This window comes from Patiria miniata, unplaced genomic scaffold (assembly GCF_015706575.1).
Source record: "Patiria miniata isolate m_02_andy unplaced genomic scaffold, ASM1570657v1 HiC_scaffold_1, whole genome shotgun sequence".
In the NCBI taxonomy this organism is placed as follows: domain Eukaryota; kingdom Metazoa; phylum Echinodermata; class Asteroidea; order Valvatida; family Asterinidae; genus Patiria; species Patiria miniata.
In genome coordinates, this window is record NW_024037047.1 from 32801371 (window position 1) to 32873459 (window position 72089).

General features: G+C 41.1%; 2 protein-coding genes across 2 annotated transcripts; one reads left to right on the top strand and one right to left on the bottom strand.

Moving 5' to 3' along the window:
- Positions 1 to 8035: 8035 nt before the first annotated feature.
- On the top strand, positions 8036 to 13132 carry LOC119733020 (fibrinogen C domain-containing protein 1-A-like). The gene is made up of 5 exons (XM_038206604.1): positions 8036 to 8078; positions 9124 to 9363; positions 10557 to 10699; positions 11824 to 12091; positions 12888 to 13132. The coding sequence occupies exons 1-5, from the start codon at positions 8036 to 8038 to the stop codon at positions 13130 to 13132; spliced, it is 939 nt and encodes a 312-aa protein (XP_038062532.1).
- A 2934-nt stretch (positions 13133 to 16066) lies between these two features.
- LOC119733030 (proto-oncogene tyrosine-protein kinase receptor Ret-like) lies at positions 16067 to 39511 on the bottom strand. The gene is made up of 13 exons (XM_038206612.1): positions 39463 to 39511; positions 36110 to 36424; positions 33466 to 33597; positions 33029 to 33222; positions 29891 to 30140; positions 29261 to 29371; positions 28386 to 28552; positions 27439 to 27552; positions 20760 to 20830; positions 20172 to 20212; positions 19623 to 19719; positions 18224 to 18329; positions 16067 to 16411 (listed from the first exon to the last, which is right to left on the bottom strand). The coding sequence occupies exons 1-13, from the start codon at positions 39509 to 39511 to the stop codon at positions 16340 to 16342; spliced, it is 1719 nt and encodes a 572-aa protein (XP_038062540.1). The 3' UTR covers positions 16067 to 16339.
- Positions 39512 to 72089: the final 32578 nt, after the last annotated feature.

Sequence of the window (72089 nt, forward strand, 5' to 3'; positions counted from 1 at the left end):
GACTTAAACGAAATATCGTTTTCTCTCCCTCCACACCGTCTTGTGTCGCAGTGCGGAGAAAAACTTGGCAATTGGCTGCAGTGGTAGTCCAAACAAAAAGTTGTCTTACTTAGACACAGGACCGATAGTCGTGCTGGACACGTTATCTCAAAAATTAAGTGACGTATTAAATTCAATTTTGATTGTTCATAAAAAGTAGACAAAAAGACAGCAGATTTAAACGAAATATTGTTTATCTCTCATTCAACATGTGTCTTGTGTCGCAACACGCAGAAAAACCTGGCGATGGGCTGCAGTGGCAGTCAAAACAGAATATTTGCCTCATTTTGAACAAAAACAATAGTCCTGCTAGACACGTTATCTCAAACATTAAGTCATGCATTAAACTTAATTTTGGTCAGATGATTGTTCATGAAAAGTAGACAAAAAAGACAGAAGATTTCAACAAAATATTGTTTTTCTCTCCCTCAACACCGTCTTGTATCGCAGTGCGGAGAAAAACTTGGCAACGGGCTGCTTTGGTAGTCCAAAAAAAAAAATGCCTTACTTTAAAACAGGACCGACAGTCGTGCTGCACACGTTATCCCAAAAATTAAGTTATGAAATTTAATTTTGATTGTTCATAAAAAGTAGACAAAAAGGCAGCAGAACGAAATATTGTTTATCTCTCATTCAACAGTATCTAGTGTCGCAACACGGAGAAAAAACTTGGCGATGGGCTGCAGTGGCTGTCCAGGCAGAACAACCGCCTCACTTTGGCAAAAAAAAAATAGTCATGGTAGACACGCTTTCTCAAAAAATTAAGTGCTGCATTGAATTTCATTTTTGCCAGCTGATTGTTCCTGAAAAGTAGACAAAAAAGACAGAAGATTTAAACGAAATATTGTTTTTCTCTCATTCAACAGTATCTAGTGTCGCAACACGGAGAACAAACTTGGCGATGGGATGCAGCGGCAGTCCAAACAGAACAATCGCCTCACTTTGGCACAGGAACGATAGTCCTGCTGGACAAGCTATCTCAAAAAAAATAAGTGATGCATTGAATTTAATTTGGTCAGAAGATTGTTCATGAAAAGTAGACAAAAAGACAGAAGATTGAAACGAAATATTGTTTTTCTCTCATTCAACAGTATCTAGTGTAGCAACACGGAGAAAAACATGGCGATGGGCTGCAGTGGCAGTCCAAGCAGAACTTTCGCCTCACATTTGCAAAGGAACGATAGTCGTGGTAGACACGCTATTTCAAAAATTAAGTGATGCATTGAATTAAATTTTAGTCAAAAGATTGTTCATGAAAAGTAGACAAAAAGACAGAAGATTTAAACAAAACATCGTTTTTCTCTCATTCAACAGTATCTAGTGTCGCAACACGAAGAAAAACTTGGCGATGGGCTGCAGTGGCAGTCCAAACAGAACGATGGCCTCATTTTTGCACAGGAACGATAGTTGTGGTAGACACGATATCTCAAAAATTAAGTGATGCATTGAATTTAATTTTGTTCAGAAGATTGTTCATCAAAAGTAGACAAAAAAGACAGAAGATTTAAACAAAATGTTGTTTTGCTCTCATTCAACAGTATCTAGTGTCGCAACACGGAGAAAAACTTGGCGATGGGCTGCAGTGGCAGTCCAAGCAGAACAATCGAATCACATTTGCAAAGGAACGATAGTCGTGGTAGACACGATATCTCAAAAGTTAAGTGATGCATTGAATTTAATTTTGTTCAGAAGATTGTTCATGAAAAGTAGACAAAAAAGACAAAATATTTAAACAAAATGTTGTTTCTCTCTCATTCAACAGTATCTAGTGTCGCAACACGGAGAAAAACTTGGCGATGGGCTGCAGTGGCAGTCCAAGCAGAACAATCGAATCACATTTGCAAAGGAACGATAGTCGTGGTAGACACGATATCTCAAAAATTAAGTGATGCTTTGAATTACATTTTTGCCAGCTGATTGTTTATGAAAAGTAGACAAAAAAGACAGACGATTTGAACGAAATATTGTTTTTCTCTCATTCAACAGTATCTAGTGTTGCAACACGGAGAAAAACTTGGCGATGGGCTACAGTGGCAGGCCAAACAGCCATGTCGGTTGGCGCTGACGAGCCTTGCTAAGGGACTTACTGCACACAAACGAAACTAGTGGCATCAGCTTCTACATCTAAAAACTTCAGGCCTGCCGCTTTACCGATTTGCATGCTGGATGGACCATTCATCCGCTTTCCAACGGTATAAAGTTTGTCCAGCACCGTCCCTGTTAAAGTACCTTTAGACTGCGATACATGAGTGCCATGTCGGTTGGCGCTGACTGGCCTTGCTATGGGACTTACTGCACAAAAACGAAACTAGTGGCATCAGCTACTACACCTGCAGTTTTCTCAAAAAGTTTGAGGTCTGGCGCCTTTCCGATTTACATGCTGGTTAGCCCATTCATCCGCTTCCCAACGGTATTAAATTTGTCCAGAACCGTCTATGTAAGGTACGTTTAGACTGCAATACGTGACAGCTATGTCGGTTGGCGCTGACAACCCTTGCTATGGGACTTACTGCACAAAATCTAAACTAGTGGCATCAGCTACTACCTCTGCAGTTTTCTCCAAAAGTTTCAGGTCTGGCGCCCTGCAGATTTGCTTGCTGGTTAGCCCGTTCATTCGCTTTCCAATGGTATAAAGTTTGTCCAGAACCGTCCATGTTAAGGTACCTTTAGGCTGCGATACATGGGAGCCATGTAGGTTGGCGCTGACAGGCCTTGCTATGGGACTTACTGCATAAAAACGAAACTAGTGGCATCAGCTACTACATCTGCAATTTTTTCTAAAAGTTTCAGGTCTGACGCCTTGCTGAATTGCTTGCTGGTTGGCCCATTCATCCGCTTTCCAACGGTATCAAGTTTGTCCAGAACCGTCCATAATAAGGTACCTTTAGACTGCGATACATGAGAGCCATGTCGGTTTGCGCTCACAGGCCTTGCTATGGGACTTAATGCACAAAAACGAAACTTGTGGCATCAGCTACTACACCTTCTCCAAAAGTTTCAGGTCTGGCGCCTTGCCGATTTGCATGCTGGTTGGCCCATTCATCCACTTTCCAACGGTATAAAGTCTGTCCAGAAAAGTCCATGTTAAGGTACAAAAGTCCATGTAAAGGTACACAAACGAAACTAGTGGCATCATCTACTGAGTACTGATTGACATTTTATTTGCACCCATATGAATTGTTGCCTTGTTTTGAGAAAAGTCAATTTTTGGCCGATTTTGACTGAAATTGTAAGGCTAACCCCTTGCATTTTTATCAATTTTGGCGAAAAAATGAAATTTCTTGAAAGTTGTTAGAAAGATGCCCTAAGGGCCTTAGAACCAATTTAAAATCGATTGCTGGACAGATGTGCTATTGAAGGGGACATTCTGTCCAAAAAAATAAGGTAAAACGGCTCCAATTTTTTTTTTCTCCAAAAATTGACGGTTTTTTTGCCCAGATCTTCAAAATTATGGGTGTTGATTGATGTTTCTCTTTCATCCAGATAAATGTCTGCCTTGTTTTGAGAAAAGTCAATATTTTGCCGATTTTGACAAAAAATGTAAGGCTAACCCCTTGCATTTTTTTCAATTTTGGCCAAAAAATGGAATTTCTTGAAAGTTGCTAGAAAGATGTTCTAAAGGCCCTAGAACGCATTTCAAATTGATTTCTGGACAGATGTGCTATTGAAGGGGGAAATTCTGTCGAAAAATTAAACCCAACTTTAAAAAAATTAACTAAAACGTGAATTTCTCTCCATTGTATATTTATTAGAAAACACAAGAAAGTTTAAGTTTTTTGGAAAATTTAAAGAATAAACTTTTTAGGAACTTCTATCAATCAAAATGCATTGCAACAGGTGTAAGTGACACTCAAATTACATTTGTGTTTGTCCTTTTGTGATATATTTCATTGCACTTTTTTTTACTTGTTATATTTTTTACTTCGTATGCACAATTGTTTTTCTCGGTGTTTTTGCATGTCTTTTCATTTCTTATTAATAATTAACTAACCTCACCAAAGGATAAACGCAATATATATATCAAGTGTTGAACTTGCCTCGCATCAAAATATTTTTTTTCACATAATAGCTAAATTAGACAAAATAATAGCCATGTAATGTTTCAAAATAATCTAGGAATTTCTTTTTTGGAGGGGGGGGGGAATTCCCATGTTTTATCTTCCCGTTTAAACTCTTATTCACAAAATGGCGAAATACAAAAACCTGGCTCAACCGTGTACAGTCATGTAGTCGTTGCTTATGTAATAATCATCTATGATATTTTAAAGTGATTATTAATTTCTCAAATTTATTGGCCTTCTACCCAACTTTTTTCCTCATTTGGAATCGTTTATATTTGTTTGTATGAATTGGTTTAAATATTTGTATGTCAATAAGACTAAGGAATTAAACAAAATGAATAAAACTTGAAAGATGTGAGACACTTGATATCATTGAAAGGTTGTCAGTATTTTGCCTACTTTTGTTTTAGTTGTTGGCGGGGGGGGTCAAACTACTACAAAAGTAACAAAACCCAGCTGAAATGACATTTTATTATTCAGGGGTGCTTGGGGGCGGGGTGTTTTGATAAGGGAAATCTTTACTCTTAAAAGGAAATAAAACATACCTTTTAAGATTGTCCAATAAAAATACCCGAACTTGCTTACGCCGGCCAAATCGCAATTTGCATGCCCCATGGGCTTTTAAAAAGAACTTTTGCAAATGGGAAAGACACTTTGGAAACAACCAATCAGTTTGAATATGCTTCATGAATTTCTGAATAAACAAGCACATTTTTAAAACAGTATTTAATTACTATTATTTTTTCGATGTGATTGTGGGGGGGGGGGGGGGGGGGGGGGGGGGGGGGGGGGGGGGGGGAGGGGGGGGGGGGTGGCGGGGGGGGGGGGCTAGACAGAAGACATATCAGAAGTGGCGCAATAAAACAGACAGCGGGCGCAATAATTTTGATATGGGGTTTCAAACATTTCCACGCGAGTCGTTAATTTGCACAAAAAGTGCCCCCACAAGTTTGTGTAAAAAAAACGAGACCGTCTAGTTTAAAAATCTGTGGAATCGTGCGAATATAGTCGAGGATCATCTCCCTAGCTTTTGGGCTATTATCTTAGAGCAGATTTGATAAAACTAGGGTCCAAAAATGGGTCCTATTTGCACGAGAAAATGTAGGGATGCCATTGGTAACTTTGGCAGTATGCAGGCTCAGCATTACCGGCATACCGGCAGGCTTCAACCCGGCTGATGGCCTTTTAAAAATAACTTTTGCAAATTGGTAATGACACTTTGGAAACATCCAATCAGTTTGAATATGCTTCATGAATTTCTGAATAAACGAGCACATTTTTAAACAGTATTTAATTACTATTATTTTTCGATGTGGTGGTGGTGGGGGGGGGGCTGGGGGAGGGGTAGACAGAGGATATATATGAAGTGGTGCAATAAAACCGACAGCGGGCGCAATAATTTTGATTAGGGTTTCAAAAATTTCTACGCGAGTCGTTAATTTGCACAAAAAGTGCCCCCACAATTTTGTGTAAAAAACGAGATCGTCTAGTTTAAAAATCGGTGGAATCGTGCGAATATATAGCCGAGGTTCATCTTCCTAGCTTTTGGGCTATTATCTAAGAGCAGATTTGATAAAATTAGGGTCCAAAAATGGGTCCTATTTGCATGAGAAAATGTAGGGATGCCATTGGTAACTTTGGCAGTATGCAGGCTCAGCATTACCGGCAGGCTTCAACCCCATTACGGACACACTCTTGTAAAATGTGGTTCGGCAGCTTTCTATACAAAAACCTCGTTGGCTCGGGGTTTTGTGCGTAAACCTTATCAGTCAGCCGATCACGCTAAATTGACTTCGGCCAAACCGCAAGTCCCATTATAAGGAATAAGTTAACCGGACCATTTTTTCCAAGAGTGTGTCTCTAATGGGGGTGTTGGGGTGTTTGTTTGTTTGTTTGTTTGTTTGTTTTCTGCGTTGTTCCCATGCAGTACAGAAAACCGGCTGGACAGAATGCTTGCCTGTCAAATCATTAAAAAAAAGTTCCCTTTTGGGGCGTGCCCAACTTTTTTCATAAAAGGGGGCATATTCCAAAAGTTGGCCTGCGGGAGCCCATATGCATTTCAGGTATACATTCTCTGAAACTCTCAGGATCACCTATGGACACCTCAAGGAGTCAAGGCTTGGTCCCATTGTTTTTCCAACGCCCCTGGGTTTGCCATTTTGAAATTCCAAATTGCAGCCATTTTAAACATCTGTCCTACATATTGTACCAAGGGAGGGACCAGGAATTTTCGCGGGGGGGGGGGGTTCATCAGCCAAAAAATCTGAAAATGTACACAGTTTTTTTTCTCCGGACACCTGGTCACCGTAAAATCAACAACTGGGCTGTTCAAATACGACGATTATTAACACTAGATTACACAATGGTGTACCGTATTTTGAACAGGCGGACATTATACCAGTATATTTTTTTAGGGGTGTCACAGCGGGGTGGGGGGGGGGTGGGGGGGTAGAGTGGTTCGACTTATTTTTAGGAATGTGTATGATAATTTTTTTTTGACAGAGCTTTTTGGGCGTTGGAAAAAAATGGGGCCAAGCGATTTTTGTTTGACTTGTTGATGTGTCCATATGTGACCCTGAGAGATTCAAAAAATCTAAAATACAAAGCCTATGGGCTCCCGCTTTTATAAAATGTGGCCACCCCCGAAGAGGCACATTTCTGGATTGTTTTCTAGTAGCTCTTGGGTGAGCTAATTAGCTAATTATTTTCTGAATCATTTCTTTGTACACGAAGGCCCTCACTTTTTAAAGTCATGACCCCGCCCATAAAAGGGCCAGAAAAAAATGGCATCAAGTGGTTTTGAACTCCTTGAGGTATCTGCAAGTGATCCTGTGGGTTTCAAAGAATGCACCCGAATATGCATATGGGCTACCGGACCTCAAGCCCACTGACTAAAAACAGTTTATATGCGATTCACAGAACATATAAGGAGAGAAAGAGCTTTCATATGAAATGCTGAATAAGTTATACCTTCACAGTGGACTACTGTAGTTTGAACATATCTTGAACAATTGTTTTGAGAAATAATGTTCTCAGAAACATATAGCTAGGCCGGTATCGTTTTTTTTAAATTGAAGCTAGCTGCAAGTATAATGTATAACACGCTCCCCAAAGAGATCTATAGTTGCATACTATTTTCATTACCAAACCCTCTACAATTGTTTTGAATATAAACAATATTTGATCGCAACATGGGCGTTGCGAGGGCGGTGAGTCAAGGGGGCGCTCACCCCACCCCCTCATTCCTAGAAAGGAGAAGAAAGGAGAAGGGGGGGGGGGGGGGTGGAGAAAGAAAAAGAGGGGCGAAGTCATATTGCCGTTTATTTAACTGGGTGGGGGGGGGGGGGGGACACTATCACCGTTAAGGGGGTAATTGTATTCGATGGATCCGTGCACTACAAGCTTGTTCTTTTGTTTCATTATCTAGAGATTTTTTTTTTATTTTCTCGGCAGTGGCCAAAATATACACGTTTAGATGATTAAACATTTACGATATTTGATACTTCCAACGCTTAAGTTACTGGCCTTGTAATGGATTCATCGACCCTTGCTAATGGTCATAATTATTTCATATCCATCGAACCTTCAGCTATAATGATCATAATTATTTCATATTCTCCACGGAAGGTGTTATGTTTTTGGTAAAAATGCACTTAAAGAGTTAACCTTGGTATTGGTGTCCTCTTTGAACAATTTAGAAGCCACTTACGTGAGCAATTACAGGCCTAATTAACGATGTTTTGTACCAGTTCCTAACGCTTTGGTCTACACAAAAAATAACAGCGCTGTCGTGTGTAGGTCGTCTATCCGTGCAAAACGTGAGCACTCGTAGCCAACACAAGCCTGCTAACACATCTTGCTTTTACATACTAGAATCACTGAGAATCACAGACCATCTTAGAATACGAAGGATCATATTAGAAAGTCAGGCGAAAATGATACCAACGCCACTGGTGGGTTTCCTGGTGATTTGTGTAGGTGAGTACAATGCTGTTACAATTGTAATGGCGTAGCAAAATTATACTAAGTTTTCTTGGCTATTTTTTTCTGTGGAACTTCCACGATACAGGTGTAAAGGTAACTAATGAAAGCTATATTGTTCTCCGAATGCTGTCATTCAGGAATTGCTGAGAGGAATTCGATCTGTATTGACAAATCTATTATTGATCAAGTACCAAATAGATACGTAACTAAAATGATTTTGCTCAAAGCATGTCAAATTCTTCTCGTGTGAATTTGAATTTACATTTGGTAAATTGAAATGAAAAGATTTTCAACTTATAATTACCATTATCTTTTTTTGACAGCGTCACACATCTTGATATTGAAATTAAAACATTTCAAGCGAGTAACTGACAAGTCCCCCACACTTTTATTTTTAGAATGGGGGATATCATGATCGTTGCCCCCCCCCCCACCCACCTATATATGAATCTCATGGCTCAGAAAAGGTAATACAAATAATCAAAAACTCGACAATTATGTTTCAATGGTATTTTTTTTTTGCCAAATGAAATTGGTCAAATTTGGTCAGAAATTATCTCAGATCTCACTACAGCGTCTAGAATTCCTAAAGCGGGCACCAAATCCCCCTTCCCCATCCCCACTTTTTTCGTCTCCAAATAAAAATTGCAGCCTAAATATAAATCTATAGCTCAGATAAGTATAATGTTTTGCCCCCCAAAAAAATTGGTTTAAGTGGTCAGTTGCACCACAGAGCGTCTGGAATCCAACATCATATCGGGGCCCTTAAGCGGGCAAAAACCCCACGCCGTTATAGGTCGCGCTTCGCGTTCGCATAAGTGCTAATCAAGGTATGCCCCCCCCCCTTAACTCTTGAGAAGCGATTGATGCCGTTAAACCTGCTTATGTTATAAAGGCCCGTTAATGTTTTTGCTCCATGCTCTGGTGAGGCTTAGCAGTTTCCATTGAAATGCAAGTCCCGTGTTAAAAACAAGGTTTTCAGGCATGCGTTCACAAATCAACCTAAATGCGTTTTCTTTTTCCTCCTACTTTCTTTGAGAAATTCACCTCACCTCTGCGAGAGTATGTTACTTGGGCAGCGAGCCGGACCCTCAGCGGGAAAGCAAACTTCGCTGGGTGTTGCGTTCTGCGTCCGACCCTTGCGAGTGCACCAGTACCGTACCCGGCGGATTGAGCAATCCTAAGATCGCGCTGCCTGCAATACACCAGTTCCCCAATTCCGAACTGGTCTTGTTTTCAACGAACAAGACGGAGATTCGTGAACGGCTCAACTGCCCAGGTGAGGATCCAACTGTTTGTTTATTTTTGTTCGTTTGTTTTTGTTTGACAAGGAACAGTTTTATTGGATTTAATGGGCACGATGGTGAAGGCACCATGCCCTCTTTTGGCCAGTAAGATGAGAATGAATGAACTTAAACCAGACCACTTTAATTATAAACGGGACCACAATTTTCGTCAAGATGTATCTGTGCTCAAAGTGATTTGGGTACTATGAATACAGACGAAAAGTCCCATTATAAAAACACATCTACGAAACAAGAAACTTTATTTTGAAAACAGGAAAATGAATCAAATTTTTAAGTTAAAATATATCGGCTGAGTTTCCTAAGTTGTGCATGTAGTTGGCTGGCTGGTAATCTTTAAAGGGGCACTAAGTCCTGAAATCCCCGAAAAGTGTCATGTAAAACGCGCGTTGAGCGATGATGTTAATCGGAAAGAACAGTTGAAAGTAGGATATAAACATACACACATCCGTCCTTTAAAAACCGGGCGTTTGTGTGTTATTTGGGCCCTCTGCCTGTAGCGATGACTTAGTGTACCAAGGAGACCAAGAGAACATCAAAACACGTGTTGACTTTACCTCAGTGATTTTTTTGTGATTGACAGAAACGTAACTGTGTACATGTTAAGTCAAATACAGTACTTCTCCTCTTCCATCATTCCTACATTTTCTATTCAGATCCTTTCATATTTGGTACAAACATTTGTAAGTCACCGCTGAGGCCGAGGGCGCAAATAAAGTACTTTTTTTATGCAAGAGTACCATACAATAACCAATAAAATTATTGTGCAGAAAAAGGTAAAAATTTGTACTTTTTGTATGCCATTAATGTCAGCCTTTCATGCCAACACGCATCGTTTGATCACGTGATCATGATTTTAACCAAAATGTACACAGCAAATTTACACATGTTTGAATCTCCCAAAAATGCATAGTTGTATGAACTTATATAAAATAGCCCAAATGTACCTAAATTTTGTTTCAATCGGTTGCTGTGGCAACATGGCCATTTCACATAAGTGTTGTTTATTCAATTCATACTCCGATTAACATCTGGAAAATTCACGAATTCAAATAAGAATTATTACAAAATAGTTTCGGAGGTGCCTTGTTGCGCCCCGGTCCAGATAGGATAAACTGTCAAACCTCTTGGTATTACTTCAACTTGATCACTGCTGACCCAACTGCAGAATCAACTGTGGGTGTCAGGGCGCCTGACTGTGAAGTCCTATATGAAGCCGGTGAGAGGATGAATGGTGCCTACACCATCTACCCGTCGCAGTATCCAGAGGGCTTACGGGTCTACTGTGATATGGATAACGAAGGCTGGATCGTAAGTTAATCCCATTCCCCAATCAATTATACTTTGTCACTGTTTGAGGGTACTTAATAGTAAGCTTATGCATCACAGCGTTTAAACCACTGCACTTTGACATTTGCTAACAATTGAAAAACTACACTTTCATGTCACTTCAATAAAACAAGAACAGTCGAACACCTTTATAACAAGGTTCCTGGGACTTTAAGAATTACCTTGTTATAACAGGTACCTTGTATTATCAGTAATGGAAAACAAAGAAAAACAAAGACTTAGTACCTAAAATTTGTTATAAGCAGTATCTTGTATTAACAGTGCTCTTCTTATCAGTGCTCGACTTGTTGCAACACACATAGTAATGTGCATGAAAACAAGATGAGCTGAATTTCCACTGCACGTTTCCTTTAAGTTCGAATGCTAAAATCAACGCTCTTAGGCCCTCAGCCTCGGTCCAAAATTTTGGCAACCGGTATCAAATGAGTAGAATATTCGTCACAGCGATTTTTGTCAAGGTATACACCTGCAGAGTTGGAAAATATGTGATAGCATTGCAGCGGTGGCAGCTGTTTAGGTGTTATCACCTTTTTTCAAAATGTCCATCAAAATGCTTGTTACCACTCTAGGGGCTGTATACCTTGCGCATGCGCACTATAATCATTTATGCCCTGATTTGATACCGACCAAACCCCCAAGCTGATGGCATATCACTCTAAACTCTGATCTTGGTTCTATTGGCCTCGTGCTTTAATTTCCGGGTCAAAATGACACAAGAAATCCTATAACATATGTATAAATAGCGGTGATGATGAAAGAAAGATGGCAATCCCATGCACAGAAGTGGTGTTTATTCAAAATATACTTGGATTAAAATCCTGGTAATAAGAATGGTTACAGAGAAAAAAAAACCTATACTTTCAAACGAAAAGTCCAGCAGTCCTAATGAAGTCATTGTTTTCATCGAAACTTTTTTATTCTTTTGAAATCCATTTGATTTGTATAGTAGTTATCTTGAATGCGCCAAGATTAGACTGCACACGATTAAACAGAAAGAAAAGTCATTATCTATATTCCTTGCCGAGGATCTGTTGTTTTGTAAAAAAAATTGCCCAATCGTTTTCAATCTATTTTTTTTTCTTTAGGTATTTCAGCGACGCGTGGATGGATCGGTGAATTTCACCCATAGCTGGGCCGATTACCGTGATGGCTTCGGTGGTCTGATGGGGGAGTTCTGGTTGGGCAAAGAGGCCTTGCACCGTCTGACCGACAACCCCGGTCAGACCTGGTCTTTGAGAATGGATCTCCGAAATGATGTTGGAAGCACTGGGCGTGGAGTGTATCAGAATTTTAACATTGGAGCTAATACGTACGAGCTGCATCTTGGATATTCGTACTCTCTATTAAATATAGGTAATTGTTGGTTATAATTGTGTCATTCAAATGAATGACACAATTATTTTTGCGGCATTCATAAATACCTTTGACAGTTTACTCAGGTTTACGTATCAATTCCTTTTGTTGGAGAGTCCGTCACGTTGCCAGTTTTAAGCCGTTGATGAAGTGACCGGCTGGCCGAATTTATACAATGTTCCAGTGTCACATGAAATTTGGACTCCTATGAAATCCAGTGCTTTTTACTATTTTATTGTTTGAATATTCACATCCTCATGCACGTAGGCAGCGCAATACTACCGGTGAGTCCATATTACATATTCATAAATTCACAATACACCGGCACAGCTGCGTTATGCATCACACGCAATAAGGAGTTGTTTACGACTTAGCGCAAGATGGACATTCCATAATTATAGTTAGAGTTTTTCGAAAACTATGAGGTGAAATAGGTGACCGAAATCATCGAACATTCAGAATGACTTGCGTTGACTTCTAGACCGAAAAGTTTGATTTTTGGATGGGAAAGATATTTATGAATGGGCTTGCCGAGGGTTATTATCAAAGAAGTAATTCAAGACTCAGACCGGTCTTAAACAGAGTTTTTAAAACCAGTCGAGCACACATTTCGTCACCGTCACCACGAAGTGATGTTATAAACCCCGCAAAGTGGCAAATGCGTGTTTCGAGATACAAACGATTAAGTTGACAATGTTTCTATTTAGCCTCACAATTCATATTTTGCTGCATTATATAGTACGCGACCTATATAACAAAACAGCCGTCTAATTACGCCTTTTTCTTTGATTTTCAGCTAATCAGGTATCTATCAGCGGACAAAAAGGCCACCCCTTCTCCACGTACGATCAAGATAACGACGAGTCCATGGCGAATTGTGCACAGCAGGAGAGAGGCGGTTGGTGGTTCAGCACCTGCAGCGGCAGCAAAAAGAACTTGAATGGTGAATACCAAACCAGCATCCAACGTGGCATCGGATATGGCACGGCAGCGACAGGCCGGAAGATCGTGTGGTGCGAAATGAAAACCCGGCGTGTGTAGGCAAAACTCCAAGGCTGTTAAACACTTTTATTGATAGCACGTCGTAACTAAAAAATATACTGTATACCGCAGCAGAAATCTGAACTTATGGTTAGCATATTTCACATATATCATTAACGAGGAATAAAATGTTTGCCAATCGCGTACACCTCAGAAGTACCCCCCCCCCCTTTGACTTTAATTAGAATGTCGCGCACAAGCACCGTTCCAACACGAAACAAGTATTATTCAATTACAATTTAATCGATTGATGGTCAGTAACATAAAACGACCGATCCTGTCCATGCTTAAGAATGGCCTAATGAGCGCTAAAGTGTTTTGCCGTTAATTAGAAACTCGAGTACAAGAGCGAAACCTTCACTAAAAGCTAATTGAGCCGAATATACTGCAAGATCCACAACTGCTTATTACCGTGCATTCTGTGCTTACGAACGAGTAATCAGGCTCTCAGAAATTATGTTTATGCTTAATTAGAACTTGAGCACAATATATCATTCCATCATTAAACGGTATAGTGAAGGAGGCGGTTTTGGCAAAATGTCAACTTAAGAATGGAAAATCTCATGTAAAGTCTACTTCAGAGCGGCAGGTCTTACTGCTAATTACAGTTGCACAGTACGGAAGCATACTTGTCATAAACTTTTGTCATAAAGTATTTTTACCTTTCTTTAATAATATACATAATTTCCAGTGCCTCGTGTACCTATTGGTGGTAGAAAAAGTGCGCTATATAAGACTCCGGTATAATCGGTTTTCCCTGCTATTTTAAAACATTTATCATTCGAATTCACCGCTTCTAATTTTAAAATTCGTCCATCAACCTCGATTTAGTGCACTTCTAATGTTTAATTGTGTCTTTTGTCAGACAAATTTCAAATTCAGTTCAAGCAAACTAAATTAATGAGCAGGTTTTCGTCCAGGAGTATTCGATTTCGTCTCGTCTACGCCAAACCTTGTTATTGACAAATCAAATTCGTCTAATTGATTTATAAAGAGGAATTCGATCTATGATTGCTGCCATTCGGCAACAGCTTACACGAATTTGATCTGTTTTGACGAATATTCTTGACCCGGTGACTAAAAAGGGTGACCAAGCTTTGAAATTGAATGGTAAATGACTGAATTGGTTTTGTTAAAAGCGTGTGAAACTTTTCTTGAACGAAATTGTATGTTAGAGTTGTTGATTTTGAATGAAAACTGATTTAAAATAGCCGGGAAAACCTATATTAGATTCATGTGCCAGCTCAGCTCACCACTTATTCAGGCAACTGGGAAACAGTGGGTTATTGGCCTTTGTTTTGGAATCCATGGTGCTCGGTCATCCACGGCTGAAGAGATGCAAATCAGATACCAATGAAAAGCTAATGACATACCCTTTAAGATGGAGCCACTTTGACCGTGTTTAAGTTCATAACTTTTGCGCATTAACCCATCATGTTTAGTACACCTTGTACACTGGGGTAAATTGTTGAACAACTTTGACGTCGGGTGTTGGTGACAAAACATTTAAAACTGGATTGATATTGAATATTCAGCAATAAGTGGGGACCGATCAAATTGAAATTGCCCTATATAGGGAAGAACAAACATTATACAGGTAAATATTATTGTGTTGCTGTTGTCAGTTATCGCACGCCACTGTACATGTAGTTGAACTTGCACACTTCAGCATTCGCATACCATATTTATTAATCTGTACAGTGTTGTAATCTTAGCCGTACTCCTAATGATTTCAAGTTTTGTAATATAATGGTTCCTTTGACAGATTTACTGTATAGTAAAGGAATAGCGTTTATAATTCACCGTGTAGTAGGAAGGGCGTGTCTGAGTGGAAACAGGAGGGCGTTTCGGCCCCTATTTTTCCAAATAATACTCTTGATTATAGTTGTTATAGTAGTTATAGTAAGACTGGTACCTTATTGAGAAGACTTGCACACAAACAACAACCAACAGAAACCCTATCATAACCCCGTTAAAAATACTTAAAAAAAAAAAAAACGTTTTAAGCATTTTTCGACGATAGAATTCGTAAAGGCATAAGGGATGTGACCACTGAAATGTCTGCTTCTGACCAGTATTTTGTGTGAAACTATTTACAATAAACTGTCTCCTCATTAAGTTGCCAATTCATGCTGTACTAAGGTACCATTTCCTGTTGTAATAGATTGCAGGTATCAAACATAGTTGTTTGAATAGTCTTGACAGTTGACCTTTTGTACGTTTTCACTTTCGATGTTTCAATCCGTAATTAACTTTGTAATGAAATCATTCTGTTAAGTTCATTTTGTACAAACGTCAGTCGAATTTAAATATTATAGTTAGTTAGGACTAATATTATAGTTAGCTAGGCCTGACCCGACATTTTCTGTGGAAATATCACTATTTTAAAATGGTCATAACTAATATGTGTTATCTCCGTACAGTCGGGCGATTTCTTTCAATGTTTGACAGTGTGCACATTCATGCCCTCAAACTCTAAAATCAATACATTGTGAACAATAATATATTACAAAAAAATGTTGATGGTAAGGTGGTACAATGATTTATATTATATAACAAAATATGTGTTCCTGTTAGCATATGAGATTGAATATCATGTGTAATAGTATACAAATAAAGAATGTTTGTGAGTGCAATTATAAGAATAATTTCATGCGGTGACAGATGAAATATTCCATTCCACGAGGCAAAGCCGAGTGGAATGGAACATGTCAGTAACGTTCTAACTCATTGACACATAAGGGGACCTAGGTCCTAATCATAGTACGAAACACTCGAAATGTGAGGACACGTCTTGTTAAATTCAGCTCATGAAAATAATCTCACCATTGCACTCATTCATTATGTGTATACCATTCCATAGTTCAGATCAGCAAAAAACAGCATTGTACATAGCTTCAAAATAAGTTTTAAAAACTATAGATATTTGTTGTTTGTTTTAAGATTCTGAATAAATATTGTTCATCTGCAGACTGACGAACATACCGTAGCCAGATCTCCATAAATTAGAAGGCTCTAATTCTATAGTATCGCTGGGGAACTATAGGTCTATCACGTTTTCTCAGCGTTATAGTAGAACTACAAAAGGCACAGACATTTAAGAAATAACTACTTCCTCGCCCTGCCTAATTCTTTCAATCTTTGAGTTGACTTAACCAGTGTTACGAAGAGAAACAGGCACCACGCATTTTTTGCGTTGGTAAACTCTCATTTGTCATCAAACTCGGGGCGAATGGCGCTCCAATTGATATACCTGATGCTGTCCATCGCCATATACGTCTGCGAAATAGAAAGGGAAACATTAACCTTTGAATAATCTTGGCGTATTGAGCGTTGTTGCCACAGTTCTTCTCGATAAAGAAAGGGGCACTATTTTCAGTATTTTGAAACCTATACAGTTGAAATGCTGGAAAGGTGCCTTCGTGAAGACGCTGGCTATTTTGCCTACTGGTTATGGTAACAGTCTTGTTTTTTTAATGGTCGCATGTGTTCAACTGTCATCCATGCGCAACGCTGTAATCATCATTGTCAAAAAAAACAACAATACTGCGCACGTGCAGAGGTCATCCAATCAATGGCCTTAAATGGGAAATAACTCCCGGTCCCCATTTTTTTATTGGGGGAGGGGCAGGGACAAGTCTAGAAACACATATCTATAACTCCCCAAAATGGCGTCGTAACAACGCCCTCATTCGTCAAGTATATGTCGTCTATCCTTTTCCAGTAGCAACTTTCATTTCATCGGGAAAAGGATTATGTCTTCATTATAAACAAAGCAGAATATCAAAATACAAACCGATAGTCAAACTCGAATCGCTAAAATGGGGTAGCAAATATTTTGGGTATTTTTTTATAATAAACACTGGTTAAAGCTATAGTCCATCATTTGTAATTAGTGCATTTTGTTCGTTTGAAGCAACAAAAATGTTCAAAATCTAATAAAGGATACTGAGCAACTAACCTGATGAAGTTTCAGCTTAGCTTCAGCTGTAAATTCCGAGAAAAAACAGCATTCTAAGATCTCAAATTCAAATCAAAAGTTACTGAATCATGTTTTGAATTGTTTTGTAATTGCAGCTATACGCGGCGTCGCGCACTGATCCGACGAATTATAACAACCGCGCGCGCGTGTGCGTCGTTCCAATACTTGTGCGCGCTGCGCTGAATAACAAAACGAACTACTAATTTAAATTTTCATACGGCGCTTCTTAAAGGGAATATACATTATTTGCTTTTGCTGTAATTTTCAGAAATGGAAGGAATTGGGGGGTTGGAAATATATAGCGAATATAGTTACACTGACTTTCTTGAGGTTTTAGGTACGAAAATGCTATAAAAACCAAGAAAAACGATCATTTTCCTGTAGTCTGGTTCCCTGACTCCATATAAGAAGAAACAGAGCAGTTTACATACATTGGGGAATTGTAAGGTCAGGGATCCAGTCTAGCTGGCTCGTACCCGTTCATAGGTTTGTAATCGATTGCAAACAAGTGCGATGGTCAATTGGGGCCAGTATTTGAAAAAAAAGCCAGTTGTTTCCAACGCTGATCGGCCGATCAGCGTTGGAAATTGATACAAAAATACCACTTTTCTTGAAAATGACAGTATACCAGGTGCCATGATTTTACAGGATGCTTTACACTGTCATTCACTAACAGTCCAGCAAGGTATTTCAAAATGATTCGGTAGTTTTATTTTTTGCTGTTTGCAAATGTTGTATTTTCCCTTTAAGAATCACCGTTGGAAATGCCTTCTTTCGTTGATTACTTCAAAATGACAGCTTCACAGAAAGAATAATTTCACAGGGAGTTTAGTTCCTTTACTATCTTTCAACCAAGTTTGTTTTTCAACTTAATTACGCCAGTTACTTTTCGGATGGCTGCAAATGATGGACTATAGCTTTATGGTACGTTAATATCTGCGGTTCGTTTTCAATGGATTTTTAATGATATAGGGTTGATTTTCTGTTCTGCTCTGACCTTGTGAGTCCAGTTGACCTTATAGTAAATGTAGCATTTTTAGCACAGCTGTACTTTAGTTAAGCCTTAGATAAGTTTACGGATGCTTTTTTTTATGCGAAGTGCAACTCACACTATTGGTGTTATTCAATGCCATGCCATTCAGGATGGAGACCAACTCGGTGAAGGTTGGCCTGTTATTAGGATCCTCATCCCAGCACTTGCGCATCAGAGCATAACTAAAGTAAAAGAACCAAAAACAAACTATGAGTGGAAAGTGAATTGAAATCAACGATTTTTTTTCTTTCTTCTGATCCTCCCCCGATCATTGTCATCGCGCCAATGATCTGAGTACATGTTTAACAGAAACAAAATCAATAAATATAGAGTTTAAAGGCAAGTCGTCTGTTCCAAACTACATAACTTTATTTGGAAAGTGAAAGTTCTATTGAATGTGTGATTTGTATTCGGAAGTGTTTAACATTGAACAAGATTTGTTAATGTTAGTACGGACGAAATTCTTGTATAGGCCTATCCTTAATATCTACTTTCGAACATACCCATACGCAATGTCATTAAAACCTAACCATCGTTTTTTTAATTATTATTATTTTAATTCTTTTTATTGACATTTATTACAAAAGTGATGAAATGTACTGAAGAGAAAGGGCTACTTGAACCAGGAGCAACGGTCGCTTGCCCCTGTTACACCGAAAGCACACCTGAGCACAGAAATATAATATACAAATATTGAATGCTTCGAGTGGTGTAGTAAAACAAGCCTCCCGAGGTGGACCATGGACATTCTATTTTCCCGAGGCGAAGCTGAGGGAAAATAGAATGGTCCATGGATCACCGAGGGAGGCTAGTTTTACTTCACCACGAGATAAAGCATTCAATATTTGTTGTATAACACTTCACCCACAGATTTTGCTTGTTTCAATATTTTAAATTATTTGAATCTGAACACAGTTGATATAAACTTCAATTTCAATACAAAATTGGTGAAAAATGTATTTCTCTCATCCAAACTACCCCTTCACAAAATGTTTGAACCCAACTCTCTTTAGAAAAAAAAACGCGCTACGCGCAACGCGCACACCGTACCAGCATGCATTTGCACACAAATACCGCGCCGTGAATATAGTACTTTGGTTGCTAATGGTGTAGTACATTGGTTGCTACGGGTATATTACTTTTGGCCGTGCACAGAAAGATAGCAAAAATAGAAAGTATCATGAGACTCGCTCTCAGCCAATCAAGACACAGAATATGTGGGTGAGGTGTTATAATACGTGCTACACACGACTAAACGGAAAGGATTCACAAGCGACTTATATAACAGATCATTGTTCAATGAAGAACCATACACTTCGCCATGGATGAGATGATCAGCACAGACGACGCATTTATTCTTTGTCATCGTTAAACAAGAATATCTACCTATCTGTGAGTAATATTGTTACTTTCCTTTTAGAAAGCTAAATTCTGTTCTTCTTTGGGAAACCTTTTACACTTTCTCTTCTTAATACCTGTGGTCATCACAGTTGCTCGGCTTAGCCATGCGGTATCCTTTCAGCAGCTTTCCGGGCAAAGAATCGCTGTCAATGGTCGGGTAGGGAGTTCCCCCTACACAAAAACAATGACACGAGGAGAGATTTATAAAGGAGAAATCGTGTTTATTCGAAGTGTTATCAATGATTAAGATAATGTTCAGTCGGTCCGTAAGACAGGCGCCAAAATAGCTTGCCTTCTGAGACCAGCAACAATTTTAATAGATGATACAAAAGTTAACGTTGTCCCTGAAAATATCCACGTGGTCACAGTTATGTTGAACTGCTGTTTGTTTTGTAGAAAACTAATCTGTGTAATTAAACATTGTTCAACGGTGTATAGCCTATTATGAATTGACCTAAAACACATGTGGTGATAAAATTCTCCACGTGGCCACTCCGTGTGATATTTTTTGCTAAGCTGCCCCCAGGGTTAGAAGGAAAATGATGTTTCTCTGTTTACTTTATTTTATTATTTAGGTGGTATGCAAATCCCATTGTTCATAATATTGGGTTAAAAAAGCTTACCAACAGTGGCTATTTCCCACAGAAGTATTCCAAACGACCACCTAAGTGAACAAAATAAAAATAAATAAACATATCAAAAGGTATTCATTATTCTTGGGTGTGAAGGGAGGAAGTAGGCAAAAATCCGAAGGAAAAACAAAATCAATAACATAATCTAAAACAAGAAGAGATAAATGCATTATAAAGTATAGTTACAATGGTACGTAAAACCACATAAACATCTACTGCAGAGAGATTCCGCTTGTCTGAAGTATGTGTTATGGTGTATGGAATTGGAGCTATTTTTGTCTGACTAGCGGCCTCAACGTGCAACTCTACATGGTAAAACGCCAGATGAACTTTTTTTATAGTGATGCAAAACTGTTTGCAGTGGTTGTGTATCCAGAGGAAGAGGTGGGGCACCAAGGGGCAACTCCCCCGCCTCCCCTGCGCATTTGATGGCGTCATTAGACAATTAAAAAAACGACAGTATTTTTGAGATGGCCTTTAGACTGTTAATTCAGACGTCGAAACAGTTATTTTACCCGCCCTGACACAAAAGCTGGATACGCTACTGGTCTGCAATACACGACAGAGAAGCAAACTTACACATCACTCTTGGTGGTGTATGTATTTTGCCTGACGGACTCAATTGCTAACCAACGGAGGGGAACCCGCTTCTGTAATTGAGAAGAAATAAACATAATGGAACCTCTCAGAAAGTTAAGACACCACACTGAACGAAAGAGGGCGGTTACCATGCATTTTCTGGGTAGCCTTTGACCCGTGATTCTTATATTCTGCTTACCATTTTTCAGACGGCATTCTTGTTACATTTGTTACATTTTTTAAATGCTAAGGTGAGAAATTACCCAAGGGGTATGACCATATGGCAATGTACAGATATAGGCAGCAGAGCACTACAAATGAGGTCTCCGTAGGCCAATCAGTGGTTCACAGTAGCTTAGAGGGGTAAGGAGCTTGCTACAAATCAATGCCTTGACAGGAGATGTTGATGAACCCTACTTTTGAAGGACAGACTGCCACTGTCTTTGTGTGTGGCAAATCTTCGTCATCGAAGAGTTCGGGAGTACTATAAATCAGTTGCGCCGTTGTTGCCTTTCATGACGTCGGCGTCTGGCTTCAGCGTTTCGCCGCTTGGTATCCGCGATTGCAGTTTGGACGCCATCTTTTGTTGCAGCTTGCCAGCCAGGACGGTCCATGGCCAGATTTTCCCAGTTGTTGATTGAAATGTTGGTGGCATTGAGGTGGCGTTTGATGACATCTTTGTAGCGCAGCTTTGGCCTGCCTGGCTGTCTGGGTGATTCCAAGAGCTCGCCATAGAGGAGGATCTTCGGCAGTCTGTGCTCCTCCATTCGCACGACATGCCCAGTCCAGCGGAGCTGAATTTTCAGCAACATGTGATCCACACTCGGCATGCCCGCTCGATGCAGCACCTCATCGTTGGTAACCCGATCCCACCATGAGATGTTGACAATAGACCGGAGGTGGCGCTGCTGAATGGTCCGTAGCTTCTTGACGTGCCGTCTGTACAGGGTATACGTCTCCGCCGAGTACTGCAGGGAGCTCAGCACAAGCGCACGATACACTTTGCATTTGGTGCTTGGTCGGATCCCCCTTCGCTTCCAAAGCCGATCCTTTAGCCGACCGAAGGCAGCGTAGCTGGCCTGAATCTGTTTATTGAGTTCTGCGTCCAGGGAGTTGTCGTCGCTGATGATGCTGCCAAGGTATGAAAACTGCTCGACAACCCCAGAGTGATCCCTTCCAGTGTGACGTTTGGCGCTACATAGGGGTCTCCTGGTGAAGGTTGGTGGAGCACTACCGTTTTCCCGAGGTTGATTGTCAGGCCGAAGGCACTGGGCTTCGACAGAGTGAGCAACGAAAGCTGAGTCATCGGCATAAAAAAGATCTCTAATAAAGGTGAGTTGGGTTTTTGTGAGTGCTTTTAAACGCGCCAGATTGAACAGCCTTCCGTCGGAACGAGTTCGCAGGTAGACGCCCTCATACAGATGCTGGTTCGTGACCTGGAGAACCGCTGTTAGGAACAGGGTAAATAACGTCGGCGCTTAAACACAACCCTGCTTAACGCCGTGCTTGACGGCGAAAGGTTCGGATGTGTCTCCTACCTGTGTTACCGATCCCATCATACCGTTGTGAAATTGCTGAACAAGTGTTGTGAACTTTGCAGGACAATCGTATATCTGCAGGAGTCTCCAAAGGCCATCGCGTCAAACTTTGTCGAAGGCCTTTGTAAAGTCTATGAACTCTGCGTACAGAGGTCTTTGCTGCTCAACGCACTTTTCCTGCAGTTGTCGGAGTGTGAAGATCATGTCGCAGGTGCCGCGTCCTGCACGGAACCCGCACTGAGATTCGGGGAGTTGCCTTTCCGCTACCCGCTGAAGACGCTTGAGCAGGACTTTGGCCAGGATCTTGCCTGCGATCGACAGTAGAGAGATGCCACGGTAGTTGCCACACTTGTGGCGATCCCCCTTGCGCTTGAAAATTGGTACCACCATGGCATCCTTGAAGTCCTGTGGCAGTTCTTCTGTATCCCAGCATCTGTGGGGCAGCTCAAGTAGGCGTTGCCTGAGAGCAACGCCACCATGTTTGAAGACCTCTGCGGGAATTTTGTCGGTACCAGGGGCACGTCCCAGGTGCATGGCCTGAATTGCTTTTTCAAGCTTGATGTTGCTGGGGGGGGGCAGATCGAGTGAGACGTTTTCTGTGTGAAGAACCATACCGTCGGCACTCAGAATGGGTGTGGAACCAGTGGATTGCGGGCCATAGACTTCCTTCAGACTCGCAAAGAAGGCCTTGGAATCGTTTGAGTCGGCAAGCTTCTGGATCTCTTCTGCCTTCTGAAGCCACCATCGATCCTCCATGGCTCGCAGCTCTCTCTGGACTCTGGCTTTCACATCATTGTAGCGCTTGGTTGCTTGCCTGGTCCGACGACCAGTCAGGAGGGCCTGATGTGCGATTCTCCTTTCTTCCAGGAGGGCCTTTATTTGCTGGTCGTTCTCGTCGATCCAGTCTGCGTGCTTGCGTTTCGGATGACCCAGCTCGGAAGCCGCTATCTCATACACGTTGTCTCTGAGATTTGTCCATGCCTGTTCTACGGTCAGAGTTGCCGCAGGTGGCAGTGCTTCTAGACGCTCAGCCATAGCACGGGCCAGTGATCCTCGGCAGTGCGGATCTTGCAGCTTGTCTGTATTTAATTTCTTAGGCGGCGCCTTTGCAGTCCGCCTGCATCTAGCTTCGACCGTGAATCGGCAGATTGTTCGAATCATTACATGGTCGGTGTCACCGTCAGCTCCCCGCATGGCCCTGGTGCTTAATATATTAGTAAGATCAACTCTACGGACCAACGCATAGTCGAGGAGATGCCATCGCTTTGATCGAGGGTGCTGCCAGCTGTAGAACCACCTCGGCGGGATATTGAAAAAAGGTGTTGGTCACAGCTAGGTGTAGTTCAGTGAAGAGATTGAGTAGTAGCTCGCCATTCGAATTTAGCTTCCCTCTGCCGAACTTACCAATCACTCGTTGCCACAGTGTGTGATCACTCCCCACACGTGCATTGAGGTCGCCCATTACCACTAACTTGTCCGACTTGGGAACAGCTTCAAGATGACGGCGCAATGAGTGGTAAAACTCCTCCTTGATTGCGTCGTCGTTTGTCATAGTTGGGGCGTATACGCAGAATAATGTCATATGACGTTTGTCAGGAGCTGAGAGTTGCACACGCAGAGAGATCATCCTATCGGAGATGCAGACAGGGTGAGTGGTCATCTCCGGGAGAAGTTGGTTGGCGACAGCAAAAGCGACGCCAGCCTCACGGCGTTTCCCCACATCTCGACCAGACCAGAAGTAGGTGTAATTTTTCTCTTGTAAGATCCCAGTGCCACTGAACATCATCTCTTGGAGTGCTGCAATGTGGATGCCGTATCTTTCCAGTTCTTGATCGATCAAAGCTGTCTTCTTCTGAGGGCGCTCTGGGTTGTCTATCATCGTCCTTACGTTCAAAGATGCCAGTTTATACAGTCGTTTTGTTTTTTGTTGTGTCTTTCGGCCACAAAATGGAGACCCCACCGGGCGTGGCGACCCGGCCAGGAATGAGATGAGCGGGCTTTGTTTACTCCTCTTTTTATCGGAGCGTCCCAGGATGTGGGCAGGCAGTGCCTCCCTGAACAGGGCTGCCTGATCGTCTGAGCAGGACCTTGGCATTCCGCCGCTCTGCAGATGTGCCACGGCCATCACACTCAGACCGCCTACGTGCAGACTTCCAGCTAATGGCTCCCAGCTCCTCAAGCCTGCCACTGACACTTTTGATCCATCGCCGCAGGACTTTTGTACTCCAGCCTTCGCTATGGTTTAAGGTGCCAGAGTGCTCGCGACACACAGAGGCACCCTGAGATATCTCCTCCGGGCTCCAGCGGAACGTCGATGACGCGACGGCTGGTGTCCTTCTCCTAGCCTTTGACAGAAAGTCTTCCCACAAGGCAGTGGGGGTTCAAATGGGGAGGCAGGCAGGCAGGGCTGCCGACTGGAGGCACGGAACCAGTGTGTCTCCAGCCCGGGCGACTGGTATGGATAAAAGTTCTGCCGTTGGAATAGGTCCTAGAGACTGCGTCAGCGAGTGAGTGGATGGGCGTCGACAAGCTGAAGCGTGTTGCACCTCGTCTCTCATAGGGCTGTGTAGCCTTCAAGTCTGATGGACAAAGACTGCCATGCATCTTGTACAGAACTGTTGAGCAGCCACTTGATGCCTATGATGAAGAGATGGACAGTTGAGATTCACTCTTACCTCCTGTTCGGCCACGCCGATGATGCGGAGAGCTTCTGGAAATTACCGAGGAGTCTATATAGATATAAGTGTGATGGTGAAAGCACTTATCCGGCATAGAGATGCGTACTCCAAAACACTGCGAACCTGTGCCTTGTAGATATTCGCTTTCTTTTTCATCCAGCTTGTTAGCAACAACTCCGTAAAACTCCCAGCTTCTGTCCAGCTCTAGCAGACATATTGGAAATATGCCTTGCCAAAGTGAGTTTCAACTGTGACACCTTTAAGATTTACAGCTCGTTTACTGTGACACCCAAGATTTACAGCTCATCTTTCTCAGCTAGTGTTCCACCTAGATGGGTTCCTCATTCTAAAAACTGTAAGGGGCTTGCACTTGGTTGGTTCTAAGATTTATCTGTCTGCCCAGATCCTCATTCTGTCCAGGTCTTTATTCATGCTAGCTGTTATATATGGCCTCAGGGTCGATCACCTGATCTAATCTCACATAGAGGGTAGAGTCATCTGCATATAGGTACAGTGTGTTCCCGCACTCATCTCCCAGATCATCTATGAAAACGGAGAACAGAAATTGGCCCAGCGTAGATCCCTGGGGGTACAGACGCAATTATGGGCATTGCATGTACATGAGGACTGGCCAGAAAGAACCACTTTGATGGACCGGTTTGATAGATATCTGTCAATCTATACAAGAAGCTTGCCAGAGACACCTTTTCCCATGAGCTTCGAGCAGAGGCCGCGTTGTGCCACACTCTGTCAAATGCACCTCTGATGTCCTCTGAATTAGACGCACTTCCTTGCCTCTGTCCAGTGCATTGGACCATTGCCGAGAGAGTATTTTAGGAATGTCGTATTTGCTATGTTGGGGTCTAATGTCTGATAATAGATGGTTCTGCAGCAGGTATTTCTGAAGTTGACTCGTGTATTTTCGAGTCCCTCCATGTGAGAAGAAGAGCTCAAAAAGGCGGCTGAGTGGTCTGGTTAGTTCAGCGCGACACTCCATATAAACTCGATTGGGAACTTCGATCAGGGCCAGTAGCTTTAACTTTCTCAAGAGCCTTTTGATATACTTGGGTTTAAACGATACTGTCCTTGGAGGTTGTTGTTGTCGGCTGAACCTCAGGTACAAGCTCCTCTGCATCCTCTAGATGGCATTTCTTTGCAAAGGTCTGGACACATTTTTCGGCTTTCCCCTTGGCTGTGGTGTATACTAGGTTGTCTTCTTTTAGGACTGGTATATGTTTTCTTGTTAATCATCCAGACAAGATGTTGACTGTATTCAAGGACTTGTGACTACTGGGGCTGCCGTCTGAGAGCTACTCCTTTAACTTGTTTTATACACAATATTGTTTACTTTTTTCTATCTGTGATTGCATTCCTTTCTAGCTTCCGCAAACTTGTCCCTGTTTTCTTGAGTGTTGTTTTTCTTCTGTTTCCTGAACAAGCGATGCCTCTTAATTGCTGCTGTTTTACAAAGATCGTTGAACCATTATTGTCTTGTGTGTTATTTGAAACAAGCTTGCTAGGAATATAGATATCCATTGCGTCACAGATGATGCTGGTGATATTGCTGCAAGCCTCTTCTGGGTCTTCGCGTTTATAAGAGCTAGGGACCAGTCCACAGAAGAGAGGTAGCCTCTCATGCCCCAGTAGTCGGCCTTACCGTATCGCAGCACCTTCCGTCTGTAAGGATTGTCTATGTAGAGAGGTACATCCTGCTTAACTAAGACATGATTGTGGTCTGATGTTCCCAGCCTTGCAAAGTGTTGTCGAGGTGGATTACAGATCAGTCAGAACAAGGTCGAGAATCTGATCTTCCCTCGTTGGTTCAGTGACTATCTGAGTCAGTTCAAGAGAGTTGCACAGCTCAAGAGTTCGACGACCAGCTGTATTTGTAGAAGTAGAACCGCTGATTGGGCACTGAATTTGGATAGCATAGACAAGGTGGTTGGGCTAGGTAGCTGATAATGTCACCATTGACACTTCGTGGTTTGTACATGGCGGCATTTAGGACCTTCTGCGATCTTAGAGCCAGTGAAAACAACACGAGTTCCAATTCCTCGGGATCAAGATCTCTGCCATCGAAGATAAGAATTCCTTCCAAGCTGTAAACAACAGTCCCTCCTCCAGTTGTGTTGGGTCTGTCTCTGCGACGGCAAAGTGCATATCCGGGAATGGAAACTGTTGCATCGAGAAATGTTTCCACAACAACAAGAGATGGTTTCAGTTCATGACACTTAAAGGCCGTTTCATAATCGGCGCGAAAGCGAACGCGTTCGCGAATTTGTGACGTCAGGGGGCTTTTGGCGCTGCGAATTCGCAAAAGTTGAACACATTTCAACTCTGGCGAATTTCGCAGCGAATGCTTCGTGACGTCTAATTCCCATCGCATTCGCATTTGCATGAAGTGTAAACCGACATTAACGCGTGACAACGTATAATAGTAATGTGATTAAAATGATTACATACCGATGACATCTGCACGTAGACATCTTCCCCTCTCGACAGTCCAAAATCAGAGACTTTTGCAACCAACGCTTCTCCAACCAGAATGTTTCTCGCAGCCAAATCACGGTGAATCATCTTTTAACAAGAGAGACAAACAAATCATCAATAGATCGGTCAGACAAGCCCCACCATCTGAGCTTGTAGACAACAGCACCATATCGTTTAGACGCGCGCGTATATGATTAGTGATTGGCTGCATCCGAGTCAGCTGTCTAGAGCTAGGTCTAGGTCTGCGCCGTTTAAAAATACGCGGGGACGCGCTGACAATAAACGTATAGCCGTAGATTTGGAAGCCCGTTTTGGACACGGTCTATCCGGTGGAAGGGGCATAATAGATCAGCCTATTATCTGAGATCAAAGCAAATTACCAGGACATATTTAAATCCCCTTGTGTAAGGATTTTACTCTAGCCTTTGAACATTTGTCTTGCTATAGAGGAACCAAAAAGAATAAATTTGGGCTATTTACAATGCAGTGCGCCACCTTAAGAGTTGCCATGGAGAGGCCATTTTTCAAGTTTACGGTCGACAAAACATAGCCCATTTGAATGAGTGTCAGTAGACAACTTGAGCTAAATCGTTATAGATTGGGGCATAGCGTTCTGCCGCCTTACAAAAAAACACCATATTGATAAAAAGAAAAGATCCGCGAATCATACGCTTTCACATGTCCCGCGCTTCGAATTTGTCGACTATCTCCCACAATGCACTGGGAAAATGAACTCTCCGTGGCAAACCTTTGGTGGCGCAAATTGTATTATGTATTCGCCACAGCAGTTGGATTTTAACCGCATGACAAAAATAAAGAGGCACTGATACATATACCTTTTATTTTTTCAAAGAAAAACACAACAACATTCAGGCGGGATGAATCTATCGCCTGGCACAAGGAACAGAACATCGACTCACCCCCGCTTGAGCAAGGTGTTTCATTCCCTTGGCAACATCCAGAGCAAACTTGACCAGCTGATCGGAAGACAAGGCATACTCGTCTGAGTCTGACTGTGAGCGAGCCGTCCGCAGGTAGCTGCGTAAATCACCGTAGGGAAGATACTCCAAGGCGACGTACAACACATCTTTGTAAGGTATCAGCATAATTGAAAGGTCAAAGAGGAAGTGTACAGAGTACCCTCTGCTCTGAATTTGTTCAGTATTATCTTACGGAACAGGAGAATGAGTTTCGTATTACAATGTATATTTTATATGTAGCAGTTTCATATAAAGCAAAGCAACGATGATTTGTTTGGGTGAAATGTCAAAGCAAATATTCACTTTCACTATCATAACTTATCCAGAAGGTAATATCAATAAACCAGAGATTTACAAATGAAAGGTGAAGTTTATTGAGATTAACATGACTCATACCAAGTCACTGTTGATGATAAAGTAGTCAACGTTTTCTAAACAGAATGAAAAATAATTGTTACAAAAACACAAAGTAGCCTATGTTTACTTAATTCTTCTGTACATTCGGTGAAGCTGTGATCAGTTACGGTGTCCTATGGAGTTTAAACTATTATGGAATCTGGTCTCTTTTACCTGATATGGATTCTAACCCGCACACGATATTTTTTATTGTATTGATTATGTCCACTTAGTCACGCACAACGCTTCTAGATTTAATATAGTCCAAATTTTACATTACACCCCGGCAGCCTGCAAGAAATATTGAACTTTAAGAGACATTTTAGATGATGTGGCTAATAAAATGTTTCCTCTTAGGCTAACCTATAGGCCTGTTGCTTTTGCTCAGAGATTGAACATTAAATGTGTGGTGGCATTACCTTGATGCTTGCATGCCCCGAAGAGGGAAACGATATTAACATGATGGCCGGCAGAGGACATGGTCTTGAACTCTTGCATAAAGTCGTCCTTTTCAGAACTTGACGAGTGCTCTAATTAACAAAAAAGAGAAACTCAGCTAGTACATAATACAAAGGGTGTCCACCTCATGCCCAGTCATAGACAAAATTTACTTACACCTCTGTTTGTGGCGCCAGGAAGAGAAGTGTTACTTAAGATATATCCAAGCCTAATGTATGCATATTGAAGATCTTCCAAAATTGTCTTCGTGAATTTTTGTCCAAAAGCAAAAGATCCAGTGACTATTCAACCCCATTTAGAGAACAAACATTTATCTTCGAGCTGTACAGTTCCATCTATTTTTGCTGGTCCCAGAGAGCAAGCCTCGTTTCCTCTTCCCCTTATCTCGCGCACTGACTTAGTGACTCACTGACTGTCACATGTGAGATGGGCAGTGCTATCGTATATGACCCCCTAATTCCAACGAATGGGCTGGATGGCCTATTGTGTAAATCTGTTTGCAAGTAAATCCAAGCGAATAACCATTCTGAATCAATTGAACAAAAAAAAATCGTTGGAGGCTGGCTTTGTTGGAGAGTAACTCATGTTACCTTTGAGCATTTTGATGGCCGCTCGGATCACCTTGCCTCCAATTCTGACGGCCCCCGATCTGACTTCTCCAAAGTTCCCTCTCCCCAGAACCTCATCATCCAGCAACAGATCACTCCATAGGATCTCCCACGGTTTAGCCCAGCTCGGGAGGCCACCCCCCTTTGATGCCAGTTCACGTTGCCTCGTACTCTCGATTTCGTAAGAGGCTGCAGCAGCCTTCGCGATCCTATCTTCGTATGATGTTACGAGCTGGGAAAACAATGCGGTGAATATCTTAGCAAAGACTCGTACAAAAAGTAAAGAGCAGGAATCAGTGCTCAATATCGTTATTGATAACCCAGCTTTCGGAGACGAGCTCAAAATTCTGGGCAAGATATCTGATTTCAAAATTACAGAGACGCCAAGGCTATAGCGCGCCCGTATATAGGTAGCATGAACGAATTTTTTTTCAACGAATGCTGATCTACAGAAAAAGCTATTTCGATGGCTTAAACAGACGTGAGTTTATTTTTTTTTTCTTTTTAAGTACATGTAACATCGTAATATTTTGTTCACTTATTATACACCGAGTTGTTAATCAATATTTGCTTGGTTTTTTTTGGTTGTTTTTTTGGAAATAAATGGGAATAAATGTGAATGAATGAAAAAAAATGTAATTTTAACCCACTTTTTTATAAATGTTAACTTTTAATTTGGTTATCATGAAATTGCGTAAATTCAGTAAGCGTGAACATTTCACCTTCGCTCCGAACAAATAATGTAACTTTTGCTGAGCAAACCTTTTGGGTGCAAAAGTTGTGTAAATTGTGAAACAAAATAAATTACACGTTTGCGTTCAAACCTACGATGAAGATGCGCGTATCACATATTTTTGCACAAGCTCTGAAACATGGCACCGCCCATAGAAGAACGCGGTGTCACGGTCTCACTTCTCCGGCGTGCTAGCTCAAGTTCTCCGCAGAGGGAAATTTCGCCCCAACACGCATTCGCAAATTGCGAAGTAGTGTGCATTTCACCAACTTTATTGTGTGCTGAGTTCTTTGGGGTTGTACTGGTGTACGTAAGATCTTTGGATATTGTATGTACAAATGCATACGTACAAGGTGCCAGTCGAATCCAGAATTTTCGTGGCGCGCGCAACTCCCAATACATGTAGGCCTAAAGACATGAAGGATACACATGGTTGCAAAAATAAAGACAACCACGAACGAGCAAGGAATACAGACCTTGCACAGACCAAGGAAGGAGTTCGTTCTTAATTATTCCTCCATGAACACACACACACGACGCTGTTGCAAGACCATGGAATGACCCAGGCAATTACCATACTCCTCTCTTTTAGCTTGGCCCACAGGAAGTGTTACATAACACATTCGTGGGTGTCCCTCACTGTGTTATGGACTTGGTAGACTCATGGGTCCTTGCTCTTTGGTAGACTGTAGACTCCATAACACAGCCCAAGGAAAAGTAAGCACAGCGGACACATGAGCATGCATCGTGCTCATGTAACGTGCACTGTAACGTGCTCAATTATCCGCCGCATTCACCCAGAGAATCCAGCACGCCGGAGAAGTGAGACCGTGACACCGGTAGTTATTTATGTACAAATACAACATGGTTTGTGGGGAAATAGTGAAAACTAATGACCCCGAGGAGATAGTCCCAATCATCCAAAACCGAGGGGTCATTTGTTTTCATTATTTACCTGCAAAAACATGTTGTATTTGTTTCACTACACTCTCAGGGAAAAATACACAAGTTTTGTAAAATTAAACCATGTTTTATATGAACTATACGAACTCGCTTGCAATTGTGTAAAAAGTTACATAATGCGTATTGGGTAAAAGTTTTCTTGACAGTTGTGTAAAAGTTCACTTGATGTATGTGTAAATATATATACACATTAATTAGGTAAAAGACAATTAAGTAAACTTTGCATAACTTTCAGGTGAAACTTTCAAGTTACCATATTATCATGCAAAAATTGGATTTTCTAAACGTAAACAACTCCGGAAGCCCATCAAAACACGACCTGTTTCATTTAAATTTTATTCATTCCCTTTGCGAACCGTGCAGCATATCACAGCATATAGCTATACTAAGTTGGAGAAACCATGACGTATATGACAACAGCTACTTTCGGTCTTTGAAGATATCATTTTCCTCAAGCTCCTTAATTGTGATTGTCATACCGTCCCCAATCCAGGCAGCTCTTGAACACTTTGCAAGATACGATACAACAGTACGGGATGCATAACCCATGGCCCACAGCTCGGCCACGGCGAGTATGCAAGCATGAATATAATTATATACGTGTCCATAGGCCGAACCAACTAGTACGCGACCTACTAGTACAGAGGACAACTCGTAAGTGGACAAAATCGTACGCGGTCCAACTCGTACACATAATTAAACTCGTATACACAATTATATGTGGTCGGCGATTCTTGACTATATACTGGGAACGGTGTATCTTTCAATTTCTGGAAATTTGCTAATTTTGGCCCGCATACCGAGTTGGCTGGCGTACGAGTTGTCTCGCTACGAGTTGGTTCACGTACGAGTTGTGTAATACGCGCAGTGCCCGAGTTAAACACTACTAATATTTCTGGTATTATTATTGATGGTATAACAATCACAAGAACTTTAGAAAATGTTACCTTCAAAGACCAAAAGTAGCAGCCGCACATCCCATTCGTTGTCAGACGTCACGGTGTACTCCATCTTCACTTATGCTGTGCTGTGCTAGCTGCATCGCGTCACCGCGTGCACGTTTTTACCTTGTTTTAGTGCGTTTTACGTAGTTGCAGTACGTTTTTAAATAATTAAGGTAACTGACTGCTTTACTCATTCAATATGTATTTTTTAATTTCAATGTTTTCGAGGTACCTTTTTTTCCATCGAATTTTACCAAAATTGTGTAATATTTCACTTAACAATTTTTACCTAATTATTTTGTACATATCTTTTTGAGAGTGTAGTGAATTGTCGTACGCGCGTGTACGCATGTCGGACAATTTTTGTTTTCGTGCATGTCGGACATAAATCACGGCTGTGATTGGTCAGAACACCGTTTGCCGACGTTGACCACGTGCGCAGTTGGCGGGGCTGCAGAGAAGGTCCCGGTCTAGACTCACCATTGCAACCGCTGACTCTGCCGCTTCCGTGCTAAGCATTGCGTTCTGGGTCATCGATGCCTGTCCACGATTTCTCTTGATGCTCAGAAGAGCGAAGACGGTGAGTGCGACTACTGCTATGATCAACAAAGCCACGGAGGCGCATACAGCTACAACTACACTGTTTACACCAACACTCCCATCTAGGTTACTCTCTGTCAGATGGGTATGAACAATAAATGCAGTATGAACAATAAATGCAGTTGATTTCTAATAGAAAAAAAGGCACACCTTCAGGGTTATCACTGATAGCACTAACATAATTTCATGCTATGCAAATAATCTAAACGGCTTTATAGACTAAATACATTATAGAGGACACTTTAAACTACTAAACGCGTAGTTCACGAAAAGAGTGGAGTTGACGGGAAAATACACAACAAACTAAAAAAAGTTACCTTGGCAACTCCCTGTAGCCTCGTCCACATTGAATCCATCCTTGCAAATGCAATCGTAACCATCATCCAAATCCACACAGTCAGCGTTGGCATCGCAGTCGTTCGTCGAGCCATCATCACATTCGTTCATATCTGAATAGTGTATAAAGACGATACCTTTTGTCAAATCACCTCTATTCCAACCAGTGGTTGTGACATTAATACAAATTTTTATCCCTAACTTTGTTCGCAATCCCCGAAAATTATCGCAGTTATAGCAAGCTTCACATACGAACAATAAATGCAATATGAACAATAAATGCAGTCGATTTCTAATTGAAAAGGAAAAGACACCTTCAGGGTTATCACTGATATCACTACTAACAGCATTTCATGCTATGTAACTAATCTAAACGGCTTTGTAGACCAAAGATATGGGGAAAATGGTGAGTACAAAAAGTATTCCTATAACCGCCATTTCTACTGTGTTGTTCAGTTAGTCCGAAAGTGCATTTTTAAGCTCTGGCTGGAGCTTATACATGTCACATGGTGGTCGGTCGGTCGGTGAGACCGTGATGGCTCGTCTGTCTGTCTGTCCCGAAATAAGAACATAAGTATGGTGTTCCGCATGTGCCATCGGTGTCGCACTTTTCGCTAGAGCTTAGTATTGTGCACTTGCCCTTTTTCAATGATCCAGAATGACCATTCACCTGATCCCTTTCATGCATGTTTTATTAGGGGAACTCATTGTCAAGTCTATATAACCAAGGAGTTCGTTATGTAACAATGTTTCATCTGTCAACTTTACACATTTCGGAGTAATCACATTGCAAGAAAAATCATAAAGCTTAATAGTAAACTAATCTTGGAGCTATATGAACGAAACAAAATCCTTTTCAACATACAATATAGAGGACACTTTAAACTACTAAACGCGTAATTCGCGAAAAAAGTAAAGTTGACAGGGAAATACATAACAAACAAACTGATCAAAAAGTTACTTGTGCAACTCCCTGTAGCCTCGTCCACATTGAATCCATCCTTGCAAATGCAATCGTAACCATCATCCAAATCCACACAGTTAGCGTTGGCATCACAGTCGTTCGTCGAGTCATCATCACATTCGTTCATTCCTGAAATAGTGTATAAAGACGGTATTTTTTTGTCAAATAACTTCTATTCCAACCAGTGAATGTGACATTGATACACAATTTACATCCCCAACTTTGTTCGCGATCCCCAAAAATTATTGCAGTTATATCAAGCTTGTTCACATACTGGTCCACGTGATTTTAAGCCCTGGCATGAAGGAGCTTATACATGTCACTTGGTGGTTGGTTGGTCGGTTGGTCGGATGGTCCATCTGTATGTTTGTCCCGAAAATTGACTAAAAGTATGGTGTTCCATATGTGTCATCGGCGTCGCATTGTCGCCAGAGCTTACTGTGCACTCGTGCTTGTTTTTTTCAATGATCCCTTTCATGCATGCTTTATTAGGGGTATAATCCAATACGATGCTACTGTTCGGCTGTTTTCACCGATCTAAAATCAGTCACACAAGTGACAGTCAGTCACAAGTGACAGCCAGCAAGACAGTCAGTCAGTTAGACGGGATGCTTCAGGTTGTCAACATTGTCAATTGGTCACGTGGTGAAATATTCATCATTGTCATCTCTATATAACTGAAAAATTCGTTATGTAACAATGTTTCAACTGTCGATGTTACACCTTTCGGAGTAATCACATCGCAAGAAAATCATAAAACTTGTAGTAAACTAATCTTGGAGCTATATGAATGAACAAAATCGTCTTTTGTATACATAACAGATGACACTTTAAACCACTAAACGCGTAGGTAGTTCACAACAGACTGAAAAAAAAGTTACTTGTGCAATTCCCCGTCGCCTCGTCCACATTGAATCCCTCCTTGCAAATGCAATCGTAACCATCATCCAAATCCACACACTCAGCGTTGGCATCGCATTTGTTCTTCGAGTCATCATCACATTCGTTCATTCCTGAACAGTGTATAAAGACGATACTTTTTGTAAGATACCCTCTATTCCAACCAGTGGTTGTGACATTAATATACAATTTATATCCCCAACTTTGTTCGCAATCCCCGAAATTATCGCAGTTATAGCAAGCTTAATCACGTGAATTTTCTTTGTTAAAATTTAAAACTGCATGTTTATTCATTTGTCCGAAGAAACTTTGGCATTAAACGCAGGTCCACATTTAAATTTCGACAGTGGCTTGATGCTTTTTCAGTTCTTCATAGCCATTTTTTAGTAAACGACATTCAGATCTTGCATTTGTGTAATCCATACGATGAGATTTTGAGCTTTTATAATGTTATAGTCTCAAAACTGTTTGTAACAAACATAACTTTCTTACTTCCGAAAGAGGTGAGAAATTATTAGAATTAATGTATTAAGCACCTCTCCTGGCCACAGAAATTAATTTGAAAGTGCAACAAAATTGTCGCTCAGTGGGCTAGGAGGAGGGGTGATTGAATCCCCGGCCCCTTGTGCGCCCTCTCTCAACTTATATTCTACATTTGGGAAAAAGCAAAGATTAGCTTGATAAAAAAGCCGCGTTGGATGCACAATCCAATTACTTATCTCCCTAAGCGCCCCTGCAAATTGAATACTGTGGTCACTTACCGATAATGAATGTTAGGCTTTGGGAGACTGCTTGCTCCCCGTCAAAATACTGGCACTTGTAGATACCCACGGAGGACCTGTCCACTGGCCCGACTGTCAGGTTGCACTGCCTCTCAAAGGATCCATGTCCCGTATAGGACCCATTAAACTCCCCACTTGAAAAATTGCAAAAACCCCGGACTCCATTCTCAAAGATCCATCTGAGTATTAGATCATGATGGACTGCGTCCCCGGCCACTATGCAAGTGAGAGTAACATTAGTGTCCGGTGAAGCCACCACTTCGGGTCCGGGTAGAATCATGAGAGATGACGAGGCTGCAATGGATTATGAAATTTAAGAACCTTCAAGAAACGGCAAGCCCGGTTAAGTCGACCCCAAACGTAGAGTTTTGTACAGTTTGGATACATACCAGTACGATAGCACTGGCCTGCTAATAAGTGCTAGTCAGTCAGTTGGTATAAAGAGTATACTGGGCTGGCAGGGGCGTAGCAAGGTCAAATTTTATTGGGGGTAAACATTCTTAAAAAGGGCACTCGCAAATCTGAAATGTTGAAATGTTGACACTTTTTTTTTCCTCCGGACATCTTGCCTTCGTAGAATCAAAAATGTTTTTTTTTTCGGGGGGGGGGGGGAATGGTGCTTTTCAGGGCGAACATGCGCGAAATTACAAAAAAAAGCTTCTCTTTGTCTGCTCATTTCCTACTCTTTGTTTACTCATTTACTCATTTCCTGATCTTTTAATTACTCATTTACTCATTTCAATGCTCATCTGCTCATTTTCTGCTCTTTTGATTACTCATTTACTCATTTTGCTGCTCATCTGCTCATTTCCTGCTGTTTTGATTTCTCATTTACTCATTTTGCTGCTCATCTGCTCATTTTCTGCTCTTTTAATTTCTCATTTACTCATTTTGCTGCTCATCTGCTCATTTCCTGCTCATTTGAGTACTTATCTGCTCATTTCCTGCTCTGTTGAGTACTCATTTACTCATTTCACTGCCATCTGCTCATTTCACTTCTCATCTGCTCATTTTACTCGTTTCACTGTTCATTAATGAACAGATGAGCATTTAAATGAGCAGATGAGCAAGAAATGAGAAAATGAGTATTTACATGAGCAGATGGGCAGTGACATGAGTCAATGATGAAGACGAAGATTTTGAGGAAGATGATTCGGAATTTGAAACGGAGGTGGAAGACGAATTATCGGATGAAGATGAGTCTAGTTCTGATTTGGAAGACAACACCGCATATTGAGACTTGTTGAAAGATGCCTTAAAAGCCACCAATGAGATGTGGAGTGAAGATTATGAAAAGTAAATCAACGGGGATATGAGTGAAGATCATCGGGCCAAGAAAAAGGCCAACATAAAGACCCTTTAGGCAGTCAAGCAAATCTTTTTTCAACAAATACAAGGTTTTTTTTTTTCATCAAGTTACCTACATCCTGAAGATAATGGCACTCATCAAGTTATTGTAAAAGATATCGCAGAAAAATTAAATATAGGCATGGAAGTGAATAAAGCTCTGAACAGAGTTAATGAGTAAATGTGTTGCATACAAAAGTTGAGTAGCTTATTACCCAATTATAGGTAAAGTGACAATTTTGCCAGTACCCTTCAAAAGGGAAATTTGACCCTTTGATTGTGTAACCGAAAAAAATCAAATTGTAAACAACGTAGTGTAAGAGAGCACATTTGATCCTGCAACGTGAAACAAAATAGGCATATGTGCTCTTAGATGGGTAAATATTACCCCCTAATGAGCAAACATTGCTGTTGCCTAATTAAAGAACATTTTTGAAATCGACAGTAACATTCAAGATGGCGGTTAGTGAATTAACGAACGTGCTGCGAGAGTCCAGTGGCGTATCCAGCGGGGAAATGTTTTGACAAATTCTTGTGGTCAGCAATGATTTAGATAATTTGTTATAAATTTTTTTGTGACATCAATCCCACAAAAGAAAACCCGCTCAACAACCAATACAATGCGCCGCGAAAAGTATGCATTTGGAAGCAGGGTACCAGTCCCCCCCCCCCTTTTTTGATTCTACGGAGGCCAAGTGTCCGGAGAATTTTGGGGGGGCATTTCGGCGCAGCTGTGCGGTCCCCCCCCCCCCGACATCAAAAGCTGTATACGCTGCTGCGAGAGTTGGATTCGAAATCGCCAATACCTTTATTTAGAAATATTCATTTCCTTTTCAGGATGCACTGATTGTTAAAATACGTCATTGAGAAATCGTGGGCAGTATGAGGTACCTACAACATATGAGATACCTACAACAAATAGGTCGATGATTGAATTGCAATGTCGCGATGTGTGTTGTGTGTATCGCACGTGTACAAAATGTACACACATTCAAACACGATCAGTCTCTTGGCCTGCGTGACAGCACAGTTTGTTAGTGGCAGAGCATCCATGGTGTTTTTTTTTTTTGGGGGGGGGTAGGGGTCAGGTGAGGGGTAAGAATTTTGAATCAATGTTGGGTAAACGTTTTACGCAGGAATTGAGTAAAATTTGACGCAACCCCTGTTGCGTAGCGTTTTACCCCGCCAACGACCATGTTCCCTTTCAACCACCACAAAGAGTACAATTTAACGCAACATTCGGTACTATTTTCTAAGAGTGTAAGGCCAAAACAAAAAATCTCCGGTTTCTGGTATTCGCGCACGTCGCCGTAGCCATGCGCGTCGACAAAATGAAAAAGGTTTTTTTTTTAAATGAAATATGATGTCTCAAAACCGCCAAACTCACTGGTTTGACGGGAATCCTGCTGCTTCCCAATTTTAACGTGTTTTTAGATTGGGTTATGGTCGAGAATAAGCTTTATGTGGCCTCTCTGGACTCCCATATATTTGCACTACGTTTAGTCGGGCACCATTTGTAGTCATCAGCCGACATTTGAAGCAAAAAATCAGGTAAACAAAAAAGCTGCGTCGCCGCACCACTTTTGGGGCAAGCTCCATACCAGAAACCGGAGAATTTTTTGGGGGCCTAATCCTCCTTATCGATTCAATTTTTACGCTTTATCAGCTTCTTATCGCTTCTTATCGCCCTTTATCTTATCTATTAGCACAAACTCTAAAATCAAGGCGTATATGTAAGTATTATTATTGTTTCCTGCATGAAGTTTACCACATGTTTACACACACTATGTACCAAAAATGCAGCCTGCAGCCACTCCTGACGAGCTCTTTAAATTGTGATATAGGAGATAGAAATCAAACTAGAAGTTCCCGATGAAAACTGGTCATGTGAATTTTGGCCACACTATACTTCTTAACCAAGAATGGCCTGTTTCCTTTAAATAATAGTGCCAACAAGATTTCATTTTGTTAAAAATAACTCTTACCTGTTGTTAGATGGAAAAGTAGCACAGTAATAACGAATAACGCCGCCATGGTTACAGTGTATTGTAGTGTCTTCTCTTACTAGGCATATTCTTATACAAGAATAGGAAAATGTTTACTGTTTTAGAAAAGTGATAGCGAGACTCGGTTCTTCATCTGTTTACTCTAGCTTAGTTTTCATATACGGGCAGAGGTTTTTCGCATTTTGTTTGTTTCGATATCTTCCGTTTTTACTGGTATATATGGCTTAATAATAATATTCTGTGATTAAAGGGAATATAAATCATTTGCTTTTGCTGTAATTTTCAGAAATGGATGGAATTGGGGGGTTGGAAATATATAGCAAATATAGTTACACTGACTTTTTTGAGGTTTTGGGTTCGAAAATGCTATAATAACCAAGAAAAAACAATCATTCTCTTGTAGTCTGGTTCCCTGACTCCATTTAAGAAGAAACAGAGCAGTTTTAATATATTGGGGAATTGTAAGGTCAGGGAACCAGTCTAGCTGGCTTGTACCCGTTCATAGGTGTGTAATCGATTTCAAACAAGTGCGATGGACAACTGGGGCCAGTATTTGAAAAAAGCCAGTTTTTTTCCAACGCTGATAGTTATATTTTTTATGTTTGCAAATGTTGTATTTTCCCTTTAAGCTGTATGAACTCTGTGCTGTTAACACGAACATAAAGTTTGTTTTTGTTAGCACGTTTTAGTTTTGCTCTTTATGTTACAGTTTTCTAGTATTATTTTCCGGGGAGGGGCGGAGAAGGGGGGGGGGGTTGTAACGGCAAATAGAAGGATGTAATCTGAGTATCATCCCTTGTTAAACGGATCCCGCTCCATACTATTTGAACAAATTAATTGTATGTGACCCTGCACACCAACCAATTGGAATCGGCTTTAGAAATTGGTACGTCATTTTGATCAAAAATGTTGACAAATTAACTGTCAGTCGGTTGATTAATTTAGCTGCCATGTCTTTGCAATAAAACAATGGGCTACCGAAGACCCGATAGGAGGTGCCCGCTGAATGGTCAGAATCTCGAGGTCAATACGCTGTCTTGTTTGCTTTATTTGAATCTGCTTGCATTTCATAGACGCTTGCTTGCATGTATAAACAGGTTGCTATCGTAGGCATTTTTTTTAATGAACTTTATAGATTCAGTAAAATACCATGGCAAAATAGCTATCCGCTTTTGACTGTTGGCTATGATGTGCATGTATAACAACTTGTTTTTAGTGTTTATGCTCTGTACGTTTACACTCTGTACAGCTCCAACTTGTAAGCCTAGTAGCTAGTGATCCAGAGTGCAGTGCATTGTATATAAATCACAAATAGAGTATTTGTTTGGGAAATTTGAAATTTATATTTCTTTATTCTTCAGGCAATACTTCATTTCAGGAAGCAGATTTACTTTTAATACCGTCCATGCATGTTATTATAATAATATCCTAGATTATTGCCATAACTCTTTGCACACGATTTTATTTCATTTTCTATGGTTTCTATATAGTTTAAGTTTCTATGAAATACGGACTTATTGGTAGTTTTTCGCACGCCTAAGCAAAGATAATTAAATTAGGAGGTGACCAACTACGTGAGCGGGTTTACCCAATTAAAGTGGATTCAACCCACGGTTCAGCCCCTGCGTGATTCACGACCGCAATTTTGCTAGTAATTTGGCGGATGGATACCCCAAAGCGCACAGTTTCTAAAGCAAATTGTATTTTATTTTTTTGCCCCCCCCCGAAAAAAACCCACTTTGACCAGAGAGTACTGCCTATGACAATTTTAGAGGCTTCTCTAATAAGAAAAGCGACAACAATCCTGGAGAAAATAAGAGAAAGTAACCCCGCATGTTTGTACCGTTAAGTAACCCGCATTTGTATATTCCATGGACCGATTTCGCTTCTTGCCTCAAAAACCAGTTGTGTGCAAAACTTATAATTTATTAGGGGAAAGTCCAATAAAGTCTTTAAAACAAACTGCTGTTTCATCAGCGTTTTAAACCACGTAAAGAGCCTCGACTGAATCTACCAATAGGGATATGGATAGACTGTCTTAGTTTGCATTTGCATTCATTAAACGGAGTCTGTGTAATATATGGAATACCAGCCCCCACCCCCTTCACTTTGTTACTTCCCGGAGGCCGAGTGTCCGGCGCGGATGTGCGGTTGCCCCCCTCCCCCCCCCCCCCACATCAAAAGCTGGATATGCTGCTGGTCCGATGGACAGTGGGGTTAGGGAACCAGACTATCGGCCAAATTGAATACGATACTGTAGTGATGAGAAATAATTTATTTACTTTGCCCATAAGGTCAAATGAGGGCGCTGTTTAAGGTAACCGATGAAACTTCCGCGAATTTGTTGGGGCTATGAGGATATAGAAATAGTACGTTCATCAGCTAAGAATGGGGATATTTTGACGATAACAGATAACTAAGGGGTTCTTTCTCTCATAAAATGCTGTATTCTCAAAAGTAAATTTCCTTTATTGTAAAATATGTGAATGTAAGTAGTGCAACCCGTCTGTCCAGGTAAAACCACACCCCCTTTTTACCTGGACCCTGGCCTCTCGAACAATCAGAACGCCGCATTTAGCCCACGTGACAATCTCATTACCATAACATGAAGAGCCGGCCCCAACTATGTCCAGTAGTCAATAGGGGTGTTTCAAAATGTGTGAGGGACGTTATTTTAGATTAAAAATATTCCTTTAATATTTCAATGATCGTTTTAAGGAAAAATATTTATCACTTTGTATGTGATCACGTATTTATACATTGCAATGCGGTATGCAAATGGAAAAAAAAGGATTTTGTTTCACTGAAGGATTTGTATGTACATGTACATGTACTTATGTTCATATGTAAAGGCCTACACACAATTCTTGGGAATTCATTTCAATTGAAATAAAATGAATATTAAGGTCATAGTAAAGATAATAAGAATTAATGAATTAATAAGCGATACAAAATATACGATACAAAACAAGTACATGTATAGAGAAATACAGTACATGTACATGTATGTATACTGAGGTGGGTCATTGAACCTACCTACTGGTAAAAATGGTACAGCCTATCATCTTGACAGTGTGCAATCGACAATCACAATGCTTTTGTAATCTCGAAGGGTGATTCCGTGACGTCACGGTGCTGAATCATCGATGGACGGTAAACAACTAGGACAAGTCCTATCATGTCCAGTGGGATTGTCCGAAATTCGCGGTGCTTTTACACGTTTCTGGTAGGCAATTGGATTTGTGAGCGTACGTGAGCGTATTCTACGTTAGAGCATAGATCATAGCGTTCACTTTTTAAACGAACCTATATCCCAACTTAAGCTTAACAAAAATCCAAAGACAAACATAAAGCTACTGAAACAAAACTTTCAAAGCAACAGGTGCATGTACACAACAATTTATTTTTACTTTGTATATCCTAAACAATAAACATACATGTAAACATGTACACAAATAAATAAAAGACGACACGGGATGCCTAAAACCAACCGGAACTCACCAGAACATTCCTTAAGTGGTCAACGGGCGATATACAGTTCTCAAGTACTTTATTCGTAATCACTACAAGCAAAACAACAAACATTAATATTATACAACTGTATTACACAAAATAAAACAAATAAATATATAAAGCATGGAATGTCATGGGTTTAATTCGTAAAATAAACAAATGATGAAATATGAAGCAAATTAGTTAAATCTGTACTTTATTAGTCAGCCTGCATTACGGTACTCTATATATTCGTATTAAAACAAAATGAAGACTTAATTTAATTAAACCTCAGTAAACAGTATGTTACGCCATGCCACTTCGTTTAAGCGACTTCATCTGGATTTTTTTTAATTTCTCAAATTAAACAATCAAAATGCACAACAGAAGGAAACTAAAGTAAATGTATCACATTTATTCGGCCTTTTATGATCCGTTTGGTGGACATCGCTGTCGAAGAATTGCCCTCTCGCAAAAAAAACAAAAACAAAACAAAACAAAACAATGGTTGAGCCTCTGATTTGTTTCATTGTTATTCATTTGCAGATTAGGCATTAGGCTGTTTTAGAAAGACTAAAGGAGAATTGATTAAGCTAAAAGTTTTCACAGGATTGTTATTTCATGTTTTTATCAAATCACAAAAGATTTATAAACCTTGCCTGCAACTGTTGTTTCAACTCTACCAGTTAAACTTTAGTTACATTGTATACATGTACATGTAAAGAGTACCGTGGTGTGCAGGCGATCATTAACACACTAGCAAATTGAAGTTAATCATACTGTCGACATATCTGAAGGCTCGACGAAGTCTTCCGTTTTTTGCCATTGGACTTCCACACCATTTCTTCTGTGACGAAATTGGCGCTGTTAGCCTCAATATCATCGCGCGTCATGAGGTCAAAGTACTCCGCAGGGTCAGTGACGTGAGTGGTCTTTGTCATCTTGGGTCTCTGGCAAAACTTTCCCCAGAAGCTATTTAACATGAGTTTGGCGAGAGCCCTCAGTCCGGGGTTTTTCTTGATTTTGTCCCATTCGAGCTGAATTCCCTCCCTGTCGAGGTAGCTCTGGATGTATTCGTGCTTCTGCTTATCCGTCTGGCACCCATGGGGCCAATCGCTCACTTCTTGCTTCATCTTAAGGAAGGCGTTGACGTAGGCGGCGAACAATCCTCCTTCCTTTGTGTCTGGGTCGTACACCGAGACTTCTTCAAAATGCCAAACCTCGTAAATTCTAACGAGTTGGTAACCCATCTGAAGTGCCTTTTGAAGCTCCATCGTGACACGGGTACCGGTTAAAGCTCGTTCGTCGTCGGTGAGATGACAATGAGTTTGTTGAAGTGATTCGCAACATTTGGCGCAGAGGGGAAACATCCAACGGCCAATGGACTTGTAAGGGAGGACGGGGTGGTAAAGCCCTCTGGGAGGAAGCACTTTGCACTTGACCAGACCCTCATACTCGCTGATATCACGAAAGTTCTCCGTAATAATAGTTGCATGACCAAGCGGATATTTCCCACAGTTGTTAACCCATGGATACAGACTGGTATAGTCTACGTATTTTATTTTCTCCCCTGGTCCAGCTTCGTAGTAGAGTCTGGTGGCATCCCGTGGGATAAGGGGCGTGGGGATATCCAAATCTGAAATGAATTTCCTCATTTCTGCATAACGTTTCAATTCCGCATCAAACTCGCACTCCCACCGCTCGATGTACCGGTAGCCTTGGTCGATGATGAACTTGCGTCTTTCACTGGTCCTTTGATATAACTTCACCATTGTGAGGTCATTGAAAGAATGCTTGGTATCACGAGCCAAACACGTATGTCCATGATGGAGACAGCCGTTAAGCTCTAGGACAGTTGCCTCGCCATCATTGATGTACCAGCCGTCAACTTTGTACTTGCCCACGCGCACTTCCCCGTTATTAGCTGCATGCTGAATGTTATAACCAGTTAGATGAGCCGTCCACTTAAGCCACTGGATAAGCCTTAATAGATTGACGGTCATTGGAGCGGTACCCCGAGGGGTGGATGATGCCAATGGTCTCGGGATCTAGGTATTTCGTGCGGTACACAAGGTTACAGGCAGACGCTATAGAAATACAATGTTGAAACGGGTCTATACCAGGGTTAGTTTCATCAGCGGTCATGCTCATAAAGAGGGATCTAAAACGCTATCAACATTTCCTCAATATATCTACATCCGACCGACAATACATCAGAATTTGTTCCTTGAAGTCAAATGTGTCGTTTTGGTGTAGGCTATATACCATTCTACAAACTTTTGTCACTCTGCGTGTTTCATTCTGTCGGTATTGTAGTATTGCATGCCAGGTAGGTGGGACAGCACTTTCTCTTGATTGGCTCTAGTGTTGAAGAAATGGGGGAAGTACCCCTGTTACAACTGATAATGTAGTAACCAACCGATAACGTATCACCAACCGATAATGTATCACAAATTGACCGATATTGTATCACTAACCGAAAATGTACCAAAAATTGACTGATAGTGGAGTAAAATTTGTATCCGATAATGTATCACGTGTCGACGGATAATGTAACTACAAAATAAGTGTATCCGATACTGTATCAACCGATAATGTATCAAAAATCAACCGATAATGTATCAGTATTGGGAAAAGGTGGAAATATTGCAAATTAATGAAAGTCTAATAAGTGCCTTTACTATGATGAGTCCCCACTCGAGGAATTTTATCATTAAGAATATTTTTTTTTAATTTGGAAGGTAGGGAGTTGCTCTTGTTTGGAGACGCTCTACTTCCAAGTGGGCCTAGGCTAGTGGCGTATCCAGCTTTTGATGTCGGGGGAGGGGGGGGGGTCAACCGCACTCGCACATCCGCGCCGAAATGTGGACAAATTCTTTTCTCCGGACATTTGACCTCCATATGGGCTCCGTGCTGCGACACAGGAGGGCGCGTTTTACCACTTTTGAGAGCCACATGGACGTACGGGACCATTGATCCCTGTATGGAGATCAATGGACGGGATACAGCATGTGCGTACTGTACTGTACTGGTTCGCACGCAAAGTTCCACACCACTTCCAGAATGTGCCAGAATGTGTCTATTAGCAGCAGTGTCTTCGCATGAGCGTCAGGCAACGTCGGCGCGCGCATACGTTCAATTTAACTTGCGATGGTCTCCCAGACTATTCCCTCCCCCAACCTCGTCCCCAGGGTGTCGAGCAGTACGCGCCCACCACTACCTGCTCTCTCCCCAGGGTGTCGAGCAGTACGCGCCCACCACTACCTGCTCTCTCACCCTGGTATTGGATCATTTGCATGTGCAAGATTTTTGCACACGTATGCAAATGAGGAACAGTCTGGTGCCTGGATATGCGTTACACATTAGCGTTTGTTTTTGTATGCGGTGTCTGGGGTAAAAACAGAGTCAATTCGTAGCAGCGCGAGCACGGCGTGAGTTACGAAAACACGATTTTTGAAATCAAACTGTTACGATGTTATCGAGACAACATGCAGTATGATATTTCATATTAATATATGCAAATTGGAAAGGACATTAGTATTTTCGAGAAGGCGTGGACGAATGATCGCGAACACACGTACTGCACGTTGTGAATTTATAGCACCAAGTACACGATAAAAATCCATTACTAGCCAATTGCGGTATCCAATCAGGATACAGGAAGAAAGTTTCCTATCCAGGGTTTACTATTGGAAACGCGGTTGGAAATAAAGTAAGCACTGGGGACGAGGTTGTCCCTCCCCCAATAACTTTGCATCATTCAAAATACGCGCTGTGGATGAACCGGGAACACAGTGGCGAGGCATGTGTATAGCAAAACTACCATCTGAAATGATCGTGTAACTTGAGCTGTCACAAAAGATACAATGTAAAAAGTTTACCGGATTTAGGCGGCAATCGTCGAAGATAGTGTAGATGCGATCAAGCTTCATGGGTCCCTTGTCGACCCCAGTCGATTTTTTTCTTACAGATTTGAAAAGGGCACAGACACAGCATTACTGCTCACTTAGTGGGGGAATGAGGGGGAGGGGGATGAGGGGGAGGGGATGAGGGGGGAGGGGGATGAGGGGGGAGGGGTCGATGAGGGGGGGGGGTCGTGCCATATTTTCACCGGGGAGCGCTGATAAAATCCTGCAATCATGTACACAGTATAACAACAAGGCTGTTTGTTCAACAAACAGCCTTGGCCGGCAGTCAGGTAGATTCAGCTGGAACAAAGAAAAATGCACATGCTTTGGTGACTGGGAAAGCTAATTTTCGTGCTCCCAACCCCAATTAAATTGTCGGTGCTGCACTCACTGCTTTGCGATTATGACAACATTTTAGACAAAGCAATTTTGTTGGAAGGGTTTTCAAAGGGTTTTTCAATTGGATACAGTGGCCCTAGGATTCGTAGGGATTCAGACTGCCTTCAATCAGCTTCATCGAACCCGGATATGGTCAGACTGAAATTAGAAAAAGAAATTCAAGCAGGCAAGATTGCCGGGCCTTTCGCACACCCCCCCCCCCCCCCTTTGAAAATTTGCAATGTTCACCCATCGGGTTAGTACCCAAGAAGGAACAGGGCACTTTTCGGTTGATACATCATCTCTCGTTCCCATACGGGGGTTCAATTAATGATTTTATAGATGAAGAACAGTGCAAAGTACGGTATGCATTGTTTGACGAGGCTGTAGATTTAGTTGTTCAAGCAGGAAAGGGGGCGTGGTTAGCAAAATCAGATATCAAATCGGCTTTCCGCCTGTTACCAATCACCCCGCTCGATTATGACTTGCTCGGTTTCAAGTCTGAAAATCAGTTTTACTTTGACAAATGTCTTCCCATGGGGTGTGCCATGTCGTGTGCGCTATTTGAGAAGTTTAGCTCTTTTCTAGAATTTAGTGTTCGCAAGATGGCCAAAGAGGGTGATGTCACACATTATCTAGATGATTTTTTGTTTGTTGGCCCATCGAGACAGTCATGTCAGACACGCCTGGACAATTTTCAAGCATTATTTGGGGAACTTTGTGTTCCCATTGCTACGGAAAAAAACAGAAGGTCCGTCGCAGGTTCTCACATACTTGGGGCTTGAAATTGATGTGAATCAGTGGCAGGTAAGGGTCCCGCCCGACAAAGTAGCAATGCTCACCACTAAAGTGCGGGCTATGCTTGCTAAGCCAAAAGCAGAGTTAGTGCAAATCCAGTCCCTTGTCGGTTCTCTTAATTTCGTGTGCAAGGCTGTGTCGCCGGGTCGGGCGTTTATTAGGCGGCTTATTGCTTTGTCAAAGGGGTTAAAGCGACCATGACATAGGGTGCGGATAACGAATGGTGCAAAACTTGATTTATTGATGTGGTTGACATTTTTGCGAGATTACAATGGTGTCACCCCACTGCTGAAGCATGAATGGGAATCTTCGGCAACACTTGAGTTTTTCACAGATGCAGCGGCTTCAATTGGTTTTGGCTTATTTTCAAGGGAAATGGTTGCAAGGCCGTTGGCGGCAAGGAACATCATATACACCCTCCATTTCCCCTATTGGAATTGTATCCTGTAGTTGTAGCCATCCTTGTGTGGGGGCCTATCTTAGCCAATCACAGAGTTCAGTTTCACTCTGATAACATGGCAGTGGTCCACATGATTAACGGACAATCTGCTCAATGTGAAAAGTGCATGCACTTAATTCGTTTACTTGTGTTAGAGTGTTTGAAGTTCAATATCATCTTCAAGGCAGCTCACATTCCAGGTGTATTTAATGACAAAGCTGATGCATTATCTCGTTTTCAGATGCAGCGCTTCTGTGCCTTAGCCCCCCAGGCCGAGCCAGTGATGACTCCGCTTCCAATTCTTCCCCAAGTATGGTAGATCAGGAAATACAAAGGTTGCTACAGTTGGCTTTTGCGCGAAATACACACACGGCATACAATTCGGGGTGGAATACTTTTTGTGGTTTCCTTTAATCCACATACAGTAGTCGGGTCGTGAATCCGCAGTGCATAGGTGAGTTTATCGCCTGGCTTTCCATCCGGCGATATTCCCCATCAACAATTGCAACATACGTCGCAGGGGTAAGTTGTAAGTACAAGTTAATGGGCAGACCAGACCCAACTGATTCGGATATGGTTACAAAATTACTCGAAGGTTGTAGGCGTGGGGTTTCGCGAAGAGACCGCAGGTCACCAATATCGCTGGCGCTGCTTTCGCGCATTATGGCAATTTTGCCTGAAGTTTGTTCATCACATTATGAAGTGACATTGTTTCGCTCTGCTATGCTTCTTGCATTTTTCGGTTTCTTACGAGTTAGTGAGTTCACGGCAAATTCGCGGGGGGATGTGCAGCCTGCAGTTTTGAACATTTCAGACATACGCTTCTCCAACGGCTGTGAGTCAGTAACGTTGGCACTGCGCCAGTCTAAGACAAATCAGCGTGGCCCCCCTCAAATTGTTCTTGTAGGTCGGTGGGTTGATGCCACTCTCTGCCCTGTTGCAGCGCTTCAACAATTTGTTCAAATCGCCCAAGAACACAAGGCCCCCTCTTTTGTCACATTGATAGTCAACCACTTACTCGTTACCAGTTCAATAGAGTTTTGCAGTCTGCGTTGTCAGGCTGTGGCATCACGAATTCACATTATAGATCCCACTCATTTCGTATGGGGGCAGCATCTACTGCATATGCATTGGGCCTTCCCTTCACAGACATACAGCGTATGGGTCGATGGCGGTCAGACGCGCTAGCCAGTTACCTCCGCCCCTTCCCCATAGTCAATTTTCACAGGGTTTAAGCAAATATTTTTATTTGATTTGTAGGTGTTCATCCACATGAGCAACGCTGTGCTGGGATAGTGGGGGATTCACTGGTTCGATGGGCAGCATATGATATGGGTATCCCTGTGCAATGGAATGGGCGAAGTGGAGCACGCTTGAATCAATAAGCATATTTGTTGGACGGCATTGGTGATGTAGACATTATAGTAATGCATGTTGGTACTAATGACTTAGTGCAGCTCAACTTCTATGCGATTCCGCATACTCTAGCCGTCATGCTGGCAGAATGTCGGGAGAGATTTCCTAACACCAAACTTGTTTGGTCATGTATATTACCCCGGCTATTTTACTATGGTGCACAATCTCAAAAATACATGGAACACATACGGCGAGCAACTAACCGCTGGGCTAGGTCACAATGTCGCAGGCTGGGAATCAGTGTACTTGATCACCCCCAATTTCATTAATCTGCCGCTCACCTCTACCGGAGAGATGGGGTTCACCTCTCTCCGGAGGGTAATGCAGCCTTTCGAGAAAATTTGCGCTCCTGCATTTTGTCGCTAATGTAAGTTCCCGCAGTGATGGTGCTTGTTTCTTATGTGGGTCGCTTTTCACGTTTGGCATTTTTATTGGTGCCCCAGAAGAGAACGAGCCCCATAATGCTGGTTTTGAGTGAACATTTGACTACAGTGTACTTAACTAAATTCAACTTGGTAACTAAATTCATTGTGGCCCGTGATGTGCCTCATGGGCTGATCCAGTAACATGTTAATCTCGAATCTACATGTACATGTATAGCCTATGAGTTACCACAATGGCTATACCCCCACTACATGTGCCTGCTGTGGGGAATGTGTTTTAATTAAGTGCTGAAGTTATAGTACCTTACCTGTTAACTGGTTTTATCGCCTGATTTAATAGGCTTTCACAACGGCCGTTGTTGGTGGGTAGTGGTCACTGGGTATCACTATCGTCATTGTGGTCTTGGGTATCACAATCAGTTTTCTTGTGAGCATCAAACTACGTGAGGTGGTTATGGGTACCTCCTAATGTTTAATGTTAATGTTAATGTGCTCTATGTATCCGGTTTGCCCTTAATCTTTGGTATTCCGGTTGAAGAAGGTTGATTAAAACATTAAAGCTGTGGCGAGAGACACAACAAACTTATCTCCTGCGTGATTCCTTTTTATAGTATGAGTATAACACATTTTACCATATAACTGGTAAAATGTATTATACTCAGCGCAAAATCCAGTTTGATCGTACTTGTGGGTGTTCAATAATTGTACAGCATACAGTGTGCATGAGTATCATGATTAAGGAAGGTTGTATGCAAATTGGGATTCTGAACACCCCTGGGCAACCAAAAAAAAAAAAAACCGGAACATCGCTTGCGGGACGTGCGCAAACTTCATTGCGGACGTTGTATGCACTCTCCCTTTATTTTGCCGCGCTAGGATTGCGCGGCAGCCAATCAGCGCATTGTATTCTATCGGGAGTGCGCAGATTCACTTTTAGTCACGGCTTCAATCTAGAAACATCAACGCTCGATTGAAAACTTTTCCCACCTCCTCCCCTACATTCCTCCACGGTGGAAGAGAGGGGGATATTCTGTATTTAGTACAGCACTATTGTTTGGGGCACAAAAGTGGTTATTTCGGGGCATTTTTATTGGTGCCCCAGAAGAGAACGAGCCCCATAATGCTGGTTTTGAGTGAACATTTGACTACAGTGTACTTAACTAAATTCAACTTGGTAACTAAATTCATTGTGGCCCGTGATGTGCCTCATGGGCTGATCCAGTAACATGTTAATCTCGAATCTACATGTACATGTATAGCCTATGAGTTACCACAATGGCTATACCCCCACTACATGTGCCTGCTGTGGGGAATGTGTTTGTAATTAAGTGCTGAAGTTATAGCACCTTACCTGTTAACTGGTTTTATCGCCTGATTTAATAGGCTTTCACAACGGCCGTTGTTGGTGGGTAGTGGTCACTGGGTATCACTATCGTCTTTGTGGTCTTGGGTATCACAATCAGTTTTCTTGTGAGCATCAAACTACGTGAGGTGGTCATGGGTACCTCCTAATGTTTAATGTTAATGTTAATGTGCTCTATGTATCCGGTTTGCCCTTAATCTTTGGTATTCCGGTTGAAGAAGGTTGATTAAAACATTAAAGCTGTGGCGAGAGACACAACAAACTTATCTCCTGCGTGATTCCTTTTTGTAGTATGAGTATAATAACTGGTGTAAAGGATACCTTTTTTTCTGTTGGTGTATTGATCAGTATTCCGTAGTCCAGAAGATATTGATGACACTGTCGATCGCCAACTCTATATATGAACTTTGCTTCCTTTTATCTGTAAACACAATCTTGGAGACGTTTTCAATTAATTTGGAGTAAGTTGTACTTGTATAAATATAATTCAGAAAATGCAGTTAAAAAGGTAGCACGACCCGGTTTTCAGAATCAAACTGAACATCCGCGTGTGATTTCACGAATTGTATAAACCTATTGCGGACGTGGTGATGTATTTCGTGCCGCAAATCTGACTGTATTGAAAACGAACCACTTAAAGGCTGGCACATTGAGCGTACTTTTGGCCCCTACTCACTTCACTTCAGCCGAATTGTCGACTCCTTTAAAATGCTTAATTGTTCATAGCCAGTCCTCGTACAATAAACACAAATACACAGAGGATAAGGTTGGTGTGAGAAAAGGGGGGAGTCTAGTGTTAGGGCCAGGGATGAAGTTAAAGGTTTTTCCCCTGTCCAAAAAGAATTGTGTTCAGCACAACTTAGTGTATATACTATTGTTTCGGTATTCATGCATGTGGCTCTGTTTTATTGGGTTTTTTTTTTTCAATGCCTATTGCGCATTACATTTACATCAGATTTGTGCCCAATGATTTATCATTTCAATTACAAAAAGTGTTCAGCTGGGGTTTTTTTTTTCAAGCTTGTGTATAGTTTATGGGGACTGCAGTGATCTATTTATAGCACAACCAGTGTGTGGCGTCATTTGTTGATCGTATACATTCTAATACGAGTGCACTCTAGTGTGTTATTGCATGGACGTGAATACAATTCGAGCAACCAGTACCCCTAATCTCTGTCTCTCCTTAATAGGGTATTATTGACGTACGAACACAACATGTTCTATACTAATAGGCCTATATTGAATCATACCTATTCTAGTATATTCTTGGCGTCTTTATATAATTTTAGATTTGTTGCAGTATTTTTTGCTTCTTTGACACAGTCCACCTCTTTCGAGTACAAATTTGCAAAATAAAAAGAGAAAAATGGTAGGGAAAGACACAATACTTTTGGCAATTACACTTAAATAAAACCAGGACAACTCAACACATTATAATTATGCAATACACGTACGCTTGAATGAAAAATAAGTTTTTTTAAACTGAAATGGACTACCCTCGTTAAAGATTACTATAAATAAATTAATAACTCAAAGATGTGACGGTGCCAACGGTCAGATACAAACTGATTTCCAGTAAATGGTTTTTAATGTGTATAATTTTTTATGCTGATATTCGTACTTTGTCATGATGTTAAACATCTGTTTTAAAACTAATGGAACCTTAGCTGTTTTTGATTGGCTAAAACATTCAGTTTGGATTATGACTGATTGAGAGCTACGGTCGATCACGTCATCACGAACTCATGACGTCATGTTGACGGAGTGAGCCCCAAACGAAAAACGTATTTGGAGATGTCCAATTGAGTGTCAAAACAGAAAATTTCAAAGCAATACTACTTTCATCTGATTTTTATTGAGAGCCATGATCACGCCATAATGCGTGCTTGATATCATGTTGACGGATTTATTTAAAATAACAACTGCAACAATAAGAAAGCTGTTGTTTTACCAGAGGGCAACGCGCCAATACACATTGCCTGTACAATATGGTTATTGTCTTCCAGTGTATAGGGCCCCCAATATGCGTAACAACAGAATAATATTACGAACAGTTAGCCCTCTATTTAAAAATGCAGTTATCGATCATCAGTGATAAGCTGATGTAGGCTTATGGTCACACGTAATGCACCAAAAAAAAAAGAAGACGATTCAGGAAAAAAAAAATCTGATAAAACTAACAAATGGATTAATATTATGCTTGACTATATTGTGATGACTAGACGAACTACTCTATACACACAATTAACGTAACAGGTTTAACGTGTTTAATTCGTACGATTATACCCGTTTTGTTTCCCGAGGGTAAACTGCATAGCTTCGTCTAGATTAGTCAGTTTGCAACTAGACGCTGAACGCATAGACCATCTGTATGCGATTTCATTTACCAGTAACTTCTGAGATCAGGTGCAATATATTGCACAATCGTTTGAAATTCAAGAATCCCAATGGCGATCGATATTAATTGATTATCTCTTCTTCCATCCGACACGTATATTGCAATGCATTGCGCAATGAACAGTTTTGTGTACAACTCGTTTTCTTGTCTCAAGCTTGAGTTTTCTTTACTCGTTATTGGCGTGAAATGTAATTTTGCTCAGACACGATAGTACATCATTCGTTCTGTAGTTGCAAACTTATAGTTTAACAACGCGGCTAAAAACCCGTTTTAAGTTTTCCTCATAGCAATGATCTCCAATTAGCGATGTACACAATTGTATATTTTATGGTCCCACATGAATGAATAACAAATAACTTGACACTGTTGGACCTTTTCCCTGTAACTAAATAATTGTACATTATTTATTACCTTCCCCCTATTCATACATAAAAATATTTTAAAAAAATTAAAAAATACAGCGGTACGAAAATTATGAAATCAGATGAGAAAACAAACATACAAACACACACTTGTTTTTTGAAAAGTTTAAATTAAAGACATCTTTTGTTTCTTTCATTTTTTTTTTTTTTATTATTATTATTTTTTTTTTGGTGGTTTTTTTTGCTTGCTGTTTTCCATCTTGTCTTAGTGTTTCTTTATGAACATTTTTTTTTCAGATGAACAGTTTTGATTTACAATTTTGTTTTACCCATAAGACATTAATGGTTATGCATTTGTTTAGTTTACATTTTTATTTTATATTTGCACGTAGTTATTTTTTATTTTAATTTTTTATTTGTTTGCATGCACAATTATTTATAAATTACAAGATTAAGACTTTTTTTTATCAATTTCATTTTGATAGGCCTACGTTAATTTTGACAAACGTTATACATAACAGTTTAACTGATGTTTATACAATTGTATTTCTTATAAAATCTTTCTGATTTAATTTTTTTCTTGTCAGATGTTTTGAATACAAAATGTTATAATTTATAAATGTTTACTTTAAAATCAAACTTATTTCAAACCAAAGTCTTATCTATGGTCAACAAACTTTTCACTTTGTACACTACAAACAGTTTTGCGCATAATTTATATTTGTGAAGAGAATCACACCGGAGAAATGCACTGTGGTCACTCGGCAATCATTTATTCGCTTGACACAGTCCAACAAGCATGGTTTAAAAATCACATGTACAATTTACCTGCTACCAGTTCTAATAATTAACAGGTCCATGTAACTACCAGCATGGCTAAATAAATTCCCATAGTTACCACTTACATGCCAGCGGTTATAACATTCCAACACTACGGATATCCCTACACCTAGAAGCGCAATTGCTTCACCCAAGTCCCAAGGGACTATACGGCTATCCCTACACTAATTTAGAAGCGCAATCACTTCTCACAAGTCCCAATAGACTACGGATATCCGTCCAGTTAGAAATGCAATCGCTTCTCACAAGTCCCAGGGGACTATAGATGTCCCTACATATAGAAGCGCAGTCGCTTGTCGCAAAAATAAGCGCAATCGCTTCTCACACTTTCAAGCGCCATCGCTTTTCGCAAGCTGATAAACGCTGCGGATAAATCACTTATCCGCAGCACAAGAGCCCATGGAGGGAGATTGGCTGAGATCCATCCTTCCATGGAGGAATAAGATGATCCTTCCAAGGATAATGGACGTGAGCTAGCACCCCCGGCGATAGTGGCTCGTCCGTTTGTGCTGACCCTTGGCCTACCACTCAAAATTTGACAAATGGACCATCTCACGTCTCTCTCCCTAGGCTCAAACCATCCGGCCCGCTACTCAGTACAGAACCCAACCCTTTCCCCGTCATCCAAAACATACTGTACACGATCCCATTGAATTCAAAAATATCATTTAAACTCGGTAAAAAATCCTTCCAATACCTACCTGAGATTACAGATATGAACGGCCAAAAGGGCCAAAACTTAAAAAAAAACAAAAAAAACAAAAAAAAACGAAAAAAACAGTGAACAGAAACTAACAAAAACAAAATTAAAAATTAAAAATTAAACCAAACAAAGAAAAATAAACAAAGAACAGAAAGAAATATCAAAATTTCAATAAAATAAAATCAAAACAAACAATAGGTTAAAAAAAAGAAACAAAGAACATACAGAAACAAAGAAAAAAATAAACATAGAACAGAAAGGAACAAAGGCAAAAGAAAACACCAGAAAACAGAAATAATTAAGTAACAAAATAAAAATAAAAATAAAACAATCAAATGAAAACTAATAATGGAGCAGAAACAATTAACAAAAGACAGAGAGAGAACCTTAACAAGTTCAACAACTACTCAAAAGTAATAAGTATTCTTGAACACCTAGGGCGTTGCGTATACAGACAAAAATAAGTACAAAAACTTCAACAACTATGAACAAACTCAAAAGGACTAAGGCATCTTTTAGATGCGTTGCAGCAAGTTCTTGATGTACTGCCGGCTCAATCAGAACCCGGGACCTCGGCCTCCCAGACATCTGCGGCAGTTCGACTTCGAGCCACTTCGTCTCCCTTGTTTCGGCCAGCGCCTGTCCCTGTGCCTGCAGCCACCGCTAACAGCTCCAGGCCAAGTCGCCAAAACCTGGCCTCAGTAACGACCCCGGTAGTGCCTGGTCCTAGTTCTAGTACTAGTAGTAGTAGAACAAGGGCCCGCTCCTCCCAGAGGTAATTTTTATTTTTAAATAGATATATTTTCAAAGTACATTTTGTCGCAAATGATCATGGGGAGTCTCAAGGTGAACGCATCTCATTATGAAGAATTTACGAGTGCTGTAAGGTGAAGAATTCGGAGTGATGTGGCCTCGTGGTTAAGGGTACTGGATTCGTAGTCTGTGGGTAAAGCTGCGGGTCGTGGGTTCGAGTCCAGCCGGGTTCATGGTGCGTGTGCCCTTGAGCAAGGCACTTTGTCACTCATTGCTTCTCTCCACCAAGGAGTAAATGGGTACCAGTGAGGGCAGAGATGGTTATTGTGATTGAATAAGCTTGCTTGCGCCTAACAAGCAGCATATCGAGCTGTATACTTCCCAGGGAGCTAAGATGGTATTTGGAATGTTTAATTGGCCCAATGATCAGGGGTAATAATAATACTGTAAGCATTGATATTTAGTTTACTAATAAGAGCGTTCTTATATGCTGATTATTATTATTATTATTTACGCCTGTATTGACTGGGCATGAACAGATATTAAAAAACATTATACATGATTAATGAGTTTGTTTAGAGTTGATGATTTTTTTAAGATTCTCTCTCTGTCTTTTGTTAATTGTTTCTGCTCCGTTGTTAGTTTTCATTTGATTGTTTTAATTTTAATTTGTATTTTGTTACCTCATGATTTCTGTTTTCTGGTGGTTTTTTTTTTTTGCCTTTGTTCCTTTCTGTTCTATGTTTATTTTTTTCTTTGTTTGGTTTAATTTTTAATTTTTGTTTTGTTTTTGTTAGCTTCTGTTCACTGTTTTTTTCGTTTTGTTTGTTAATTTTTTTTTTTAGTTTTGGCCCTTTTGGCCGCCCATATACAGAGGGTCCATTGTTTCAAAGCTGCAACCCTGAATTAGGAGATCGGGGTGGGAGGAGGGTCATTGACTGTATCAAGCGAAAACCAAACCGAAACCGAGCGGTCTTTGTGCCAGTGCTCTGGCATTGCGCGCGCTCTGGCAACTTGAGCAATGAACTCCTCATGACCGCCTGACAACCGATGCAGACCAGACATCTACTAGCTGGCTCCCAGCGCGCACTCAAGTTACTTCGCCTATCTCGACACTCAATGTGTGACCGCGATGTGACCTTTCACAAAGGGGCCTGCGCTCGATTGAGAGCGCAAGCCGTGTTGTATGAACAACAAGCAATAGGGCGTAGTGTTGGGGATGAAAATGTGGGCAGTTAAATGTAAATGGGGGATCATTGAGGAGACATGCAGTTATAGAAAAGCAATTTTTGTGATGTGATCTGAGGCAATTTCTGACCACTGAAACCATGTCAGGTTTCAAACTGTTATTTTTATACTCTCGCCCACATTTTGTAATGTTCTTTTTAAAACCACGTTTCACGTTTTGTTATGTTTTCGATATTGTTTTTAATTTGCAATTAAATTTGCAATGCTTGGTAATTTAAGTAATGTTTGGAAGTTAGGAGAGTGGATAAATTGCTGGTGTGTTTGTTGTGCCAGCTCGTTCTGTACATTGCCTAAGAACGTTATGTTGTTCAAATTCATTGTGTATATGTCGATCACTGTTCTCAGTAAAATACGATGTCAACCCAGTCCTTCACTGAATAGAGTAATAAAACTGTATGCAATTAACAATACTGCGAATGTCGTGTTTTCCCTTACGTACGGGTGAACATCTAGATGTGAATTTTCAAAAAAGGTCATTGACATTTTGACGTCAAGTTTGCGTTAGAACTGAAGTTTCAGACGCTCTGATCATTTTAAAAATGTTCAGCATATTGGTTTTTAATACGACGGTAATCACATGATGTTGTCAACTGTGTTAACAACGGACGACTGTATTAGCATCCAACTTTTTCATTAGTAAATGCTAATGCAACAGGTTGTTTGGGTCATAACCTCATTTACAATTAAGCAACACTGACACGAATATACGTGTAATTCATGCACAAGGTTTAAAACCAAACACAACAAGTAATGCTGTTCAAATGGGTTTCGCGGGTTAAAAAGAAAAATCAATTAACCTAAACACTGCCTTTACATGTGTGAATTACATGTGAATTAGGGGCTATGGTGGTTGAACAGCACTACTCCGAGTCCGATGGACTAACAAGTTGTAAATATTCTGCAGGGTGCATATGATAATTTGCCAAAATGTGCCTGGTTTTGATATGAAAAAAAGGTACATGCCACGGCGTACTGCACTGCATCATAAACTGCATGAGAGGCTCACTACTTTAGGCGCCAGCCAACGGCCCTAATCATTTCGCAAATATTTGAAAAGGGTGCTTATGGTAAAATAATTATTTAAGATAGCAAGCCGGCCGTCATCGTGTTTGTCCAATGTCCAGGACTATACTTTGTTATTATTCTAAAAAAAAAATCCGGTAAAAAGGGGGTGTGGTTTTACCTCATAGCTCCCCACATGCTTAAACATCACACCCACGAGGAATGCCTATTCTGACAACTGAATAATTAGAGCCTAGAAATTGGATTGGCTGAAGCAATATTTCCCCATTATTGATTTTTGTGTATTTTTGTAGATAGTGTAAAATAAATAATTGGCTAGTGTACATTTTGCTTTCTACTATTATTGCGTCTGAGCGTTGTTATAATGAGACCGGGGACACATTGCGTGTGAGAGGGTAGGGGGGACCCGGGTTTGTGACAATTGGGGGCTTGTCCGGGAAAAGCACACCAAATAGAGTGTGACGGACGTACATTTAGTTCAGGGTTTCTCCCAATGTAATGGTATGCTTCCTTTACTTGGTCGAGTCATATTGTACGCTCAGACATTGTAATCTATCGATGTAACTCTTCAGTCTTTACCGAGATTTGTGGAAATAATGTACGATGATGAGAACTTTTTTCCAAGTGCTTACTGTCTCATTATCTGAAGAATGTCTATATGCCTTTCAGGGTACATGCGCGATTTTTTTTTTGTGGCGCATTTTTGCTATTAGTATGCTAAGATTGCCGGTTGTTGCAGCGGTCTTGGTGATAGCTTTGACACTAGGCACGTCGTGTACTGATCATATACATGTACGCTTTGGTTCAATTTGCACTATGGAATTCGAGCGGCTTTTAAAGCTAGGCAAAGAGCTCAATTTAGAGGGCGAACAATTACTAGAGTTTGTTCAGCAGCGCGAAGAAAAGATTGCTAAAAGAAGAGCAATCGAAGAAGAAAGAGAGGCTAAGAAAATAGAGCTTGCAGAGCGTAGAGAACAAGAAGCGTTAGAAAAGGAAGAACGGCGGAGCAGACGCGAACATGAAAGAACCATGAAAGAATTAGAACTTAAGCATGCAGAACTCATGAGTGGAGGTAAGGGTAAGAATGTAGGTACTCACCACCAATCCCCTAAACTTCACAAGTTGCCAGAATTCCGTGATGGGAAGGATGAAATGGATTCCTTCATTATGAGGTTTGAAAGGTTCGCCACTGTTATGAATTGGCCAGAAACAGAGTGGGCAACATCTCTAAGCGCTCTCCTTACAGGTAAGGCCCTAGAGGTTTATACCCGTTTACCCATTAGCAAAGCTAAGGACTTTAAGGAACTTAAAGCAGCACTCCTTTATAGTTATCAGCTTACTGAAGAAGGTTTTAGGATCAAATTCAGATCGACCCGTCCTGAAAGTGGTGAAACCTACACTCAGTTTTGTGATCGTATTAAGAGTTATCTTATGCGCTGGGTAGAAGTAGCTAGTGTTCCTAAGTCATTTGAAGGATTAGTTGGTTTGCTTTTGAAAGAACAGATCCATAGAGTTTGTGGTAGAGACCTGAGTATATTTTTGAAGGAACGGCAACCAAAAGATGTGAGCGAATTAGTTCGAATAGCAGATAGGTACGTTGAGGCCCATCGATCCAAGCCAGATAGAAAACCACAAGCGTTTGGTAGTTTTAAGGGCAAAACTAGTACCAGTAATCAGCAGTCTCAGTCTCAGTCACAGGTACAAGTCCGAGGTTCTGATAAACCCACAAACACCTGGAGAGACTCGCGCACATGTCATAAGTGTGGTAAGTTTGGACACATAGCTCGTGACTATTACAGTCGACAGCGTTACCCAAACCAAAACAGTAGTACTAAGACAGGTTACCCAAACCAAAACAGTAGTACTAAGACAGTTGCAAGTTTACTTACAGATAAAACAGCACAAGAACCAAATCAAGCAGTGGAGAATGCTACACCCTCAGCGGAGACGGTGGCAACATGTTTACCCGTCAGATCTCCTTCAGCTCCATCACTGTGTAGATGCGACAACCATACTTCAGGTGAAGATGTAAGACTGTCATGCGGCCATACTCGTCCGGTGGTAAGTGCAGCTTGCACTGATGGTGATAGAATGCCAGTAAAAGAGGGCTACCTGGGTCTGAAAAGAGTCTGAAAAGTTGTCGTTAGAGGAGATCTAGTCCAAGAAGGTCAACTTACCGACCAATTTCAGAAGTGTGTTTTCTTAGATGGTACAGTTAGGAACTGTCCGGTTGCAGAGGTTGTTTTAGATACCCCGTTCTACTCAGGCAAAGTCAAAGCAATATGTATGTCTAATCCCTTGTATGATGTAACCATTGGAAACATTCCCTTAGCCAGAGATCCTGCAGATCCCAATCCTTCTTGGAAACAGAAGTCAGCTACAGACGAGGTGGACAAGGGTCACGTTAGCGACGCCAGTGCCGTCGAAACAAGAGCCCAGAAATTGCAGAAGTCGAAACTGCTACAGCCACTCAAGATTTCCAAGGTTGAAACGTCATTTGGAGTTCCAGCATCCAAAGATGAGCTTCTTCAAGCACAGACAGAAGATGACACCCTTAAGAATCTTTGGAAAGCAGCAGCAACTGATAAGACTAAGGTATCTAGTCATGGTTACTCGACCCATCATATGGTAAAGGATGGCCTTTTGTATCGTGAATTCGCTTCACCAAGAATTAAACAAGGTAGAACTTTCAAGCAGTTAGTCATTCCAGGTCCCTACAGGAAGTATGTCATGAAGGTCGCCCACCATTCACCGATGGCGGGACATATGGGAGCTCGACGCACTACCGATAGAGTGACGTCCAAGTTCTATTGGCCAGGGGTTACTGGAGATGTCCACAGATATTGTGTTTCCTGCGATGTTTGTCAGCGAACAGTGTCCAAGGGAAGCATTGCCAAGGCGCCACTCGGAGAGATGCCGCTAATTGATACACCATTTCGCAGAGTTGCAGTGGATCTGATAGGCCCTATCACTCCTATCACAGATCGCGGTAATAGGTATATACTTACTTTGGTTGACTACTGCACTAGGTACCCAGAAGCCATCGCCTTGCGTAGCATCGAGACAGAGAGAGTAGCCGAGGCACTGATGGAAGTCTATTCAAGAATGGGTGTTCCAGATGAGATCTTAACAGACATGGGGACTCAATTTACGTCAGATGTGATGAAGGAAGTTGGTCGACTCCTCATGGTCAAGCAGTTGACAACAACCCCGTACCATCCCATGTGCAATGGCCTCTGCGAGAGATACAATGGTACACTGAAGAAGATGTTGCGGAGGATGTGCAACGAGCGACCAGGAGATTGGGACCGCTACATCCCAGCTTTACTCTTTGCCTACCGAGAAGTTCCACAAGAGAGTCTGGGGTTCTCACCGTTTGAGATGATGTTTGGTCGTACAGTTAGAGGTCCAATGGCTATCTTGCGTGATCTTTGGACAGGAGACACTGAAGAGGAAGAGGTTCGTAGTAGTTATCAGTATGTACTAGACTTGAAAGAGAGAATGGAATCCACCTGTGAATTGGCTAAGGAGGAACTGAAGAGGGCATCTACTCGATACCGCAAATACTACGATGTTAGAAGCAGAGAGCGAAAATTCAATGTTGGCGACGAAGTGTTGGTTCTACTTCCGACAAGTCACAATAAACTCCTCATGCAGTGGCAAGGTCCGTACAAGATCATCCGAAAAGTTGCCAAGAATGACTACAGATTAATGATGAAGGGGAAGGAAAAGACTCTCCACGCCAATCTTTTAAAGAGGTACACCAGACGAAGCGAGGAGGCTGTTGAAGAGAAGCAAGTGAGTACTCCAGTTCTCCATCTTGCCGTGGCCTGTGCAGCAATTATTGATGCACCAGATCATGACAGTCCAGAGGATACTCCAACTCTAGAACTCCCTCCATTAGAACAGACAGAAGCGACTGATGATGTGCACATTTGTTCCAACAGAGACGAAGATGAAACAAAAGCCATAATATCCATCATCAACCAGTATAGTGATGTCTTCACAGATCTCCCAGGCAGAACTAGTTTAGCTCAGCATAGTGTGACTCTGACGACCAACACACCAATCCGGTCCAAGCCATATCCAGTGCCTCTTGCAGTAAAGGATACAATCACACAAGAAGTAGAAACCATGTTGAAATTGGACGTGATTGAGAAGTCTACATCGCCGTATGCCTCGCCTATAGTATTAGTTCGTAAGAAAGATGGGGGCAACCGATTTTGCGTTGATTTTCGCAAGTTGAACAACATCACAATCTTTGATCCAGAGCCGATTCCAAATTTTGATAACCTCGTGGCTACGCTGACAACAGGTAAGATTTTCACAAAGATTGACTTGTCAAAAGGGTATTGGCAAATTCCTATTTCTCCCCCAGGATAAAGAGAAGACAGCTTTTGTGACAGCCGACGGGTTGTTTCAATTCAAAGTGCTGCCCTTTGGCATGGTCAACGCCCCAGCAGTGTTCAGCAGAATGATGCGGAAGTTGCTCAGTGGTCTGTCCAATGTGGTTAACTTCATCGACGACAATGTGTCTATACAGGTACGTGGCATGAACATATCCAAACACTGACCGATGTTCTTGATAGGCTTAGGTCAGCTGGCTTGACAGCCCGTCCCACAAAGTGATTTGTAGGGTTTGATAACATTGATTTCTTAGGGCATGTAGTCGGTGGAGGAAATCTTCGACCTCAACCAGGTAAGGTAGAAGCAATCATGGCTGCCAAAAGACCTACGACGAAGAAAGAAGTCCGGTCCTTTTTAGGGTTGGTTGGATATTACCGCCGCTTTGTGCCAAATTTTGCAGCGATAGCTAGTCCGCTTACTGACTTAACGAAAGGTAAAGGCCCTAAGCAGATAGTGTGGGAAGAGCCACAAGAACGCGCGTTTGACACCCTCAAGAAACGCGTGGCGTCAGCACCAGTTTTGCGCTTACCAGACGCAGCCAAGTCATTTATACTGCGCACAGATGCGTCAGATATAGGTATAGGGGCTGTTTTAATGCAAAGCGAAGGAAACGAACAGTTTCCAGTGTATTACGCGAGCAAGAAGTTACTACCAAGACAGCGCGCGTACTCCACAATTGAAAAGGAGTGTTTGGCCTTAGTATGGGGTGTGGAAAAATTCAAAATGTACCTGTATGGCAAGGAATTCATAATTGAGACAGATCACAAGCCTCTGATGTACATTGCACAATCTCAGAATAAGAACAGTAGGGTTATGAGATGGTCTATTTCTCTTCAGCCATATCGGAACTTAGTTAAGGCAATTCAAGGCAAAGAAAACACAGTTGCTGATTTCCTCAGTCGTTGCCCAGTAGAGTGACAGATTTATGGAAGGAAATAAAGTGCATGAGACCTGATAATAATGTATTAAATATTTATCCTGCAGTTGCAGAACGAGATTGATTTTAATTGACAGAAAATCATGTCTTTTTCTTATATTATTTATGTAGGTATTTTTTTTGAGTGTCTTAAATTACTTGAAGGTTATTCACAATTTTGGTGTATAAATAATTCCCAGATGATAAAAAGAAGTATGAATAAGTTACTATCTTAAAAGAATTGATGTAAGAATATCGAAAACGAATTATGTTGTTTAAGAAGAGAATTGTTTTGTATAACGAGGATATTTGTGTTAATAGTTTTGTCGTAAAATATCTAAAAAGGGGAGTATTGTCACACGTCAGCCTGATATTTTACGCCAAGTGTAAGTTCCTTAGGATTTGTTTGAACTACGTGTGGCGAAGTTTGGTCTAATTCCTTTTATATACACATTTTATGCAAATTAAGGTGTGGCCCTGCATAGTTTACTTCTGTGTGTGGCATGTGCAGGTAAACTTTCTTAAGGTTAAATTAGCATAATACTGGCTCACTGAAGTGTGCACATACATGCATTGGGTGCAGTTTTAGTTAGAAGCAGACAGGCTTGTGGTGCGATAGCACACTGTAGAGCGATAGCTCCAACATTTTGAATATTAAGTCTTACTACTGAGTGGATGTTTGAGAATCCAGAGAAGGCGATAGCCTACCCTTCAGCAGCGTTAGTTGCAGATAGATTTTTTCTGCCATTTTGACTGGCAGTTTGCCTGGTCAGAAGAGCTGGTTTTAGACAGCAAAATTTGCATCCTCTGACGGTGGTCCAAGTTTTAGGAGCCAGTAATATACTGTAAGTTTCAATTCAATATTTGTTTCATTAGTATAAAGTAATTAATTCATTTAAACATCAGTGAATGTCTCAATTGTGCTGTATTGTACCTTGTGCATATTTGAATGCGTTACGTTGCAAATCTGCTTTATGGGACACGCCCCTTTTGGGCTGATATAAATATTTTTGTGTGATCAGTTGATTCTATAATTACAGCCTGAAAATAGGGTAGGTGGTTATTATTATATTTAATATTATTTCAGGGCTCCTTATTGTGGAGTTAAATCCACGCCCGGCAATTATACCCGGATCCGCCCGTTGGCTGGGGACCACTTTGATTCACATCTAACCGTGAGGCCTATCCCGCCGGCCGTAGACGGAGGACGTGGACGTTTGGCCCTCCTAGTGGCCGAGAAAGTTGTGTCATCACCACCGTATCGTCAGTCCAAAGACAGGTTCGAGGACCGCTGGACGGAGGCTCCCACACAAGTGAATTGTTCTAGAATTGAATCTCCGGTAACCTTTATAAGTCTCATATTGAAAAGGGGTTGTTAAATATTGGAAAAAGGTTTTTCGTGTCTGATCAAAATATTGCAATTGTTGAATTGTATTGGCCAATAATTAGAGCCTAGAAATTGGATTGGCTGAAGCAATATTTCCCCATTATTGATTTTTGTGTATTTTTGTAGATAGTGTAAAATAAATAATTGGCTAGTGTACATTTTGCTTTCTACTATTATTGTGTCTGAGCGTTGTTATGATGAGACCGGGGACACATTGCGTGTGAGAGGGTAGGGGGGACCCGGGTTTGTGACAGACGGTAATCACATGATGTTGTCAACTGTGTTAACAACGGACGACTGTATTAGCATCCAACTTTTTCATTAGTAAATGCTAATGCAACAGGTTGTTTGGGTCATAACCTCATTTTCAATTAAGCAACACTGACACGAATATACGTGTAATTCATGCACAAGGTTTAAAACCAAACACAACAGGTAATGCTGTTCAAATGGGTTTCGCGGGTTGAAAAGAAAAATCAATTAACCTAAACACTGCCTTTACATGTGTGAATTACATGTGAATTAGGGGCTATGGTGGTTGAACAGCACTACTCCGAGTCCGATGGACTAACAAGTTGTAAATATTCTGCAGGGTGCATATGATAATTTGCCTAAATGTGCCTGGTTTTGATATGAAAAAAAGGTACATGCCACGGCGTACTGCACTGCATCATAAACTGCATGAGAGGCTCACTACTTTAGGCGCCAGCCAACGGCCCTAATCATTTCGCAAATATTTGAAAAGGGTACTTATGATAAAATAATTCTTTAAGATAGCAAGCCGGCCGTCATCGTGTTTGTCCAATGTCCAGGACTAAACTTTGTTATTATTCTAAAAAAAAAATCCGGTAAAAAGGGGGTGTGGTTTTACCTCATAGCTCCCCACATGCTTAAACATCACACCCACGAGGAATGCCTATTCTGACAACTGATGCTGAAAATATCAGTTGCAAAAAGCAAACATCCGTTTGTTTTTTACAAACAAGTATTGGACATTGTGAGCTTCAGACGTTATAGTTTTGAAACCGGTGCCATCGTAACATTTTCCCTCGTACTGCTGGCATAGGTGAGTGTGTTCTTTTGAATTGTTCACGACACAGTGTTTATTTGTTTTGTCGAAGGAACATCATGTAGGGATGGTTTCTAGAATGTTGTATATCGATTGGAGCCGCCAGTCTATATAGCCCTTTTGGCTGTACACGTTGTTTTTTTTTGTTGACTAGATGGACATTACTTATTTCGCGTGTATTCAAGGTTGAGATGGCGATACTAATTTCTGTAGGAGTAAAACACCGTGGCATGTGCCTTCAAAATATAGATATGAGAGACTCACTCCTACTGTCAATCCAAAATATCATTTTTGTTAGGGGGGGTATTCGTACATAGCTTTTCTCTATAAGAAGGAGTTATTGAAAAAAAAATAGAAAGGAGGGCTCACTTTTAGCTCGAGTTTGTACCTTATCAATTTTGGCTTATTAAAGAATAATGATGCTAAGTATTGATAATAACGGTATGCATTCATTCTTGATAGATTGGTCTGCTGCATGAACACTATTTTTGTTAATGTCCATCAATAGGTAACGGAATTCATCATGTCAGTACTCGGGATCTGTTCCCTGGTGTTGGTAGGGCTGTTGAGTTCCTCAAAGCTGCGGTTTTGTGCTGCAAAATACAACGTGTGTCCAGTCAAACTTGGTGAGAAAATGTAATAATTTTGATCATAAGTTCATTGATATTTTACTGCAGGACATTGTCTGGGAGATGACAGTAGTTAACATATGCTCCCTTAAGACCCAGACAAAGGGTTTTTTTTTGGGGGGGGGGTGTTTTTTTTAGTTTTCAGGGACGTTTGCTTGTTTAAAATTTCAAATGCCAAAGGTTCATCATTTTTTACTTTAATGTTAACAATTATTGGAAACAATCCGGCACATGAATTGGCTTTTTTTATCATTCCATAAGTTTTGCAAAACAACTTCGCTGTGCTATCTATAGAACTTGCCAAAGTAAATATTTTTCTTTGAATCCCGCTTTCATGATGCATACATGCGCGCAGAAGGGAATTTCCACCATGCACAACGTGGCGGTGTTGTATTGCATCAGGTACAAAGTCAGCAGCGAGTTCAAACTCAAGTACTCAATAGGGTGAAATGCGTGTACCCGTACCTGCATAATGAGTGTAATTTAAACAGAGTGAATTGAACCTTGAACATTAGACTCGAGGACAATTCGGTATATTAGGCCTTACCTCTAGACCGCGCATGTGTCTACGCATGCACAGTGCTCGGCGAGCGAACAACTGGAATTTTAAGTCTATACTGCATGGTACTTGAACATTACCTATCCAAATGAATGGATGTTTGAGGGGGTGTACGTGTAAATGTTAAACTTATCACCATATCTTCGCAGGTTTCAGTTGTTGGAAATGTTTAATGGTCGGGTAAAGCAAAATAATGAAGGTTCTGACCTCTGTAATCTTAATATTGTACTGTACACATAATCACATTGATCGCACTCTATTTTTTATCATTTGTAAAACAAAATTAGTTTCATTTTTAGATGTTTTTCAAATTATATAAATTTTTAAGTGTTAAAAATGCAGTCATGAAGTTTCATAGGGACAGAATGGAGAAAAATAATTTTCATATACCGGTACATGATAAAGTGTCCATGAAATGATTTTCTTCTGAAAAACACGTTTTGTGATACTCTCTAATCTTCTTAAATGTATGAACACTTTTTGACATATCTTTTTGATTTATTTTATTCAAAAGTGCACTTCTTTAAACATTTAAATTTTGCTTTGCTTTTTAGAACACCTAGGGCGTTGCAGTGTTGTTGACTCGAGCCACTGACTCGGACTCGAGTCGGACTCGAGTCGCTATTTTTTTTTTTTTTTGACTCGAGATTTGACTTGACTTGGGAAAAAAATGACTTGGTTACAACTCTGGGGCGCTGTTGCCGTAATGTCCATTTAGGGACAGACTGTTCAGTTTAAGGGTTTTGTGCAAAATGTTAACCCAAATGTCTGCTTATTGATAACATATATAAGAATAGTTTGCTCCTTGGCTTACTGCCATGAACTAACACAACGACAAATTACCGAAGAATAAATTGAACAGCAGAATATCCAAAATTCTGGCAACTTTTTTAGGCACAAAACAATTGCAACAATGCGGTTTCTGCCTGATATGACATCACGATTTCGCTCCTGAAAATTTGCATTATCTTAAAAAAAGGCAAAAATAGCCTCGAAATAAAGTTAAATGAGCCACAAATGCAAATTTTCAAGAATTACATTAAAGAAATACATTTCAAGGGCCCATTTAGTTCAATTGTTGCATATAAAATTTACATACATTGAATAAGTTATGAAATAGTAACGATTTTCGGCTTTCAGGGACGAGTATCCACGATGTCTTTGGCGCCTCTAGCTACCTTCAAAAGAGTATTTGGCACCGAATTCCTTGTCCGACGTTGCGCCCCACGGAAAGCTTACATGGTGTTATCTGGTACCAGGGGTCCAGCGTAGACGACCCATCAACGGAGCGTCTGATCAGCCGAGACCTGCGCGGGGGCGCCATCAAAGACTCGCCTGCCTACGAGAGGTACTCGATGACGTCCGATCACGGACTTGTCATTCAGGGAGTCGAGGACAGGGACGAGGGGAGTTTCCTTTGCCAGATTATTCCTCAAACTACCGATATAAGGGTCGAGAGAGTACACGTCGAAGTCATAGGTAAAAAACGTCACTGTTGTGGTTCATATACCTGTGATGTACAAATCAATCACGTACCATCTAATCCAAGTGAGCTTATTCCATTCAAATGAACTGTGGACCGTAAACATTCCTTTACTATTGTCGATCAGAGTTGTGAATTGAATAATTCTTCTGAATTACCGTGTAACTTAAGCGTCAGCCGTGTTTAAAGCAGGCGCGGTTCTAGAACCAATATTTTTTTTTTTTTTTTGGGGGGGGGGACTAGCACGGTGGATCCAGAATTTGTTTAAGGGAGGCGTGCTGAAATGTGGACCGGTTATTTTTTTCCAGACACTTAGGCCTCCTTAATCAATAAGGTGGGGGGGGAGGGGCTCATGCCATATTTTCAATGGGGAGCGCCAATAAAATCCTAAAATCATTCACACTTTATTAACTAATGCACCCTTGTCACGGCTATTTCTTCTTTAGGGGGAGACCGTTCGCATGAACATCACAATCCTTCTTTTTGCTAATGCAATTTTTTTGTTTACGGAATTTAGTATTTTTTTTGGGGGGGCTAGACAAAATTTGTTTGGGGGGAGGGCTACAGCCCCCCCCCCCCCCAGCCCCCCTCCCCCTAGAACCGCGCCTGGTTTAAAGGTCTAAAAGATCATAGACACCTTCCTGCATGGTTCATACTCATACCAAGTTTGAATTCATGCGTTGTTTCCGTTAAAAAAACAAAACGCGTTATAAAGAAGAACCAACACAAAGCCGAAGGGGATAGACACAACACCATCAACCATTATCCTACAGGAAACATATTCTGTGAATGCCTAAAAACGAAATTCAGTTACCATCGAGGATACAACCAGATTATCCAAATTTCAATTTAAAAAATACAGGCGATACCTTTCCAGGAGGCAGTAGTCGGGCAACTTCCACCGCTAGCTTCCATCGAGGGCGCAGACAGAAGCTATCGTGTGAGTGCGCGTCACAGACACCAGACGCGCCGATCTCCGTAGTGTATTGGTCAACGGGAGAAGGCGTCACTACAGATACACAGATCATTGGTGCACGTTTCTCTGATGGTGCTACCCTGACGGTTGAACACGGTGCCGATTACAGCATTGGTAGCAACGCTTCACTTCTAGTTAACTCCCTGAATGATGTACAAGACACACAGAGATTCTGGTGTCACGTTTTCCAAACAGATGGTACTCTCAGAAATTGCGACATCGATGTCCAGATATCAGGTAGTGCAAATCGATTCAGTGCCTAAAAGCAATCGCCAAAATAATGTTGCTTTTGAAGAAATTGTGTTTAAATAAAATAATGCATATTCAATTATCAGTCAGTGTCAAACAACAAGGGCTAATAATCTAGTTCCCAGTTTGAGGTGCACAATAAGTCATTGACTTCATATATTGGGCACAGCACACGTTTTTATCACTCTGGTTTACATTGCAGAAAAGGAAGATAGGTTGCACTGACATCGATGAGTGAATCATTTTTTTTTCATTAATCTCTTTTAAATGTAGATCAACAGACACCCAACCACGCCCTCAAGGCATCTTCGACATTGTTCTACCTTCTTGAGGGTGGAGAGCAGACACTTCCATGCTCGAGCTGGACCCCCGGTGTCGCAACCTGTGAGGTACAGTGGTTCAAGAACGATACGTCAGGTCGACACTTTCTACTGTCCAGCTACGACGTCGATGCTGAATCGGAGTTCGAACTCGCCAGCGATTTCGGCCTGATCGTGAAATCAGTTGATGGCAAAGATGTTGGAAGATACAGATGTAAAACAGGCGGAGGAATCATTGGGGATGATATTGATGTTAGAGTAATAGGTACATCATTTTGCTTTTTTTAATTTGATCGTATGTAAAGATGTAGCGTATCAAAAAAAATAATGGGAATCCCCTTACTCATTAATGTTTCACTAACTCTCAAAACATTCAGTAATTTGGTGAAATTATATTTGTCATCAAGATGGCTCGTTAAGCATGCATTTGTTATAGTTTCTTTCATTAAAGGAATGTACATCATTGGCTTTTTCTGTAATTTTCAGATATGAACTATTTGAGGGGTTAGTACAATAGATCAAATATTGTTACACCGACATGTTTGAAGTTTTGTGTTCCAAAAATGCTGGAAAACCAAGAAAAACAAAAGCGTTCAAGAAGTCTGGTTCCCTGACTCCACTAAAGATGAAATGGATCAATTTAAAGTATGCCAGAAAAATGTAAGGTAAGGGAACCAGTCTAGCTGGCCTGCACCCATTCATGAACATGTAACCAATAGCAAACAAAATTTGGACCCCCCAAAAATGGTAAATTTGGAGCAGTAGTTGAAAATTATTAGGTTTTTCCAACAGTGGTCGGCCAACCACCATTGGAAATTTGTACAAAAATACCACTTTTCTTGAAAATGACTTCACACCTGGTGCCATAATTTTACAGGATACTTTAGACTGTCATTTACCAACATCCAACATTTCGTAAAAAATAGGTAGTTTTGTTTTTCGATGTTTGCAAATGTTGTACATTCTCTTTAAACAACAGATTTTGCATTTTTCTTTCTTCAACACTGAAATTATTCAGATAAGAAATTCCCACTGGACGGAGGAAGGGTGTTTGAAAGGTCAAAAATCGACTTCAAAGCTGGGGAAAAGTACACACTCGATTTTCCC

What these genes read in the sequence shown, in the direction of transcription:
- LOC119733020 (XM_038206604.1), top strand. Translation starts at nt 8,036, where the DNA reads ATGATACCAACGCCACTGGTGGGTTTCCTGGTGATTTGTGTAG. An exon ending in TGGATAACGAAGGCTGGATC is followed by an intron (nt 10,700 to 11,823) that starts GTAAGTTAATCC and finishes TTTTTTCTTTAG; the next exon opens with GTATTTCAGCGACGCGTGGA. An exon ending in GTACTCTCTATTAAATATAG is followed by an intron (nt 12,092 to 12,887) that starts GTAATTGTTGGT and finishes TTTGATTTTCAG; the next exon opens with CTAATCAGGTATCTATCAGC.
- LOC119733030 (XM_038206612.1), bottom strand. Translation starts at nt 39,511, where the DNA reads ATGGCGGCGTTATTCGTTATTACTGTGCTACTTTTCCATCTAACAACA. An exon ending in GTGGGAAATAGCCACTGTTG is followed by an intron (nt 19,720 to 20,171) that starts GTAAGCTTTTTT and finishes GTTTTTGTGTAG; the next exon opens with GGGGAACTCCCTACCCGACC. An exon ending in CATTGAATAACACCAATAGT is followed by an intron (nt 16,412 to 18,223) that starts GTGAGTTGCACT and finishes TCTATTTCGCAG; the next exon opens with ACGTATATGGCGATGGACAG.